Source organism: Pholis gunnellus, assembly GCF_910591455.1.
Source record: "Pholis gunnellus genome assembly, chromosome: 19".
Lineage (NCBI taxonomy): Eukaryota > Metazoa > Chordata > Actinopteri > Perciformes > Pholidae > Pholis > Pholis gunnellus.
This window is the reverse complement of record NC_136546.1, coordinates 21540760-21603259: the sequence shown is the minus strand read 5'-3', so window position 1 is coordinate 21603259 and position 62500 is coordinate 21540760. Positions and strand designations below refer to the sequence as shown.

Here is a 62500-nt window from a genome sequence, read left to right as displayed (position 1 = left end):
TGGGAGAACATTCTTGCGCTCCATTAAAAATGAAAGTCGAAACAGACTGCAGGTCCAGGCACCTGATGAAGCCAAAGCAAGAATGGTCCCCTTCATCACCATGTTGTCTCCGGCGGCCCTGAAAATAAATACGAGTATAAAAAAACAATTTCAGAAACTGCAGAACATGATGAAACCCCTGACAAATTTTAAGATTATATCTGCCTTCAAGAGGAATACCAACCTCAATGATGTATTGGTTCATGCCTCATTGATGAACAAACGGCCCCAAAAGAATACTTACTTCCGGGTCGCCAAATTCATCCAAAATCCAAATACAGGCTCAAGGGCACCCATCCTCCAAACCTTCCACATCAACTCCTCCAACCTGGTGTATGTCATAGAATGTCTAGCCTGCGATAAAATGTATGTGGGTCAAACAAAAAACACAATACAACAACGACTCAAACAACACATTTATTTAATAGACCGCCAGACAAAAAACACACAACTGTACATACACTTCAGGGAACATGGGAAGGAGAATCTGAGAATCTCGGGGCTGCAGTCCGCAGTGGGCTGGTCAGTAGCCCAGAGACTCCGTGTAGAGAGCCACTGGATCCAGGAACTTAAAACAAAATGGCCCAGTGGCCTCAATGAATTGGAGTGAGGGGATTTCTAGAAGGAGAAAAAGAAGAGAAACAAATAGTGATCTGTGTGCCCGTGCTCTCCACTCACCCCTCTGGTGAGTGGAAGTTTTTGATTTTCCCGCTCCCTAACCCTAACCCTAACCCCTAACCCTTGTAGTCACAGATGAAACACATACCATGACTTTCTTTTTTTTCTTGGTTGGGTGGCAGCAGGAGAGGCCCGTGGAAGCTCCCAGTCATCAGCCTCATCATCTTCCTCATAGACACTGAGAAAAAGAATAAACAAGATTATAATTAGTTTATGCAACTTCCAATAAAAATAATTGTTTCAGCTAGACTGGTAGAAGACAAGTAATAACTACTCAAATGTGGTCAAATAAACAAAACATCCTAAACTCATACATACAATGGATAACTAGCATGTGGAAGAAGTATGTCTCTCCACCAAAAGCGACTATGTAGCAAACAACATACACCAGAATAGCATAACGATATATAACACATGTGAAACATGAAATAAATATAGAAATCTTACTTGTCTATGACCGGATCAATCCCACGCGCAAAACAAATCCTCCTGTCTGTGGCATAATCCTGGTCACTGTCGGAGGAATCTTCAAACACCTTTTGCAGTGCTTCTTTGATGGAATACTTTGATTTCCTTGTATTTTTAGCCATTGCAAATTTTAAAAATGAAGTATCTACGGTCGAAGACGTGGTCTCTGTGAGTAGCAGACTTGTTGTGCGTAAATGCGCATGGATGAGTATTCAGGTAGCTCCGTTACGCGAGACTGTATACGCCCCCAGGAAAGCTCGATTTGCATATGCAATACATCGTTAGAAAGCTTGAAGTCTCCTCTAGACGAAGGGCTTGACATGCCTAAACGTATCGCTAGAAGTTACTAATGTAATGCACACAAACAAAAACAGAGCAAATCCACGTTTTCAGGGCAGGTAAAGATAGCTCGGTCTCCTGGCTTCAAAACATTACTGTCAGTGAACAAACAATGCTGAGCCAGATGCTAACATAGTGCACTGTTGAAAACAGGCGTCATTATGATCGCCAAAGTCATTTTTAGACACAGACACACCATAATGAAGCATCAGAAAAGAGCTGCACATGAAAAGTGAAAAATATGACCGCGTTAGTTGACGGCTTATGAAAGAATAAGATAAGGTTTATACTATAAGTACCTACCTTTTCTGCAGCCCTTAGTTCCATGATAACAGCCGCTAGAACATACACTCGTAAATTTGGGTCTGTACTGTATCTTTCGCCGTCCAAATGCTGCAAGACCCGACTTGCAGCGGTCATGGCAACTTTGGACAGTGTGTGTTTGGAATGCATTTGTGAAAAATCCATGAGAAATAAAAGAAAATCGATGTTTTCTTTACAAAGATGAGGGTTTTGTGAACGCAGTGATACCAAAAACGTCCATGTTTTTTAACGGATTTTGCATGAGCAAGCCGTAAGAACGGAAGGGGAGGGGATTGCGGACGCCGACGTCCTCGCGGAGTTGAAATTGATATACATAACTTGAAAGTCTACCAGAAGTTGATCAAACTCCAAATGACCGAGTCATTATGACTGTAGTTCACTTACGAGTTCATGTTAGTGTATCAAAACTTTCTATACCATTTAAGTTGGGTTAGCTTACTTCTTTTATTAAGATGAGCTGGTAGGTTTTACAGTATGTGTGTAACATTCGTTTCAGCATTTACCAGTAACATATACAATGATATGTACACATATTAACAAAGCTCACATTTATTTGTGTTATTTTTCCATTTAAATTATTCAAATAGACCTAGTAGTTAGCGAGATAAGCCCCTTTGCGTAAGGGTAGGACATTTTCGAGCACAGGGCTAAAAATAGGCCTAGGGTTCAAGAGGTTTTAAATCACAAAAAGTCTGCTTCTCCTACTTGAATAATAGGAATGGCATTTAAAATACCTGTACATACATTCTTACCCACCAAAGATTTGTGTTAAAAGGGGACAAAGTTGAACTCAGAGAAAAAGTAAAAATTTTATTAGTGGAAGACTTCAATGAAAAATGTTTTTACACAGAAATGAAAATATAAAACACAGCATTATAGAACAAATATGTTTTAATTTGTATTATTATGGCTGCAGTCATGAGTGTGTGTGTGTCTATTTTACACGCAAACAGCTACATTCAAACACAAGTCAAATATACATGCGATGACATTGTTAGTTTGCCAGAAATGTGATGACATCATTGAAGAGTTGGATGAGGTCATCCTCAACAGGGCCCCTCCATGACGATCAAAATGTCAGCATTTCTCTCCCTGTAATGAAAAATCCAATCATCAACAATAAGAACAGTGAAGTACACGATGTCTCTAAAGCCCAGAACTAAACTGTGTTTCTACTTCTGTACCGATGTTAAAGCATCTAACACTGTCGGCTTCAGTTTTTACAAACTAAAGTCTCTTTACACTTCAATTTACACTAGACTTCACTTTACACTAGACTACACTTTACACTTCACACTAGACTACACTTTACACTTCACTTTACACTAGACTACACTTTACACTTCACACTAGACTACACTTTACTTTACACTTCACACTAGACTACACTTTACACTTCACACTAGACTACACTTTACACTTCACACTAGACTACACTTTACTTTACACTTCACACTAGACTACACTTTACACTAGACTACACTTTACACTTCACACTAGACTACACTTTACTTTACACTTCACACTAGACTACACTTTACACTTTACACTAGACTACACTTTACACTTCACACTAGACTACACTTTACTTTACACTTCACACTAGACTACACTTTACTTTACACTAGACTACACTTTACACTTCACACTAGACTACACTTTACACTTCACTTTACACTAGACTACACTTTACACTTCACACTAGACTACACTTTACACTAGACTACACTTTACACTAGACTACACTTTACACTAGACTACACTTTACTTTACACTAGACTACACTTTACACTAGACTACACTTTACACTTCACACTAGACTACACGTTACACTTCACTTTACACTAGACTACACTTTACACTTCACACTAGACTACACTTTACACTAGACTACACTTTACACTTCACTTTACACTAGACTACACTTTACACTAGACTACACTTTACACTAGACTACACTTTACACTAGACTACACTTTACACTTCACACTAGACTACACTTTACACGTTACTTTACACTTCACACTAGACTACACTTTACACTTCACACTAGACTACACTTTACACTTCACACTAGACTACACTTTACTTTACACTTCACACTAGACTACACTTCACACTAGACTACACTTCACACTAGACTACACTTTACACTAGACTACACTTTACACTTCACACTAGACTACACTTTACACTAGACTACACTTTACACTAGACTAGACTACACTTTACACTTCACTTTACACTAGACTACACTTTACACTAGACTACACTTTACACTTTACTTTACACTTCACACTAGACTACACTTTACACTAGACTACACTTTACACTTCACTTTACACTAGACTACACTTTACACTAGACTAGACTACACTTTACACTTCACTTTACACTAGACTAGACTACACTTTACTTTACACTTCATACTAGACTACACTTTACACTAGACTACACTTTACTTTACACTTCACACTCGACTACACTTTACACTTCATGTCCACATTCACACGTTCATTCATAAACTCTCACACAACAGTCCACCCTTTGGGAGGAGCAGAGGATCGAACTGTGGCTCTTATAGTTAGTGGACAACCCGCTCTACCTCCTGAGCCACAGCTGTTTATTAGTTCTGATCTTGTTGTTCACCTCCGATTGGTCAGTGAAGTCATCTGACAGGTGTGACCTGAGCAGCAGCATGTTGAGCTGTCTGTCCCAGCTTGATTGATATTTAAATATACAGAAACTAATCAGTCAAACAAATCAAAAGGTGTCAGAAGATTGGAAAAGAAAGAATGAATGAAAGACTCACAGTCTGTGGACACACAGAGAACATTCATTTGGGTAAGTGAAGCCATCACTACCGCACACCGGAGAGTAGTTCAGAGGACACGCCCGAGTCACGCTCATCCACTCACAGGAAGGCTGCAGACATGATACCAAACACAACATACATGTCCTCATGGGTTAGTGTGGAATCAGCTGCAGGAGCTCTTATGTACATCAAATTCAATATTTACATTCTATTCTATTTACAAACAGACAACTTTGAAATATATATTCATCTGTTCTTTAATGATTCCTGCATGAAACAGTCTGTTGTCTGTTTAACGCCTAAAGAAGCAGCGACTCATCTTAGTTTTATCATCAAACCCTTCAGCTTCTTGAATCGTGAAATAATCATATTGATATTTAATCAACATCTTCATGAAAACTTTATGAACTAGAGACTGAAGAAATAATACAAATGATTGATGTTGGGACACGTGTCACTTCATGATACTGTCAGACACGAGAAATTAACGAGAGATTCTTTGTGTTCCTGTAATTCATCTCAGCTGCTCAACATGTTCAGGTTGGTCATAGTTTGTATATATATATAATAGTTTGTATATATATAATAGTTTGCATATATATATAATAGTTTGCATATATATATAATAGTTTGTATATATATATAATAGTTTGCATATATATATAATAGTTTGTATATATATATAATAGTTTTTAGATGTTTCTCTTTGTTTCTTACCCTCCTGTAGAGCCGGGATTTATCTTCAGCGTCTGAAAAGGAGAACGTATTTCAGGTATATTTTCTCATATTCACAGTTTGAATCGTGATCCTGACTCTGAAACTATAAACTCAGTCTTCAGTAACTACCATTAAAACGAGCTATTTACTCTCTACAAGTTGCACCATTACTAACTGAAGAATGTCTTCGCAGTACTTTAGCGATGAGTAAATGTGTTTCCAGGATTACATCTGTAGCTCTGAACACTGTGACCAGCGACTGAAGTAAACAGGAAGTGACTCGAGCATCAACAGCTGTAGAACAGTTATTTCAGTCTGACTGTTTCGTTTCTATGATGGAGAAATGAATTAATAGGAATCAGACGATGTGATGATGTCAGCGAGCTGATATTATCTGCTCATTTAGTGTCGTGTTATAAACATTATGTTCTATACTTTCAGGTTTGCTGTTAAATATCACTTTAGATCATTAAAAAGCATTTAGCGACAATAACAACTTCTCACTGTGACGAGATGGACGAACAACAGATCCTGTTTTTATAGAGCAGTTTTACTCTCCTTATTGCTCTCTTCTCTGTTCTCTCTTCTCTCTGTTCTCTCTCTTCTCTCCTTATTGCTCTCTTCTCCCTCTTCTCTGTTCTCTCTCTTCTCTCCTTATTGCTCTCTTCTCTGTTCTCTCTGTTCTCTGTTCTCTCTCTTCTCTCCTTATTGCTCTCTTCTCCCTCTTCTCCCTCTCTCCTCTTTGTCCTCCTCCTCTCGATGCTCTCATGTTATTTAACAGCGGATGAGGTGTAATCTTACCTGCACAGAAGAAAGCACAGAGGAGCAGAAGAGTCCTGACAAACATCATGATGAAGACGAGCTTGAATCTGCGTGTTTTCCTGCCGTGTGATTGGCTGCTGATGCTTCTGTGTGCAGCTGCTCTGTGGTTGTGATGTCTCCGTCGGTGCGTTGTTGTCATATAGAGGAGGCTGAACTTGTGTTGTTGTGACGGCTGCTCATGTCTTTTGTTCAGACTTTAATCTGCGGATCAACATTCTGTCTGCTGTGAAATATCGCTGACGGAGCGAAAACCATGAGGAAGAACGACACAAACACACGAGCAGAAAAACAAGAGTCTGCAGAGCAACACATGAACACATGAACACTAAAACCTTCATAAAGATATTAAATCACAATCAAAGGTTCAAACAGCTCTGATGGAAACTGCTGCCTCTGAAGATTAAATTATAATTCAGATTTATAATATTTCATGTGAGTTCTATGATCAGCGTGACTTTGAGTCCTTTACTTCTCGTGTTGTTTAGACTCGATACTTTAAACGCGGTGCTGATCTTGTCCGTCACTTCCAGTTAGTTCCATCACAAAGTTACAACAAACTTTTCCAAATCAGCATCACCGGCGATTACTGCCGTGAATTAAGATGTAAAGGATGAGCTCTGTGTACCAACAACATGAGGCATTTTACACACAAACACAAATCCACGAGTCTACACACCAGAGAGCAGCTCAAGAGCCTGAAGAATGAGAAGCAGAACAGATATTAATAACTTATTACATGACAGCGTTCACACATGAACTAGATATCGATCCTTAATCTGAAGCTTCACATAAACATCAGGTCTTTGTGTCTTTGTGTTGTTTCTGTCGCTCTGGGTGTCTGTGGATCAGTGGAGAGCGGGGCCGTCCTTCAGAGGATCGGCGGTTTGATCCCCGGCTCCGCTAGTTGCATGTCAATGTGATGCAAGACACTCAACCCCAAAACGTCTCCCGTAGCTGAGCCTACGGTGTGATAGAATCTGAATTGTAAGTCGCTTTGGATCAAAGCATCTGCTAAATGACTGCAATGTAAATGATAGCGTGATTTTAAGCAAATATATGCTCCCATGTATTCCCAACGATCTTTAGACTCGTGTTCCCCTTGTGCCCGTGTTGTGACCACCAGGAGGCCACCTAACCCCGAACGTATAACATAATACATTATATATACACAATGAAAGGTTTTACTGTTATAAAGCTAAATTAAATGAGATTATTTTAGTATTAGTTTTTTAATTTCCTTCATGTGACATCACTGATAATCAGTACTGTTGATTGATCTTGAATTATGACGACTGAGTCATTGTTCAGCTGAGTTTTATTAGTTTTCATTAAAAAGGAAACGGAGACAATAATGTTGGTGACCACTGAAACATACAACATTAAAAACAGGAAGTCAGCTTCAAAGTAACCTGAAGATAGAAAACTGAGAACACAAAAGCTTTAAAAGGTCTTTAGGTCGGATAGAAGCCTCCGGCTTCATCTCGTCGTCTCTTTCGACTCTGCTGCTCGAAGAACTGACGGATGTCATCAGGAGTCACAACCTATCAGAGAACAGTCACATGACATCATCAGGAGTCAACCTATCAGAGAACAGTCACATGACATCATGAGGAGTCAACCTATCAGAGAACAGTCACATGACATCATCAGGAGTCAACCTATCAGAGAACAGTCACATGACATCATGAGGAGTCAACCTATCAGAGAACAGTCACATGACATCATGAGGAGTCAACCTATCAGAAAACAGCCACATGACATCATGAGGAGTCACAACCTATCAGAGAACAGTCACATGACATCATGAGGAGTCACAACCTATCAGAGAACAGTCACATGACATCATGAGGAGTCAACCTATCAGAGAACAGTCACATGACATCATGAGGAGTCACAACCTATCAGAGAACAGTCACATGACATCATGAGGAGTCACAACCTATCAGAGAACAGTCACATGACATCATGAGGAGTCAACCTATCAGAGAACAGTCACATGACATCATGAGGAGTCAACCTATCAGAGAACAGTCACATGACATCATGAGGAGTCACAACCTATCAGAGAACAGTCACATGACATCATGAGGAGTCAACCTATCAGAGAACAGTCACATGACATCATGAGGAGTCAACCTATCAGAGAACAGTCACATGACATCATGAGGAGTCACAACCTATCAGAGAACAGTCACATGACATCATGAGGAGTCAACCTATTAGACTTTGGATGTCTGACTAGTTTGCAGGAGATTCCTTCATCTTAAACGTGGTGTCAGATGAAATATAGCGAATGTGACCAATTACCTTTCACGTCTCATCAACGCAAGTTCTTAACCTAAACTTTAGGCTTCTAGAGTCCTAAACTCACCTTTCCTTCTTCTGCGAATCTCTGCAGGAAGTCCTTCAGTTCAGTTTTCATGTCATTGTACCCTGAAAGACATGTCGACAGATAGGACTAGTTTCATGAGTAGTACTGGCAGTTCTTTACGTAGTACTGGTAGTCTTATACGGAGTACGAGTCGTTGTATATGTAGTACGGGCCGTGTACTTTATACCTGGGCCTTCAGTTGCTGTCCTACTACAGCTGAACCACCTCCTAATAACCTCATTATGACGTCACAGCTACGGGTTATTACCTCATATTCACATCACACTGCAACATTTGACAAGTGAGCTAAAATGTTACATGAAGCTCAACACCTACAAACACACGAACTGCAGAGTGCAGATACATGAATACGTGCACAATATAAAGGATGCAGGTCTGCCACTATCGTCATTAATGCATAGAGTCAAAATCAATGTAATTAACACAACGACAAGAGCAAACTCACAAGAACCAGTCACGTTTATTTAAATGACAACAAAGCTGCTGTTCTCTATTTATAGACAAAGTCCATCCTCTCTTTGTTCACAAAGAGCTCAATGACGCGGTTGTACAGTTTATCGGTGCGCTTCAGTTCAAGTAGGAAGTCCTTCTCGATGGCCATGGACGCCAGTGAAGACAGTCGAGCCTCCCCAGTTGTACTTCTGGAATATGTTTCGATGCGTTCGAGGGCTGAACATGTCCGCTCGACAGAGGCAGTCGATATCGGGATCGTCACCGCCAAACATGCCAGCGTGTACAGTTGACGCAAGCTCTCCACCAGATCCTTCTGCTGAAGGAAAGCCAGCAGGTCAGCAGGGCTTTTACCTTCAAAGTCAGCCATGGTGTACATGACAGTCAGCTCTGTTTTAAGCCGTGTCGGGTCATCAAACAGAGATCCGTGACTCTGCGTTAGGCCGGAGAAGACCGAATCCGGGAACTTCTTCCGATATGCCCGAAACTGCTGGGGGTCGAGGAGGGAGAGGAATGTTAACTTCTCGTGGTCTTTGAACCGGTTTCGTACCTGGACAGCAATATTGTCCAAGATGTCTCTGTGGAGTTTCTGGTACCGAAGACGAATGTCTCCCTCCGCTCGGCCTCTTTGTGCACTCGGAGCACATGTTTCACGCACAGTGGACTCAAAGGTGTCAGCAAACCGTCCCTTTTCTCTCTCAACAGTGTCACAGAACTCATCCACTCTTTTCAGACAGAATTGTACGTCCAGTTTGTTGTTCTGTAGGACTCTAAACAGCACATCCGAATCCTCAAAAATCCTGTGGAAAGTAGACAGCAGAAAACAAAACTCAAAGTTCTCCAGATGTGCTTTGTATGCGTCAGCACAGCGCACAGATTCCTCGTCGTACTCGTCATGGTGCTCCAGAATGTGCTCACAGAGCTCCTGCAGGGCGGCTCTCTTTTCAAACACCGTGGTGACCAGTCTGGAGCTATGATGCCAGTGTGTTGGTGCCACACCAGGAAGACGCCGCTGGCAGATGTCCTCGAGCAGCTGTGAGCACTTTGGGGACCTGGAGAAAAACACAGCGAGGCCGTTGAGATGTGAAAAAAATATTTTACATTCTCTCAGCTTTGAGAGCCCTCGAGTCAGCACTGAAGTCAGCCGATGGGCATAGCAGTGTAGAAATAAAGCCAGAGGAGCCTTCTCTTTCACTTTAGCCTGCACTCCATTCAGTCCAGATGTGTTGACCGCTGCTCCATCAAAACACTGAGCCACGACTTTGTCCAGACAATCGTGGTCCTCCAGGAATCGGATGAGAAGAGCAGCAATGTCATCGGCTCTCTTGTTGCCGGCAACGTCGTCAAATCGGACGAACCTTTCCTTGACGCCGGTATCGGTCACATAACGGACCACCAGTGCCATCTGCGCTGCATTACTCACATCAGTGGTTTCATCCACCATAACAGCGACAAAGGGCGCTTGATTTATCTCCCGTCTGATCTCGTCTCCCATCACTTCAGCGATCGCACTGATCAGGTCGTCCTGTATTGTGCCTGATGTCCCGGTAAACACTTGGTTGGTGCAAAGGTGGTAGTGCAAGTCTGTGTCGTGCTCGGCCACAAAGGAAAGTAGCTCCACATAGTTGCCCTTATTTGTGGACTCCTTATGTTCGTCGTGTCCTCTGAATGAGAGCTCCTGTTTACCCAAAAAGATGACACAGTCTATCAGTCTCTTCAGTATTTCCCTATTCTTCTTAACTTTTTCATTGTGGAGCTCCGTTTCCCTGCGAACTTGTTCGTCAAGTTGGAGATCCACTCGGGTCTCCCCAAAAGTTTTCAAGAGCACCGTAGCTTGTAAGTGTCCTGCTGTGCTTTGGTGTCTTGTTGCTGCCTTGCTCAGGCAACTCAGATTTGCAAATCCAGTGGAGCTCCAAACACCAAGACGCTCAGTTGCAAATAAAAGGCATTCCCAGCAATACAATTTACAACTGCTCCACGACCCCGTGAGCCAGGAATACCGGTCGTAGTTGCTGGACTTAAAGTGTCGCACAAACCCTTTTCCTTGCTGGGTCAGAGCTAGCTGTGGGGTCGGCCGACCCTTTGATACGATGGCCAGCTTTTCTTCAAACGTCCTCCTCCAGAAAGGTGTTGCCAGTAAATCCGCCACAAAATCAGTTTCTCCTCCTCCTTCTGCCATTGAGTGGTAAAAACAAAACAAAGCTCGGTCAAAAAAAGAATCGACACAAACTAAAACGCTAAGAATGTGGTTTAATGTGTAGTACTGGTAGTTTTGTGTACCGTGGATGATCTCCAGCTGCTGAACGTGGTTCAGGTTGTCCAGCGCTGACATCAGAGTGTCGTGACCTTGCTGTCTCTGTACGTTGTATAGTACTGGTAGTTGTACTGGTAGTTCTATGTGTAGTACTGGTACTACCATTGAGTGGTAAAAAACAAACAAAGCTAGGTCAAAATCTAAATCTACACAAGCCAAAACGCAACAAATGTAATGTCACGTAAAAACTTCTTTAACTCTTACTACTACAAAGTTCTGCTAGCTCGTTCCACAACAGTCACGCTACACCGACCAATCACGGCTCACGTTAATGATGACGTACGGCCGGGCCAGCTAGAAGAATACATCAAAGAATACGCCCAAACTAAACATCTGATTGGTTGAAGACAATCAACAATATCGTCCCCATTTACTTAAACTGCAAATTAATTCACTTGTAATTCTGAAGGCCTCCGGGCAGATTTCTACCTAGAGACAACAGAGAGCTACAATCTGATTGGATGAAGGCTCGACTTCAAACAAGCTCAAGCAGAGCAACTGAGGAAGACAGCAGCTGTGCAATGAGAACATAAGCTGATGGAACAAATATAATAAAATAATATGCATGTAGCGGATTTATGAAAAACTATAACATTATAAAATAGCTCTAACTTTGTGATTCTGTCTAGGCCGGCAGAGAAGGCCCACCACTGGAAGTACTGGCAGTTGTTTATGTAGTACTGCTAGTTGTGTGCGTAGTACTGGTAGTTTAGTGTATAGTACTGGTAGTTTAGCGTATAGTACTGGTAGTTGTGTGCGTAGTACTGGTAGTTTAGTGTGTAGTACTGGTAGTTTAGCGTATATTACTGGTAGTTTAGCGCATAGTACTGGTAGTTTAGCGCATAGTACTGGTAGTTTAGCGCATAGTACTGGTAGTTTAGCGCATAGTACTGGTAGTTTAGCGCATATTACTGGTAGTTTAGCGCATAGTACTGGTAGTTTAGCGCATAGTACTGGTAGTTTAGCGCATAGTACTGGTAGTTTAGCGCATAGCACTGGTAGTTTAGCGTATATTACTGGTAGTTTAGCGCATAGTACTGGTAGTTTAGCGCATAGTACTGGTAGTTTAGCGCATAGTACTGGTAGTTTAGCGTATAGTACTGGTAGTTTAGCGCATAGTACTGGTAGTTTAGCGCATAGTACTGGTAGTTTAGCGCATAGTACTGGTAGTTTAGCGCATAGTACTGGCAGTTTAGCGCATAGTACTGGCAGTTTAGCGCATAGTACTGGTAGTTTAGCGTATAGTACTGGCAGTTTAGTGCAGTGATTTTCAACCGCTGTGCCGTGGGGAAAATGTCCAATTTCACTTAATGAGTAAAACAAAAATATTATTTAGTTGCTGCAAACACTTCACCATCGTTGAGCGTCTGAGCTGCAGCGTAGTGTCTGCTCAGTAATAATACTCCTCCATGCCAGTAGGGGGCAGTAGGGAGCGCAGTAATGACTTTGTTAATTTAAAACAGTAGAATTAAATGACGCGGAGAGGTTGTGATGACGAGACGAACAGTGATGGAGAAAGATTTGAAAAGGAAAAACAGACTCTGAACAACAGAACCCAGAAGAGAAGCCTCGTGAGGATCAACACATTGAGTTCTGGTCGTTATGTTGTCAGCATGTATCCGGCCCTCGGTACAACGGCCCAACAGAACATCATGTTCATCAGAACTGAACACCACAGAGCTCTGGGACCACACGTGGTGATGTGAGCTGCTTTATGTGCAACATAACGAAGCGTCTCACTGCTGAACCTCCAGCTTCAGGGACGTGACGTCACAGACATGTGACGCAGTGAAAGTCTCCTCCGCTGTGTTCACACTGCACATGTTGCTGAGAAACGCCGCACTCGGCTCAGAGTTCACTCGGCGATTTGACGACTTTGCAGCTCAGAAATGTTGCACTTTGTCCAACATCTCCCTCTCTTTTCATTTATTAGATGGTAATTTATTTGTCCCTCAGCTAGTCTCAATGTTTAGTTCAGTGCCTCTCTGGGATGGAGTTTGACACCGTGGCATAGATGCTGTATTATGATAAAATGTGTCATTTTGTAACGTTTTTGGTTGTTGGTGTGCCGCGGCTCAGAAAAGGTTGAACAACACTGGTTTAGTGTTTGGTACCGGTGGCGGCCGTGGCTAGAGAGGGGCTAGAGCGGGGCTAGAGAGGGGCTAGAGCGGGGCTAGAACGGGTCTAGAGAGGGGCTAGAGCGGGGCTAGAGCGGGGCTAGAGAGGGGCTAGAGAGGGGCTAGAGAGGGGCTAGAGCGGGGCTAGAGAGGGGCTAGAGCGGGTCTAGAGAGGGGCTAGAGCGGGGCTAGAGAGGGGCTAGAGAGGGGCTAGAACGGGTCTAGAGAGGGGCTAGAGCGGGGCTAGAGCGGGGCTAGAGAGGGGCTAGAGAGGGGCTAGAGAGGTTCTAGAGCGGGGCTAGAGAGGGACTAGAGAGGGGCTAGAGAGGGGCTAGAGAGGGGCTAGAACGGGGCTAGAACGGGTCTAGAGAGGGGCTAGAGAGGGGCTAGAGAGGGGCTAGAGAGGTTCTAGAGCGGGGCTAGAGAGGGGCTAGAGAGGTTCTAGAGAGGGGCTAGAACGGGTCTAGAGAGGGGCTAGAGAGGTTCTAGAGCGGGGCTAGAGAGGGACTAGAGAGGTTCTAGAGAGGGGCTAGAAAGGGGCTAGAGAGGGGCTAGAACGGGGCTAGAGAGGGGCTAGAACGGGGCTAGAGAGGGGCTAGAGAGGTTCTAGAGCGGGGCTAGAGAGGGACTAGAGAGGTTCTAGAGAGGTGCTAGAGAGGGACTAGAGAGGTTCTAGAGAGGTTCTAGAGAGGGGCTAGAGAGGTTCTAGAGAGGGGCTAGAGAGGGGCTACAGCGGGGCGACAGGCAACCGCGAGGTCGGTGGTTCGAACCTCGGCTGCTATGAGTCCTGTGCTGAAATGTCCCTGAGCAACACGCTGAACCCCGAACCGCTCCTCAGCAGCCCACTGCTCCAACATGCTGGACGGGTCAATGCAGAGGTCAATGCAGAGGTCAATGCAGAGGTCAATGCAGAGGTCACATTTCATTTATAATGACGACTCAAATGAAGTTTAAGTTTATGGTAGTTTTATACATACTACTGGTAGTCTTGTGTGTAGTACTGTCAGTTTAATGTGTAGTACTAGTAGTTTTGTGTATAGTACTAGTAGTTTTGTGTATCGCACTGCTAGTTATATACGTAGTACTGGCAGTTTAATGTATAGTACTAGTAGTTTAATGTATAGTACTGGCAGTTTTGTGTATAGTACTAGTAGTTTTGTGTGTAGTACTAGTAGTTTTGTGTATAGTATTGGTAGTTTAATGTGTAGTACTGGTAGTTTTGTGTGTAGTACTAGTAGTTTTGTGTATAGTACTAGTAGTTTAATGTGTAGTACTAGTAGTTTAATGTGTAGTACTAGTAGTTTAATGTATCGTACTGGTAGTTTAATGTATAGTACTGGTAGTTTAATGTATAGTACTGGTAGTTTAATGTATAGTACTGGTAGTTTAATGTATAGTACTGGTAGTTTAATGTATAGTACTGGTAGTTTAATGTATAGTACTGGTAGTTTAATGTATAGTACTAGTAGTTTAATGTATAGTACTAGTAGTTTTGTGTGTAGTACTAGTAGTTTTGTGTGTAGTACTAGTAGTTTAATGTGTAGTACTAGTAGTTTAATGTGTAGTACTAGTAGTTTAATGTGTAGTACTGGTAGTTTAATGTATCGTACTGGTAGTTTAATGTATCGTACTGGTAGTTTAATGTATAGTACTGGTAGTTTAATGTATAGTACTGGTAGTTTAATGTATAGTACTAGTAGTTTTGTGTGTAGTACTAGTAGTTTTGTGTGTAGTACTAGTAGTTGAACGTATAGTACTGGTAGTTTAATGTATAGTACTGGTAGTTTAATGTATAGTACTGGTAGTTTAATGTATAGTACTGGTAGTTTAATGTATAGTACTAGTAGTTTAATGTATCGTACTAGTAGTTTAATGTGTATAGTACTGGTAGTTTAATGTATAGTACTAGTAGTTTTGTGTATTGTACTAGTAGTTTAATGTATAGTACTAGTAGTTTAATGTGTAGTACTAGTAGTTTTGTGTACCGTGGATGATCTCCAGCTGCTGAACGTGGTTCAGGTTGTCCAGCGCTGACATCAGAGGGTCGTGACCTTGCTGTCTCGGGTCGTGACCTTGCTGTCTCTGCTCGTTGGTCTTTCCTTTGTTCTCGTAGGCGAGGACGGTGTCCGACTCGTCCAACAGGAAGGACAGACCGGCTTCAGACAGACACTCCTGAGGACACAAAGACTCAGACGGGTCAAATGACATTACAGTGACATCATCAGTACGTGAGCCAATAGAAACCCAGACAGTCTCACCTTGCAGGTGGTACAGGAGCAGAGTTTGGAACGCCAGCCTGACGGCCAGAACACGGCTCCTGATTGGACTCTTTTCTGACCAATCGTCTGCAGCTCCATCAGTCTGCAGCTCGGCTCCGCCTCCTCGCGGCTTCGCTTACAGCTGGGCTCGATGACCTCATCGCCCTGATAGATTGTTATTCATCGATCACATTGATCAATCTGGTGCACTTTGAGAGCAAAGACTAGAGGCTGGTCTACGTCTACTGAAGCACCGTTCTAAGTTGAACCCTCTCACCTTCTCCTCTTTGATAGGAAGGTTTGTGTTCGACTCGTCTGCATCTCTTTCCTCCTTCACCTGAACTGCTGCACCTGGAGCTGAACGTCACACAGGAAGAACATTTATTACAGTATCATGTATCATCTCTTTCATGTTGTAATATAGTTTGGATCAGTACTTTCCCTACTTCTCTGCACAACACGTTGGTCCTCAGAAACCTTTTGTTAGGATCAGACTCATCTTCTGCTCCTCTAGTTCACATTCTGACTATTTATCACATCAATATTTCTCAAACTTGTGTTTTCATTTAGAAGATATTTTCAGGTGAAGTACGACTACAAACTAAATTCACAGGTTCACTCAGACTCAACTCCTCAATCTTCACATCTTCATCCTCTTCATCACTGACCAGCAGAGCTCAACGTTCAGTAAGATTTAGGGACCAAATGATGGATGACTGTTCCCACCGAACTAAGAAATGTCTCTAAAGAATCCTAAAAGAACATCTAATGGCTGTTTTGTAACAGTTTCTTTTATAGTGTTCATGTCTTTCTTGTTTTAGCGGTTAGATTATATTTATAGTTGTTTCTCTTGTAACTTGTAGCATCACTGCTTCTGAGTTACTGCAGGTTTATAAACCAACATCCTGAACAAACACAGGACCACACACACACTCCACACAATTACATTATTGTTTTCTTTCTTTCTGTCGTTTGTTTTGTTGTAATGTCTTATTCATATTTCATGTTTGTAATATTTTATAGGTGAAGCCAGCCGGCTTCCTGCACTGATTCATTTATCTCTGTTATCTTTCTTTATTTTATTTGAATTGTGCAAAAATAAATAAAAGAAAAGAAAAAACAACATGAACAGAACAGACTGTTTACCCGACAGCTGAGCTGCAGCAGCGTAGGTCCAGAGGAAGGAGTTTCTGTTCATGCAGAGCTCACAGATCATCTCCTGCAGCTCCACACAGTCTGGAACCACACGGCCCAGGTGCTGCACACACACACACACACACACACAGGAGACTTAGACTAGTGAGGAACACCTACACACACACACACACACACACACACACACACACACACACACACACACACACACACACACACACACACACACACACACACACACACACACACACACACACACACACACACACACACACACACACACACACACACACACACACACACACAGGAGACTTAGACTAGTGAGGAACACCTACACACACACACACACACCTACACACACACACACACACACACGAGACTTAGACTAGTGAGACACACACACACACACACGAGACTTAGACTAGTGAGGAACACACACACACACACACACACACACGAGACTTAGACTAGTGAGGAACACACACACACACTACTCACCCGGCCATGAAGCCAGTCCTCACACACCACACACACACACACACAGGAGACTTAGACTAGTGAGGAACACACACACACACACACAGGAGACTTAGACTAGTGAGGAACACACACACACACACACACACACACACACACACACACACACTAGTGAGGAACACACACACACACACACAACTCACCCGGCCATGAAGCCAGTCCTCACACACCACACACACACACACACACACACACACAGGAGACTTAGACTAGTGAGGAACACACACACACACACACACAGGAGACTTAGACTAGTGAGGAACACCCACCCACACACCCACACACACACACACACACACACACACACACACACACACACACACACACACACACACACACACACACACACACACACTACTCACCCGGCCATGAAGCCAGTCCTCACACACCACACACTGAATCATCTCGTCCTCCACCTGCACACAGCAGCAGCCGATCACAGAGTGAACACAGGAAACAGAGACAGCTGGTGTTGAAGTAAAGACTTCCACTAACACTATGTTGTGTTGAATGGAAAGAACATCATGTAATTGAACCTTCGAAGCGTTATCGGATCAGATTATCAAACTATGACATGAAGCGTGATTTCAAAACAGCCGGAGTAACGATGGAGTCGACTCTTCTGTTTGTATAAATACACAGAAATAAACACCGTCTCACTCATGAAGACATATAGATGTGTCATCATTCATGTGGTAGATTGTACTGATGTCATCAGGTCTCACCTGGTCCTCTGGGTCTGGGTACGGCCGGCTGCAGGTACAATAAACTCCAAAGAAGTTGTGACTGTATTTGTTCAGAAGGTTGAGCTCCTCCTTCTCCTGAAAGTCACAAACAAACAGCGTGATCATCATCTGTCCAGGAACTACAGGTTCAAAATAGACTTGTTTTATTAATGACTGTCCCGACCAAATAACCCAGCAACATATAAAATAAAGGTTAAATAAAGGTTAAATAAAGGTTAAATAAAGGTTAAATAAAGGTGTAAGCAACCATCGGACGAGGATTCAGGGATTTACTGCTCTGGATGGGAACCGACAACCGGTTCCTGAGAATCTCACGTCACGTGACTAAGGATGAACTTTACCACCTCCATCAATTATCTGTTCATCTGTTAGTTAATGAAATAGACGCATCACATATCTCATATTGGTCAATGACTGACAGTCATCCTATCCACTGACAGTAGTTAAAAACACAATGCATGTTTACCCAAACCTTTGGTATCAGTCTACACACCAGAGTTTCTGTCTTCATGGGGACCAGTTTACACAGATTACATCATCACAACCATGAAATAACTCGTAAATAAAGCTGAACTCACAGGCTGGAGTTTACACTGCAACTCTGTGAACTTCCTGTTTCCACAGTCACAGCGGAAGTTCCTACAGAAAACACAACCTTAGTTTACAGAAAGCAGAGGTACAGTTTGTTTGTTTGTTTACAGAAAGCTGAGGAGTTTGTTTGTTTACCTCTTGGTGTAGAGTTCAAAGAGGTCGTGACCTTCGTGACATTTGTATGAGCAGGCCAGACAGACTCCTGCTGCTTCTCCTCCCTTTGGTCTGCAGCTGTTACAGGCATACAGAGCCTGACGCTTCACATAGCCCTGAAACACATAAACACACACATATAAACAAACACACATAGAGGAGGAGGAGCAGGAGCAGGAGGAGGAGGAGGAGGGGATGAAAGAGAGGATGGAGGAGAGGACGGAGGAGAGGATGGAGGAGAGGACGGCGGAGAGGATGAAAGAGAGGATGAAAGAGAGGATGGAGGAGAGGATGGAGGAGAGGACGGAGGAGAGGATGAAAGAGAGGATGAAAGAGAGGATGGAGGAGAGGATGGAGGAGAGGACGGAGGAGAGGATGGAGGAGAGGACGGCGGAGAGGATGAAAGAGAGGATGAAAGAGAGGATGGAGGAGAGGACGGAGGAGAGGACGGAGGAGAGGACGGAGGAGAGGACGGCGGAGAGGATGAAAGAGAGGATGAAAGAGAGGATGGAGGAGAGGATGGAGGAGAGGACGGAGGAGAGGATGGAGGAGAGGACGGAGGAGAGGACTTAATATCGTCTCTTCCTCCTCAGCTCGTAGAGGAACCTCTGGTCTCTCCTCCGGTAGCATCACGGTGGTGTTGCAGAATGCTAACAGCTGATCCCTGTAAACAATGGGGCCATGGCTATGTGCTGGATACGGTGCACCAAACAGTACAGAGACCGGAGTTTAAAAAGTAATTTAAATAATACTATAAAAACTAAGTATGTTACAGAAACTGGAGGAACGAGCTCAATGGTGAGAAAGCTGCTGTACAAAGCCGCCATTTTGACACGATACAGATTAATAACATATAATATATATATATAAAGGGTCAGTGAACTCCCACATTAAACGCGTATTGTTCCTCTTACCAATGCTAGTTATTAATCTGTATCGTGTCATATTGGCGGCTTTGTACAGCAGCTTTCTCACCATTGAGCTCGTTCCTCCAGTTTCTGTAATTCAATTCAAAAAGTGAAACTCATATTCTATAGATTCATTACACACAGAGTGACATATTTGATGATCATGACTTACAGCTAATGAAAACCCAAAATTCAGTATCTCAGAAAATTAGAATATAAGACCAAATAAAAAATAATGTTTAATACAGAAATGTTGGCCTCCTGTCCTCCATGTACAGTACACAGTACACAGTATGCAGGGGTCAGGGGTCAGGGGTCAGGCTCAATTAAAAGATTCACAAATACATTCCAATGCACACACAAATAAATTACAATTTATATAAATGTAAAAAACAAAATCACAAATATAATTCTGTATTTGTGTGTATTTTTCTATATTTCTTTGTGGATCGTACTGCATCATTTGTAAATCGCTCCACATTAGTTTGTGGGTTTTTAGAATCCTCTGAGGTCGCTGGATTCGCAAATGCGTTTTTTTTCACCACGGACCATCTGTAGCCAATCACATGTCAGCCTCATTTTCAACCAATCACATGAGCGCAGCTCCCCCCTCAGCGTTGTTGAATCAGGAGATAAATCCTGAAGCCGTCTGTTCACTCAGAGCTCTACGACCCCTCATATGAGTAGAGACCAGACTGTGTGTGTGTGTGTGTAAACCATATGGTGCAAACGATGAATAGACGCTTCCGTATTTACGTCGAGATGACGTTATGTTGAGTGTTGATGGAGCTGCTACAATGTTAGCATAGCCTAGCACCGATCGATCCGAGCTCCATTGAGAAAACAAGTACAAATCGGCATCATTACGTAGTTATTTCGGAGTCCCTTTTTGTCGGTTTATTGCCGTTAAATCACAGCCAAGTCAGTTTATGTTGTGTTCATACAGCTGTAGTAAACAGACGTGTGGCTCTAGACACAGTGAGCTCGATGAAATCCACGGAGCTCCTCTGGACTATGTTCTGAACCAGACATGACGGCGTTTAGCTCCCCGTGATATCTGGGACTTCCACGACACGTACTGAGCACAAATACAGGTGATTTTTACACGGTTGATGGCGGACAGTTGAACGGCTTTCAGGGCGATAAGCCACGCCCCCTCTCCGGCGCGATTCACCGATTCGCGCAAATGAACACAAATAGTCCCCGGCGAGACCGGCAGCGCCAATTACACGGGTGTGAACGCAGCATTATACGCTGGCAGCGTCGTGGGGAGGGGAGGGGGGAGCTGCGCTCATGTGATTGGTTGAAAATGAGGCTGACATCTGATTGGCTACAGATAGGTCCATGGTGAAAAAAAAACATTTGCGAATCCAGCCAGTCAGGGGATTTGTGAATCGTTCTGTGTGCATTTGCAATTATTGAGACTGATCTGACCCCAAATCACTCTGCTGCTTCTGTCAGCATCTGCCCCAGGTGTGTGTCTGTGTGACTCTACCAGAGGGGGCGTGTCTACAGCACCTGTCTGTGTGACTCTACCAGAGGGGGCGTGTCTACAGCACCTGTCTGTGTGACTCTACCAGAGGGGGCGTGTCTACAGCACCTGTCTGTGTGACTCTACCAGAGGGGGCGTGTCTACAGCACCTGTCTGTGTGACTCTACTAGAGGGGGCGTGTCTACAGCACCTGTCTGTGTGAATCTACCAGAGGGGGCGTGTCTACAGCACCTGTCTGTGTGACTCTACCAGAGGGGGCGTGTCTACAGCACCTGTCTGTGTGACTCTACCAGAGGGGGCGTGTCTACAGCACCTGTCTGTGTGACTCTACCAGAGGGGGCGTGTCTACAGCACCTGTCTGTGTGACTCTACCAGAGGGGGCGTGTCTACAGCACCTGTCTGTGTGACTCTACTAGAGGGGGCGTGTCTACAGCACCTGTCTGTGTGAATCTACCAGAGGGGGCGTGTCTACAGCACCTGTCTGTGTGACTCTACCAGAGGGGGCGTGTCTACAGCACCTGTCTGTGTGACTCTACCAGAGGGGGCGTGTCTACAGCACCTGTCTGTGTGACTCTACCAGAGGGGGCGTGTCTACAGCACCTGTCTGTGTGAATCTACCAGAGGGGGCGTGTCTACAGCACCTGTCTGTGTGACTCTACCAGAGGGGGCGTGTCTACAGCACCTGTCTGTGTGACTCTACCAGAGGGGGCGTGTCTACAGCACCTGTCTGTGTGACTCTACCAGAGGGGGCGTGTCTACAGCACCTGTCTGTGTGACTCTACTAGAGGGGGCGTGTCTACAGCACAGGACTATGAATCTCCACCGTGATGAAGTGAGCGGTTTCAGTCTTTTCCTCTTCGTAGAGGAACGATCTTCACACTGAAGTGGTGTTTGAGGGGATTTCATAGCGTGGCTCGAGCATTTTAACCAGATTTTGAAATCCTTTGTTTTCCACACCGGAGTGTCCCCGTCACTGACAGACCGGATGGGGTCTCTTCATATGTGTGGACATGTCCGATGTTTTGCCGTTATCGTACGTCTTTCTCTTTAAACAACACCTACAGACAGGATGGTTTAGTCCTCCCTCATCACGTCAGAAGTTACAGGGACGACAAAATGCTCCCAAAGTTAAATGATGCGAGGAGCTTCTCACGTTCCTGCTTTATCTCTGCTCACTGACGCTCTGCGTTGATATTCAGGGACTTGCTACTTGAAGAGGAACAGCAGCAGTAAAACTTTATTACACACTATGATGATTACACTGTAAAAAAATTAAAACTCAATTGATCCGCGGTTCTTCACAAGTGATCCGATCACTCCGTTCCACCACCACACACACACACACACACACACACACACACACACACACACACACACACACACACACACACACACACACACACACACACACACACACACACACACACACACACACACACACACACACCTGAGGGTATGAGCAGTGATCAGAATCACTTCCTGCCAACACTGCTGAAGCTTCTTCCTCCAACTCTTCATCTTCCTTCAGAACATCAACCAGAGACACCGTCTGCTCCTCAGACATCCTGTCTGTTACCATGGAAACAAACAACAACAGATGTTACTATGGAGACTAACAACAACAACCAGCTGCTGTCGCATGTTTAAATCTGACTTGTGTTAAAGAAAACAACATCATCAAGAGAACGTGTAACACACACACACACACACACACACACACACACACACACACACACACACACACACACACACACACACAATTTAGCTTTTATCCAAAGCGACTGACGATCAGTGTGTTCAAGAGAACTACTCGTCACCAGAATCTCCTTTTTAAACAAGCATCTAAGAGCATAAACCATTACATTACACTAATAATCTGTGCAATATATACTCTGTATATATAATATTCTTTACTTTTTGAGTTTATTGTTTTACTTAGTTTAATATTTATATTACTGCTGCTCGTTTGTTACTGTGATCCTGTAAATGTCTCCACTGCGGGACTAATAAAGGACTCTCTTATCTTATCTCATTACAGTCATTTAACAGACGCTTTTATCTTCTATCACATTCTACACCGTGGGCTCAGCTACAGGAGCAATATTGGGGTTCAGTGTCTTGCTCAAGGACACATCGACATGTGACTAGCGGAGCCGGGGATTGAACCGCAGGGCCGGCCCTGCTCTCCCTGTAGCCAGAGGAAAAAGTACAGAAACAAACTAATATGAATACAATAAGTGCTAAGCGGAAGACACACACACACACACACACACACACACACACACATACACACACATACACAGCTGCAGGTCGTGTCCTCGTTTCTGATGCTTTAGATTTCATCTAATAAACACTATCAAATACATACAGCGGTAGTTATTGTAGACACAACGATGGATACCATGAGATAATGAAAACATAATATATTACATGTATATATATATATATTATTATAACACACTAAGTGTTGTTGTTTGTGGTGAAACAGAGACGTTCAGGTCCAAACAAACTCGTTAAACAGCTTCATCAATCAGTCCGTTAGCACTTAGCTTCAGTTAGCTTCAGTAAACATGTGAAGTGGTGCTAACAGTGTTAGCTGCGTGAATACAACACAAACTTACCAAGTAAAACTGTTAGATGACTGTAAACCAATAACCTGATCGATAATTAACTACCAATAATCAGCCCGTCGTGTCTTTGTTATAAACCGTTAGCTGCTGCTGCTGCTAGCTGCTGCTAGCTAGTCATAACAACTTCCGCTTCCGGGGTCAGAGGTGACCATGTTTATAAAGGAAATCACTACAAAATCAATAATCAATAAAAAAAACAATAAAATAACAGAGTTATAGTGGGATGAAAAAAAACGTTAAAAATAAACTTTAGTGACGTGACAGTGAAACATAAACGTTAGTGACGTCATAGCGTGCTGTGGTCACGTGACACACATTTATCGCTCCTCGCTGCTCTAATTATCCCTGTTTTATGTCCAAAGACTATGTTTATAAAACTAAAACCATTCTTATGAAACATTATTGAGCCTCTTCTACTTCCACCACTACATAAAATAAAGACTTCCGGTTTACGTAAGAAACAACGTGATGACGACAGAGGAGAGCCGTAGTAAAGATGGCGGCCGTGAGTGTTGTCGCAGAGTTGAGACTCAGAGACGGACAGAGAGAGAAAATCAGCGTTAAAGTGGAAAATAATCTTTGTTCTCTGATCAGCGGACTTCATGAGCTGAACGCAAACGTGTCACAGCTCCTTAGCAAGCTGGTTGAGCGGGAAAAAACCGGAGCATGCGCAGAAGGTGAGCTATGTGCTGCTAACTGCTAACAGCAGTCAGGTAAACACAGTGGTACACGTCAGAGGTAAACAAAGCGTTACACGTCAGAGGTAAACAGACGGACTGTTACTTGTCAGTTATTTGAGACCACACTAGTTTGTTCTCATTCACCTGTGTTTTACTTGCTGTAGGTGAGGAAGACGATGAGGACAGTGATGAAGGAGACAACGAGCCTCAAAGCTCTTACCTACAGCCTCCAGCTAAAAGATCCAAAACCTGAAACACCCGAGGACAAAACCTGTGAAACACATAAGGACACTTCAGCAGTCATCAGAGGACACCTGAAACACCAGAAGACACTTTGCAACACCTGAAGATGGGGTTTCATGTTTAGACACATTTGGGAGGTCAATATTTATAATAAATGTTTCATTTCGTTTAGCCTCTTCATTCATTCTGCCAAACTGTCTTAACATGTTTTTCAGTGTCCAACTTCGGTTACCTGACATTTTGATGACTAAATGACTAACTCATACTATATATAACATTATAATTAACACATATCATGACAATCATACATTAGTCATTTAGCAGACGCTTTTATCCAAAGCGACTTACGATAAGTGTATTCAACATAGTATTCAAGAGAACTACTAGTCACCAGAAGTCAAAAGTGCATCTCCTTTTTTAAACAAGCATCTAAGAGCATAAACCAGAGCAAACTACCTATCTGTCTTGATTATTGCACTGTGTCCATTGTTTGTTATGCACCATTCACCAAGTCAAATTCCTAGTATGCGTAACGCAGTGATTTTCAACCAGTGTGCCGTGGAAAAATGTCCAATTTCAATTAATCGGTCCAAAAGAATATTATTTAGTAGTTGCTGCGCATTATTTGGGGAAAAAATATGTATGGAAGTCAACGGAGACCAAAGCTTTTCTTTGAATTGTGCCATAAATTACACAAATGATGTTGGTCAATCTAGAAGATCAGTTTGTTGGAGAAACTTTTAGTTTTGTGTGAAAGCGCTCGGTGAACTTCATCTCTTAAAGTTGTGATGAAGCGTCTCTTGATAAACTGACCTGTCTTTCTCCAGCGTCCTTCTCTCCTTCTGCCTCCCTCCTTGTCCACTTGGTGCAGCAGTTGCTGGAGACAGGAAGTGATTCAGACAGCATGAAGCTGCTAACCTGCTGTTCTGTCTCTTATCACTCATTAAAAATCTTTAGAAAAACTTCACATTGTTGTTTTGTTTTCCATTTTATTGATGTTGTAATAAAGTTAACATGGTTACCAGCATGTGTCATGTGACTCATCTTATTAAATACAACAAAGTGCTGTGATTGGCCAGCAGCTGTCAGGTCTCAATGTTAAACTAACTACACGTAGACACACACACACACACACACGCACACAAAACATCCTCCAGCCAATCACAGCACAGGATTCTCTAACAGGAGAATGATTGACAGCTGCAGACTGATCTCAACAGTCGACGCTCAGGGCAGTAGTGTTGGTTCTGAAAGACAAATTCAGCTCCTGACTGACAGAGTGGAGGGTTCAAAGGCACACAGGAAGTGACATCACAAACCCCACAAACAGTTAAGTCTGTTGTCTGAGCAGCGAGCCTCTCTGATTGGCCGTCCTCTACGTGTCGATGAGAGGCGGGCCTCTCTGATTGGCCGGTTTGCGGGTGGCTTGGCGGCTGCAGAGCAGGGCGAGGCAGACAGGAAGGACGCAATAACCGACCGCTCGAGGGTCGGCTCTCGTGCAGGAGAACAGGAAGAGGAAGAGCTGCAGGTACGGCAGCAGGAAAACCGACACCCATATCCAGACAGGAAGTGGTGGCAGGTGAGCACCAACACGCTGAGACCAGCTGATGGCGAGGGGTGGAGCTGACGGGCCAGCCCCACCTCTCTGCACAAGCTCCAAACTGAAGCTGTGAACCTCAAAGACGTAGTACACCACCATGACGCTCAGCAGCAAGTACAGAGCCACGCCCACCCAACCCATCCGCTGACGGAAGTTCATCATCCTCCATTCTGTGAGAAACAATCAATATGTTCAACACGTCATCAATACTGCAAGTAATTCATTTCAATAATCAATAAGTCATCCTATCCACATACTGAAAAAAGAATCAATGTGTGAGCAATACATCATCCACACCGAAAGGAATGTCAATCAGTATTCATTATGATCAACAAGCAATAATCCACCTCAGAGTGAGGAACAGCCAATACATAATCAATATATCGTGTCAAGTAGCTACATCTGACCTGTAGGTTCACTCTGTGCCTCCATTCAGTTCATTACTGTTTCAACTGTTATGTAGTTTTATATCCGATTGAGTTAGTTTATGGTTATAGACCCTCTGTGCCACACGGCATTCGTTTAACAGTTAATGAGCGGTCTGTAAGCAGTCTGCTAGCAGCCCGTTAGCCAGTTAGCAGCCCGTTAGCCTGTTAGCAGTCTGTTAGCCTATTACGGTTATTATTTTATAGGTTATTACCTCATTACCCACTAATGCGCGTGTATTTATCAGCTCTTACCTTCCTTCGCGCTGATTCTTTCAAACTAAAATGTTGCTGTATGGTCGTCAGAGCACAGTCGATCTCTGGAGGTCCCGGATGTCTACTCTTTTCCTGTTGTGTCACCTGACATCCATGAATGACGTCATTCTCCAGCATCAGTGTTTGTCCCTTTAAAGGGCCAGTGTGTAGGTTTTAGTGGTACCCTCACAGAACTACGGTCGGGTAGAGATAGTTATCTTTAGGAGCGACTCTTATCAATACTAATAATCTAATATGTTTATAGAGCAGCAACCGTTATATTTAAACCAGCAAAGTCACTTCATAAAGTCATTATTATCTCTCTGGAAACGAATGGAAAATATGAATAAAATAAATCAATTTATAAAGAATAAAATGTCATGTCCTCTGTCCTATAGCCTCCTGTCCTTCTGTCCTCTGTCCTCCTGTCCTCTAGCCTCCTAACCTCTATCCTCCTGTACTCTAGCCTCCTGTCCTCTGTCCTCTAGCCTCCTGTCCTCTGTCCTCTAGCCTCCTATCCTCTATCCTCCTGTACTCTAGCCTCCTGTCCTCTGTCCTCTAGCCAATTGTCCTCTGTCCTCTAGCCTCCTGTCCTCTATTCTCCTGTCCTCTGTCCTCTAGCCTCCTGTCCTCTGTCCTCTAGCCTCCTGTCCTCTGTCCTCTAGCCTCCTGTCCTCTAGCAAATTTTCCCCTGTCCTCTGTCCTCTATCCTCCCCTCTAGCCTCCTGTCCTCTGGCCTCCTGTACTCTGTCTTCTTGTTATCATTATTATTATCATTTAATAATATAAAAAAGTTAATTTCTACTATGTTTTCTCTAGAGTCAGTGTATGGCTCCGCCCACTCTGTCTGTCCACCAAATCACATCAGAGAAGAAAGAAAAAAGTCTCAGTCTATAAATAGAATCAAATCTGCTGCAGAAACACAAACGAACGGCAGTCAAGTCCGGACACTTTGTTTGTTTTTGTGTTTTATTGTTTGCATTTGCTTTTGTGGTTTCTCTGGTGGTCTCTGTGGTTCTGGACCCGCTGGTCCTGGTCCTGGTGTTGCTGTGGATTGTGGTCTTGGGACTCAGTGAGGACATGGAGCGTCGTCAAAGTCTGGAGGATCAGCTCAGGTGTCCCGTCTGTCTTGACGTCTTCACCGAACCACTGATGTTACAGTGTGGACACTCCTACTGCAGGTATGTACGATATGGGACACACCTGTCCTTACCTCACCTGTTCGGTATCCTCACCTGTCCTGTCCTCACCTCACCTGTCCAGATGTTGTGTGCGCTCCATGACAATGGACCTGCTTGGTCAGCTGCAGTGTCCTGTGTGTCGCTGTGTGGTCGATGGAGACAGTCCTCCTCCCAACGTCACCTTGGCTCGAATCATAGAGGCTCTGCAGGTAAAGACACCTGTCATCAGTTTACCTGTGAAACCTGAACGTTTTGAAAAGGTTAACAAGATCTTGAACAAGTGAAACATGTGATTCAGTAATTTAATATTTTCAGCTCTATAGTGCCGCACATTTTGTTTATCCTGACAGGAAGTGAGTGTTTCAGGAGCTCAGCTGGAGTCGTGTCCTCAGCACCACAACCCGCTGAGCCTTTACTGTGAGGACGAGCAGACGGTGATCTGTGGCCTCTGTGGAAGCATCGGGGCTCACCGGGGACACAAAATCACACCTGTGAGCTCCGTCTACAGCCGCATGAAGGTACAAAGATAAGGTCAAAGTCACAGCTGTTAGCACTAGGTCACACCTGTTAGCACACAGTCACACCTGTTAGCATAAAGTCACACCTGTTAGCACTAAGTCACACCTGTTAGCACACAGTCACACCTGTTAGCATAAAGTCACACCTGTTAGCATAAAGTCACACCTGTTAGCATAAAGTCACACCTGTTAGCACACAGTCACACCTGTTAGCATAAAGTCACACCTGTTAGCACTAAGTCACACCTGTTAGCACTAAGTCACACCTGTTAGCACACAGTCACACCTGTTAGCATAAAGTCACACCTGTTAGCATAAAGTCACACCTGTTAGCATAAAGTCACACCTGTTAGCATAAAGTCACACTTGTTAGCACTAAGTCATACCTGTTAGCATAAAATCACACCTGTTAGCACTAAGTCACACCTGTTAGCATAAAGTCACACCTGTTAGCACTACGTCACACCTGTTAGCATAAAGTCACACCTGTTAGCACTACGTCACACCTGTTAGCATAAAGTCACACCCGTTAGCACTAAGTCACACCTGTTAGCATAAAGTCACACCCGTTAGCACTAAGTCACACCTGTTAGCATAAAGGTATATAAACCTGTAAAGAAACATCAAATATCTGGGTTCTATACATTTATAAAGATGATTTGTACGTAAACGTTGTTGATGTTTTTATAATGGTATTCTGTTCATTTAGATACAAACATAATAATCATTTTTCACAAATTGAATTGCGTAAATGTTTGATCTCATTGGCTGACAGATAGAAACAGTTTGGTGTTGTTGACTCAGTGCAGATAAGCAGCCATTAGTTCACATATCATCAAACAGTGAGATTAAATTAGTTTAATGTTCAACACAAACCAAATATCCCCTTTGTGTTTCCAGTTCAACAACAATAAGGTCACAATGTTCATGAACATTGTGCTGTAGCTGGTGTGACCTTCACAGCTCCTGGTACTCTGGTATCTAGTGTTTACTTGTGTTTGGCTTTGATTGGTCACCATTTTGAGGCGTACCTGTAAACTGTGAGCTGAATGACAGCTGAGAAGGCAGCTGTTTGTTCAGACATCGGTTTAGTGTGAAGCAGCCAGTTGACAGTCAGCCCCTGCCAGTCTGAGGACCCGGTTCTCTTCTGAAAAAGCTGTGGTCCTGTTCTCTGGGTAGGACTGAAAGAATGAGATGGAGGTGGTTTCTCTGCAGGGTGACTGGGCTCAATCTTAGAGACTTGGAGAGAAGCTCAGAGGAGAACCACAAGAGGTGGTTCAACATCTGATCAGGAGTATTCAGGATCCTCCTACACGGCGGGCTCATCCAGTAGGAGACCCCGGGGTTCACCAGGACTATGTTGGAGGATTTATACATCTCACCTGGCCTGGGAACACCTGCAGGATGTTACTGCAGCATCTGAACCTGTTGAAGCATAATGATCCTTCTTCAATACTAATGGAAGTATTTTACATGTCTGTCTGTCTCTCAGGAGGACATTTCCTGTCTGATAACAGAGTTCCAGCATCAGAAACGTAAAATGGAGGATCAGATCTGCAAAATGGCGTACAACAAATCCAGGATCACTGTGAGTCTACATTTATACTCATAACGTGTTTCACCTACAAACACAGTTTGATCCTCTGTCAAGCTAAGAGCCTGAAGACCCTCATTGACCTCAGTGACAGACGTTCGCCCCCCCCCCCCCCCCCCCCCCCACCACACACACCAACATTAGCACTCACAAAAACACTCACAGAGCAAGGCTTGAATTTCTGTTTTCTGATATACTCTTGATTTGACCCTTTTCTTTATAATGTCATTGTCGTGCTTTGGCATTATTGTGCTGCATTGTACGTTCACACCGATCAGGCTGAATCTAATGGGATCTTACCTGCTGCTCTCTGTCCAATCAGAACGAGTCTGACGTGCTGAAATGGGTGGTGAGGAAGGAGTTTGGTGAACTGCGGCGCTGCCTGGAGGTGGAGGAGGCTGGATTCATGCAGCAGGTGGAGACCTCAACTGCCGTCCTCATCTCGTTGCTCCAGAACCAGACGGACCAGTTAAACCTGAACCTGAACCGGCTGCAGGAGGCCCAGAACACCCTGCAGGACCTTAGCAATGAGGACCACCTGGGCTTCATCATGGTACTGACGGTCTGTTACGGTCTAGGATCCGGTCCAGTATGTAGTGAGGCTAGCACATGAGGACAAAGTGTGTCTGCTTTGAGACCGTTGGGACAGTATTGATTACAGCTCCTACCTTGTTACAACTAAACAAAAAGCAGACAGAGATGTATCTAATCTAAGGCCCACTGTGAAGTCACTCACTGAATGTTTACTCTAGTGGTAGTCTTTTCATTTCTCAGTATTTTATGCAAAAATAACAATGATACAAAAGTTTTTTTTTTTTCAAAGAAATCTGTGAACAAGTGACATTTTAAATACAAAGTGTTCAATTTTAGACTGAAGTCTTTTCAATTTGAATGAACTTTTTGGTCTGAACCCTACATTTAACATATTGACCTTCACGTGTGGGTTGGGCTCTAAAGACAACTGTATCTGTTCAGGAATCACATTATTCTCTTCACTGTTTTACTGGAAGGTACTTTGGTGTTGACACAAAAGCGTCCCAACCGACCTCGCTGTCCCCTACTGTCTAATTATTCCAGACAAAATGAATGACAAGATGTTTGAATCCTATCAATATCATTGAAGATGTTTGGCAGGAACATTGAAATGTGAGGTTTAAACTGGTTCTAAGAAATATAAACTGATCAATTATGTCTTTCTGATCAACAGTCCTGAGAGATTATTGATCAGATCTGAAATAAGATCTTTCTGTTTCTTTTTACAGAAGTACGGATCGATTGCTCCAAGGTAACGAAACAAACAAAAACACGTGTCATCAATTTAGTGGTTTAGTGATAAAACATTCAACGATTAAACTCTTCTCTTCTCCTCTTTCTCAGGTTCAGAGAGATTCAGGAGCTCCAGCAGAAGGAGAAGATCTTCAGCTCTCTGAACTTTAAAACTGGTTTCAACCACAACGACATTAAACTCACTGTGTGGAAGAGACTGCAGAGAAAGGTCCTGCCAGGTACACCTGTACCTGTATGTCTGTCTGTCTGACATTGTTCAGTGGCTCAGAAGCAAAGAAGAAGTCTGACTTTCCTATATAAAATTCAAAAGATCTTCCTCAACACTGGTCCCACAGAGCATATGAGTCAAATTAGCCTTGAAGCCCAGCGCTCTTCCAGAGGTCTTGGTCTGTCTGTCTTACTTCTTCTACCTCTTCTTCTTCCTCCAGCACCACATCTGATGAGGCTGGATCCTCAGACTGCTCACCCGATGTTGGAGCTCCATCATGGGGACACGGCGGTGAGCTGTGGGGCTCTGCTGCGGAGGCTTCCTGATAATCCAGAGAGGTTCAGTTACAGTTACTGTGTCCTGGCCAACCGAGGCTTCTCCTCTGGGAAACACTACTGGGAGGTAAACAGTGCTGCAGGGTCATATGATTCATGAATACAGCTGTTTGTAAAGTGTTCTGCTTCTTGTCACGTCCAGGTGGAGGTTGCTAACAAACCTAAATGGCGTCTCGGTTTGATCAAAGGAACGACCAATCGTAAAGCCAAGCTGGGGAAGAATCCAGAGAGTGGAGTGTGGTTGATTGGACTGAAGGACGGAGTTTATGAAGCCTTCTCTTCTCCCAGGGTGGTGCTGCCGGTTCTGTCTCCCCCCCACCGGGTGGGACTCTTCCTGGACTATGAGGGCAGAGGTCTGACCTTCTATAACAGCGACAGTCCTGACGAGCTCGGCTTCATCTATAGCTTCAGGCTGGGGGAAGTCCAGGGAAAGGTCTGCCCTCTGCTGGATGTCTGCTGGCATGACCGCGGACACAACAAGGAACACCTGGTCCTCCTCCAGCCTGACAGGGAGAACCTCCTCCTCCAGCCTCACAGGGAGAACCTCCTCCCCTAGCCTCACAAGAAGAACCTCCTCCCCTAGCCTCACAAGGAGAACCTCCTCCCCTAGCCTCACAAGAAGAACCTCATCCCCTAGCCTCACAAGAACCTCCTCCCCTAGCCTCACAAGGAGAACCTCCTCCTCCAGCCTCACAAGGAGAACCTCCTCCCCTAGCCTCACAAGGAGAACCTCCTCCCCTAGCCTCACAAGAACCTCCTCCCCTAGCCTCACAAGGAGAACCTCCTGCCCTAGCCTCACAAGAAGAACCTCCTCCTCCAGCCTCACAAGGAGAACCTCCTCCCCCAGCCTCACAAGGAGCACCTCCTCCTCCAGCCTCACAAGAAGAACCTCCTCCCCTAGCCTCACAAGAACCTCCTCCTCCAGCCTCACAAGGAGCACCTCCTCCTCCAGCCTGACAAGGAGCACCTCCTCCTCCAGCCTGACAGGGAGAACCTCCTCCTCCAGCCTCACAAGAAGAACCTCCTCCCCTAGCCTCACAAGAACCTCCTCCCCTAGCCTCACAAGGAGAACCTCCTGCCCTAGCCTCACAAGAAGAACCTCCTCCTCCAGCCTCACAAGGAGAACCTCCTCCCCCAGCCTCACAAGGAGCACCTCCTCCTCCAGCCTCACAAGAAGAACCTCCTCCCCTAGCCTCACAAGAACCTCCTCCTCCAGCCTCACAAGAAGAACCTCCTCCCCTAGCCTCACAAGGAGAACCTCCTCCCCTAGCCTCACAAGGAGAACCTCCTCCTCCAGCCTGATAGGGAGAACCTCCTCCTCCAGCCTCAGCCTCTTGAAATACACATTTACAAAAATAAAACAAATAAAACAAACTGATCCAAAGAGTTTTCAGATCAGTGGAAGCATAAAACACATTTATTAAACTGGTATTTTAATAACTGAAAATAATAAAATATATTTGCATCATACAGACTAGTTTATACTTGTGCCTCATGATATGTTTCAGTTTGAATGTGTTACATGTATGAAGTCATTATTCCCTCATTGTTAATAATAGATTAAGAACGCTGCAGCGTTGCTCTGGTCTTTCTCCGGCGTACGTGGAGTGATCTCTGCCAGTGGCTGCCGGGTATATTTTGGTCTTCTTTGGTTTCGCTGACAACACCCCACACTTCATCACACACGCATCCACGTTCACATTACTGGTGTTACAGACTGACACACTTCACCACTTCACAAAGGTAATTACTTCTTTATTTAGTTAAAATAAATACGTGCCTTTACCACCATCCCTTGTGTCTCATCCGTATTGGTCATGGCCTTGGAGCCGGGTTATGACAAATTGGGGGCTCGTCCGTCTTTTTTCCCGTTTTATGCTGAGACTTCCAGGGAAGATTTGTGAACGTGTAGTTTTGTGCTTTCTGGCAATTGGTCCTGAGTCGTGTGGTTTTGAATTTGTTTGTTCACAGCGTTTGGGTCAACTAAACGGTAAAAACGGTCTGAAGATTGGGTTTCATCGTAACCTACGTTTGTGGGGTCAGATTGAGATTTGGTGCGCGTTTAGCTCCATTCCTCTTCACCATCTACACCTCGGACTTTAAACACGACTCTGCCAACTGCAAAAGTTCTCTGACGACTCTGCAATCATCGGCCTCATTTCTGCCGGTGATGACGGGAATACAGAGAACTGAACCAGGACTTCATAGGATGGTGCCAGCAGAACCGCCTCCAGATCAACTCTGGTAAAACCAAGGAGCTGGTGGTGGACTTCACTCTCCTCCGGTACCAGTGAACATCCAGGGAAAGGACATTGAGATCTTATAAGTACCTGTGTGTTCACTTGAACAATAAACTGGACTGATCACACACACACACACACACTCACTCTATAAAGAGGATCAGAGCAGACTGCTGAGGAGACTGAGGTCTTTTGGAGTGCAGGGAGCTCTCCTGAGGACCTTCTTTCATTCTGTGGTGGCATCAGCCATCTTCTATGCAGTGGTCTGCTGGGGCGGCAGCATCTCGACAGCTGACAGGAACAGACTCAAAGTTATTAAGAAGGCAGCAGTTTGCTGGGGCGTCCACTGGATACGGTGGAGGTGGTGGGGGACAGGAGGATGATGGTTAAACTATCATCCCTGATGAACAACACATCCCATCCCATGCAGGACGCCCTGCAGCTCCTTCAGCCACCGGCTGATTCACCCCCGGTGTGTGAAGGAGAGGAACCGCAGGTCCTTCCTTCACACACTGTATATACATGTACATATAGATACATATGTATATGTATGTATATGTACATGTGGTGTGTGAAGGAGAGGAACCGCAGGTCCTTCCTGATGCTGTCAGGCTGCACAACCAGCTGTGCTCCCAGTACACACACAACACTAACACAAAACATTGGTGCAATAATTACACTGTGCAATACAAATACTCGTACTACTTGCATTTTTAGTTATAGTGGATTTTTGTACTTTTTTACTGGTTGATATTCTTTACTGTTTATTACTTATTTATATTACTTGCTGCTTTTGTTTCTTTTTTACCACATATCTTGTTGCACTTCGCTGCTGTGATCCTGTAAATTTCCCCACTGTGGGACTAATAAGATTATGATTATATTTTATCTTATTAAGATGAGAACCAAGATGCTGCAGGAACATCAGCTTCAACCAGCTCATCCAGGAGAAATCTACAAACCCTTGGAACATGTTGTTAAAGTCCTGGATTTACTCACAAAAAACAAAGCAGACTATAAATAAATACTAGCAACAGCCCCCTTTCAGTGTAAACACATCAAGTTTCCTTTCAGTCCTCCACAGGTCCTTGCTGGTGCTGCAGGAAGCGGATCAGACCACCAGGCAGCGGCAACTTCTTCAAACGCCGCCGACCAACCAGCTGCAGAACCTGAAGCCTACAAAGCTGCAGCAGTGGGCGAGGAGGAGCTGAAAAACACAATAAAAACCTGTGACATCACTGGAAAACCACAACAAAACTAACATCACTGGAAAACAAAATACAAAACTGAGAAACTGGTAACATAACTAGAAACTGTGAGACAAACTATTGGGGGACCATCTAATAGGTTTTCAGTTGTTTATCAGTTATTGACTCACCTGCTTTGTCCTTGATGGAGCTCCAGCCGGAGTAACTGTCCAGGTGTTCCATTATTCTGGAGCAGAGAGTCACATGACCAACGTAGTCCAACAGGACGTCAATGATAGGCCCCGCCCACCGACAGATACTCGGGGCCGAAATCATCTCACAGAACTGTCAATCAACCAAAGAACTGTCAATCAATCAAATAACTATCAGTCAATCAAAGAAATGTCTTTTGAAGAAGAATTGTCTTCTTTTCACATTGAAACTTTTTGAATCGCTGTAGTAAATAAAGTTGCGTTTAACTTAAACAGTTTAAACTTAGTTGACTTTACCTCCATTGTGTAGTTCTATATTTAAACGTTTTAAACAGATCCGGGTCACCTGAACGCCGCCGCTGTGCTGGGGGACTCTGTCCGTTCCGGGGAGGCCGTCTGATCGCGTGGTTTTGATCGATGGATGCGGTCGGTTACCATAGATACAGTTGAAGCAGGACAGGGCGTGGCCTCCGTGGTCCAGCAGGTACTTGAACATAGGCAGGTACTTCATGGTGAACATGTAGACGGCGGGGAAAGTGGTTTGGTGCGTGGGGATGGAAGTGTTGATGTCGGCTCCGTGCTCCACCAGCATGGCGACGGTCTGGATGCAGCCCAGTCTCGCCGCCACCAACAGCGGCCTGAACACGTCGAGGTTCGGGTCGGCGCCGGCCTCCAGCAGCATGCGCACCGCGTCGACGTTGTTGTTGATGACGCAGAAGTAGAGCGCCGTGCTGCGGCGGTCCTGGTAAAGCCTCGATCGTTCTACAGACAGCTGAGCGTTGACGTCGAAGCCCGCCTTGATCAGAACCTCCAGGACGTCGTCACGGTCACGCTCAGCGGCCAGGTGGAGTGGGCTGATCCCAGTCCGCCGGACTCTGGTCTTACTGGTGGCCGAGATCAACATGGAGACGATGCTGGAAACAGGAGACATTCCAGGAAATAGATGAGACCGACCCTGAGAATTCTCATGCTCATTATTATGGTTCTTCTCTCAACATATTATGACATCTTTGTTTGATTCTTCGTGGACGTATTCCCGCTCGGTCAGGAGGCCTTTGGGGACATTTTACGCTGTTTTATTTCCATTTTGGGAGATTTATCCTGCTGCTTCTCAGGGCAGACGCCCTTCAATTACAAATCTCCCTGTTGAGTCAAGACATCATCACACCGACCTGTTCGTAATAAACAATTCTCTGTTTTTACTTCACGTGTCTCTCCTGATTGATTGGGTTACACATCGCTGCCTGCTGGCTGAATGATGGTTTAAGGGTTCGAGTTCTATTGAAAGGTTTGACGATCCTAGTTCCATTTGAACTTCATGAACTAATATCATTTAAGCCTGAATATGATTTTGGGATGTACGGATTCATGTTGCAAATCATTTTGTTATACATTGATTAAACAAACAAAAATAGAATTTTAGAAAATAGAATTTTCCAATTTTCTGTTTTTCAACTGATATTTTAGAGAAGTTAAGTGTTACACTGATCATCATAACATGACACCCAGCTGTGTATATATATATATACATATATACATATATATGTACATACATATATATAACTAAAGGTTCAATATAGAGCTGTTGATTCAGCCTCTTCACTCTCTGGCTGTCTGGGGAACTTGATTTCCTCCAAACCTACCAACTCTCTTAATGGGTTCTGTTGTTCATAAAATATGGCAGACAACAGTCAGAGCGCCTACGTGTCACTTCCTCTCTGAGCGGCCACATGGAGCGGGAATAACCCGCTCTTTCCAGGTATGTTGGCATTCGCGTTCTGAGAGAGGAGGAGCTCCACAATTTCTTCATGTCCATTTTTAGCAGCTTCATAGAGAGCGGTTGCTCCATCAGCAGCCTGACTATTAAGGTCTGCACCTGTAGGGAGACAGGGAAGGGGTCAGGGGTCAGGGGTCAGAGGTCAGAGGTCAGAGGTCAGTATCAAAGTGGAAGTCATGTCATGGGAAGCAAATCTTCCAACATTATAATATATTATTTAATTCTGTCCTGGCAGAGAGATCTCTCCCCTGTTGTTCCCTTTCAATGAGTTTGTTTTTGAGGTTGTTCCTGTTGTTGTTGTTTGCTGAACAGATTGTAAAGTCCTCTGAGGCAAATCCATGATTTGTGATATCGGGCTATACAGATAAAATTGAATTGAATTGAATTGACTTCATGAAGGACACTAGTGTGTGTCAACGTACTGTTTCCATCACAGGAACAGGAATCTTCTGAGGAACTCAGGAACTATACCGTGTTTCAACCAGTGGACCCAGGCACTAAATGTAGTTCCTGCTTTCCAATGTTCAGGGCATCAGTGATCTCTCTGCTGCTGCAGCAGTGATGAGCACTGCTCTGCCAGGTCGAGTTGAACTAAACTGAAATTTAACTAAACTGAACTTTGCCTCAAAATACTGTAAACTTTACAAACCATGTCCACAGGATGCGTTCACTAGAGGAGGAAGTATCTCATCAGAAGGTATCAGGTTAGCATGCTGGTTAGACCTGCTCTATGATTGTTCTCTTTCTTCTACACACTACTACGGTTACAGTAGAACAATAAGATAAACGTCGTACCATGTTTGAGGAGGAGGCGCAGGGCGGCGAGCTGCCCGCTCTGAGCTGCAGTGAACAGCGGTGAGATGCCGTACATGTTGGGGAGGTTGTGTTTCGCTCCAGCCTTCAGCAGCATCTCACAGATCTCCACGTTGTTTCGACATGCGGCTTCGTGCAGAGCGGTGCAACCCCAAATACAGTGAGTGTTCACCGCTACGCCGTGGTTCAACAACGCCGCCACCATCGCAGGGATGTTCCTCTCACAGGCTGCAGAGAAAGAAAACAAGAGTTTACTGAAGGAAAACATCCTCATTACTTTCTCCAGCTTCTGTCCACACCAGCTGAGTCCAGATGACAACTTATAACACATTAAATATGTTTCTTCTTAACTCCTTCAGAGTTATTACCAAGAACGCGGAGACCAAGCTCTCTGATTAGCTCAAACACAGTGAAGCTCAACAGAGAGCCGCTGCTCACAGTTCAGTTCAGCACTATTAAATATATATGAAATAAAGAGTCCCAAATTAAAATAATGTTGTATCCTACAAATAGTAGAGAACTGATTTATTGTTTTAAAGATAACACAGCTCCTCAGTCAGTGATGACTTCACTTCCTGTAAGGTTCACCTCTGTAAAGAGGAGTCTCTTTGTCATAGTTTGGGATGTTGGCATCTACTCCATTTTCCAGCAGCACCTGAACACATCGCAGCTGGTCTTTGCTGACAGCAACCAGCAGCGCCGATTCACCGCGCTCCGTTCTCTTGTTTATCAACCCCGGCTGAGCTGGGCACAAAAACACAGAAAGTACTTCTTTGGATTTTGTTGTGATGTGTCGGTTCCTATGTGTGTGTGTGTGTGTACAGATCTACCTGACAGCAGTACTTGCAGACAGGTGTCCTGACCGAACCACGCCGCCTGGTGGATCGCCAGCCATCCCGGTTTATTCGGCAGCATCAGGTTTGTTCCCGGAAGCAACGCTTTCACTCTGCTCGCATCACCGACACGGATCGCTTTGAACAGAGGCTCCTCCTCCCTGCAGGGAAAATACCCATGAGCCACCGCTCCACCTCACCTCTCCACCTCACCTCTCCACCTCACCTGTCTCACCTCACCTCTCCACCTCACCTGTCTCACCTCACCTCTCCACCTCACCTGTCTCACCTCACCTCTCCACCTCACCTCTCCCACCTCACCTGTCTCACCTCACCTCTCCACCTCACCTGTCTCACCTCACCTCTCCATCCTCACCTCTCCACCTCACCTCTCCACCTCACCTGTCTCACCTCACCTCTCCACCTCACCTCTCCATCCTCACCTCTCCACCTCACCTCTCCACCTCACCTCTCCATCCTTACCTGTCTCACCTCACCTCTCCACCTCACCTCTCCACCTCACCTCTCCACCTCACCTGTCTCACCTCACCTCTCCACCTCACCTCTCCCACCTCACCTGTCTCACCTCACCTCTCCACCTCACCTGTCTCACCTCACCTCTCCATCCTCACCTCTCCACCTCACCTCTCCACCTCACCTGTCTCACCTCACCTCTCCACCTCACCTCTCCATCCTCACCTCTCCACCTCACCTCTCCACCTCACCTCTCCATCCTTACCTGTCTCACCTCACCTCTCCACCTCACCTGTCTCACCTCACCTCTCCACCTCACCTGTCTCACCTCACCTCTCCACCTCACCTGTCTCACCTCACCTCTCCACCTCACCTCTCCATCCTCACCTCTCCACCTCACCTCTCCATCCTTACCTGTCTCACCTCACCTCTCCACCTCACCTGTCTCACCTCACCTCTCCACCTCACCTGTCTCACCTCACCTCTCCACCTCACCTCTCCATCCTCACCTCTCCACCTCACCTCTCCACCTCACCTCTCCCACCTCACCTGTCTCACCTCACCTCTCCACCTCACCTGTCTCACCTCACCTCTCCATCCTCACCTCTCCACCTCAGCTCTCCACCTCACCTCTCCACCTCACCTCTCCACCTCACCTGTCTCACCTCACCTCTCCACCTCACCTCTCCACCTCACCTCTCCACCTCACCTCTCCATCCTCACCTCTCCACCTCACCTCTCCACCTCACCTCTCCATCCTTACCTGTCTCACCTCACCTCTCCACCTCACCTGTCTCACCTCACCTCTCCACCTCACCTGTCTCACCTCACCTCTCCACCTCACCTCTCCATCCTCACCTCTCCACCTCACCTCTCCATCCTTACCTGTCTCACCTCACCTCTCCACCTCATCTGTCTCACCTCACCTCTCCACCTCACCTGTCTCACCTCACCTCTCCACCTCACCTCTCCACCTCATCTGTCTCACCTCACCTCTCCACCTCACCTCTCCATCCTCACCTCTCCACCTCACCTCTCCACCTCACCTCTCCACCTCACCTGTCTCACCTCACCTGTCTCACCTCACCTCTCCACCTCACCTCTCCCACCTCACCTGTCTCACCTCACCTCTCCACCTCACCTCTCCCACCTCACCTGTCTCACCTCACCTCTCCACCTCACCTGTCTCACCTCACCTCTCCATCCTTACCTGTCTCATCTCACCTCTCCACCTCACCTCTCCACCTCACCTGTCTCACCTCACCTGTCTCACCTCACCTCTCCACCTCACCTCTCCACCTCACCTCTCCACCTCACCTCTCCATCCTCACCTCTCCACCTCACCTCTCCACCTCACCTCTCCATCCTTACCTGTCTCACCTCACCTCTCCACCTCACCTGTCTCACCTCACCTCTCCACCTCACCTGTCTCACCTCACCTCTCCACCTCACCTGTCTCACCTCACCTCTCCACCTCACCTGTCTCACCTCACCTGTCTCATCTCACCTCTCCACCTCACCTCTCCACCTCACCTCTCCACCTCACCTCTCCACCTCACCTGTCTCACCTCACCTGTCTCACCTCACCTCTCCACCTCACCTCTCCACCTCACCTCTCCACCTCACCTCTCCATCCTTACCTGTCTCACCTCACCTCTCCACCTCACCTGTCTCACCTCACCTCTCCACCTCACCTGTCTCACCTCACCTCTCCACCTCACCTCTCCATCCTCACCTCTCCACCTCACCTCTCCATCCTTACCTGTCTCACCTCACCTCTCCACCTCACCTCTCCATCCTCACCTCTCCACCTCACCTCTCCATCCTTACCTGTCTCACCTCACCTCTCCATCCTCACGTCTCCACCTCACCTCTCCACCTCACCTCTCCACCTCACCTCTCCACCTCACCTGTCTCACCTCACCTGTTTCACCTCACCTCTCCACCTCACCTGTCTCACCTCACCTCTCCATCCTCACCTCTCCACCTCACCTCTCCATCCTTACCTGTCTCACCTCACCTCTCCACCTCACCTGTCTCACCTCACCTGTCTCACCTCACCTCTCCACCTCACCTGTCTCACCTCACCTCTCCATCCTCACCTCTCCACCTCACCTCTCCACCTTACCTGTCTCACCTCACCTGTCTCACCTCACCTGTCTCACCTCACCTCTCCATCCTTACCTGTCTCACCTCACCTCTCCACCTTACCTGTCTCACCTCACCTCTCCACCTTACCTGTCTCACCTCACCTGTCTCACCTCACCTGTCTCACCTCACCTCTCCTGATTCTCAAACACCCAAAATATGAACCAACAACTCTTCACATCACAACTTCATCCATTTGTTAATATTTGTTGTTATCTGCTCCGTTCACTGATATGTTCTAACCCTTCTACCCTCCCTCCACCTTTTACTCACCTCCTTCAGCTCTCTTTCAGGGTGAAATACCTACGTTTACCTAACGGATGTTAACAACGTAAACCTAACCATGTAGTTTAGTTAAACCTAAGTGACGCTAACTTGGCCTGACTGAGCGTCCGTATGAGACGAGTTGAGAAATGAAACGGGGTGATTTAGCGTCTACATTCAGCTCCTGCCTTTCTAGATCGCATTTGCCAACTTTTCCAGTCTGTGTTCTTGCCTGACCCTCATCTGGATGAGCTTGACTGTCTTTGTGGTTTGGAGCCTCACCTGATTCGGACCTCAGTATACATGGACTTGCTCTTACTTTGTCTTTGTCTCTTTTGGATTTGAGGTGTTACACTAGTTCTGAGGTAAGAAGAATAACCTGACCATGAAAATAAAACACTGCCTATTATTTCTATAACTGCACAAATCCTCATGGATTAATAACACAAATAAATGATGATGGTTTCACAGCAGAGATGCAACAGGTGATACAGTTCCTCATCCAGAGATGTTCATGAACAGAACTTGACTCACTCTTCAGGTTCTTGAGCGATGAGAACCAGAGTGTCGTCAGCTCTGCGATACTCCACCATGCGCTTCCCAGAACCCGTCATGAAGTGACTGACCGTCCCATCAAACGTCTTCCTGTCAGGATCACAAAGACAACAGCCAATCAGATAGGGCTGCACAATTAATCCAATTTTAATTTAAAATGTTACAGCTGCTAGCTAGTACCATAACAGTCTGTTAACAGCAGGGAGAGGCTCCGTCACTGCTGCACATTCAAGAACAGAAAAGGGAGATGGAGGATGAAGAAAGAGAGGAGCTGAGTCTGCTGATTGGAAGTTTTTTGGTTTTTAAATATCCAACTTAGCCATTGTTTTTGCCAGTGGTTCTAAAACTAGCAACATCAGTCACCTCAGCACAAAACATGTGAAGATGGAGAGAGCGATTTCAGTCGTTAGATTGAAGGGCATCAGTAGTGCCAGTGAAACATCCATCCACTGTCTTCCACTTTGGTTCGGACGTATTCCAAATGTCTCTCTCGCCAACAACGCTTTCGAGCTCTTCCTGGGGAAACCCAAGGCGTTGCATTTCATGACCATTTCATGATACTGGGCTAGAATAGAACCACTGGGACGTCTGGGTTTGCAAAACTGGATCCATGCAGAACTCTTATCAACCAGACAGAAGGATAAAAAGATACATCTGATGTGAAAAAGAATCGAATAAATCACCAGCAATTGCTAAAAGAAACTAAACCTCTTCAATCTAACCACTGAGTAGAATCAGAATCACAACCATTCATTGCCAAGGTATGTTGCACATACAAGGAATTTGACATGACGGGTGGTGCATAACATTAAACAATCAACAACAATCAACACAGTGGTTGGTGGAGCCATTGGGGGAGGGGTCAGGACCGTCCCATTGTCTTTCAAAATGACAGTAGAACTCGTTCAGCTCAGGTATATGTGGTTCATGGAGTGGGGGGGTTTAGGCTTGTAGTTGGTGTCTGAGGCCTCTCCAGACAGAAGCAGAGTCACTGCTGAGAGCTGGTGTTTCTCAGAGGATGGTCGTTTAGCGTCTCTCACCGCCTCACTGAACCTGTACTTGACTCTTTGTAGAAGTCCTTGTCCCCACTCCTAAAGGCCTGATCCTCGTGCAGCCTTATCTGTCTGAGTTCTGCTGTGAACCAGGGTTTGTTGTTGTTGTAACTCACCCTGGTGCATGATGGGACACAGCTGTCCTCACAGAAGCTGACGTATGAAGTTACAGCCTCTGTGTGCTCATCCAGACTGTTGGTAAACAACCTGCAAACATCCCAGTCTGTACAGTCCAAGCACGCCCCAAGATCCTCCAGAGCCTCACTGGTCCACTGCTTGAATTTTGTAACGGTAATTTTTTACGTAGCATATATTTCTACTCAGTATATTGTATTCATGCATAAGTAATTTTGCCCTGAACTTTTTTGAACTTCACCGTGTCTCTGTTGTGCAGAAGAAGAATTCTCCCTCTCTGTTCACAAAGATAACTAACTATGTTGTATGAGAATGTTCCACCGCCGAGGCCTTTGGGCCGCTAGTTTTTGTTGCTGGTCGTTTGTTTTTTATTGTTGTTCCGATCAGTCGGAGACCAAAATGTCTAACATCGGCCATCGGCCCCCATCTTTGGTCATTCTGTATAAAGAAAGCTTGTTCACTTTTTTCTTGGTTCTTCCTCACTGAGACTGAACGCATTCTGTTGTGATGATTGAACCTTCTCTGTGCAGAGAATAAATACTTACCCTCGGCCTATTTTTAGCCCTGTGCTCGATAATGTCCTACCTTTACTCAAAAGGGCTTATCTCGCTAACTACAAGGTCTATTTGAATCATTTAAATGGCAAAATAACACAAATAAATGTGAGCTTTGTTAATATGTGTACATATCATTGTAGATGTTACTGGTAAATGCTGGATGAATGTTAAACAGCTCAAATTGAACATTTTCAGGTTCGTTTTTTTTTTGTGCCTAAAAAGCACTTTTATTGATTTTAAATGATGCACAGGCCTAAACTCTCCCAAATCATATCTCAACATGTCAGCAGTCCTTTTAAAAAAAAAATTGTCTTTGATAAAGTGAAGTATGCCTGAGAAATCAAGGTCAGCTGAGGTCAGCCAACGTCAATTCTGATTTTGGAAGCAGCCGATATAGCTGTTTTATTGTACTTTTAAATACTATAACTTTATATTTCACTTCTTTTATCACTAATAGTGTTCAATCTATCTAATACAGAAGTTTGGCATCATTTTGAGAGCCTGGGCTATATGAAAACTTGTAAAATATGGCTCATTTTCATCAGAATTTCAGTTTTACGTGATGTATTTGAACCTAACACAGCCTGTGATTGGCCGATTTGCGCAATTCCCACAGATTTGAACCCGGAAGAGTGTGGGCGGTGCAGTCATTCGTTCTTTGAGGTGTTTACAGAATTTTAAGCCAATAAAATAATCGAAAACTGTGAGGAGAGTGTCTGCTGTGCCTCCTGTACGTTGCCCTGCGGCGGCATGTGAACACCGACCAGAATGAATGAAGCGAACTCACGGGGGAGTAGAAGGGTTCACAGTTTATAATGAAAGATTCCAGATCAGGAGAACAGTGCTGTAGAACCACTGTCACATTGCACCAGCCACTGTTGGAGTAGAAACTGATTCCTCCACCCTTCGATTTGTCCGGTATCGATCCACAGAGCCGGGTCTCAGTAAAACACAGAACGGAGGATGAAGAAAGGTCTCTGTCTCTCCCCACCAGTAGCTGAAGTTCATCCAGTGTGTTGCACAGTGAGCGGACGTTGGAGAGAAAGATGCCCGGCAGCGCCGTACGAGAACCACGTTTGCGAAGACGCACGAGCGCGCCGGCCCGTTTCCCTCTCCTACGGCGCTTCACTGCATGAGCTAAGGTGAGCCACCTTTGACGGGAATGTCCAGTAATGAAAAGAAAAGTTGGAAGTAAGTCCGCTGGAGTTGTTCCCCTGATGTTTATGAGCTGCTCTCTGGTGAAAGAGCTCCGAGTATCACAGCACAAAACAGTATTTACAACAAAAACAACACAATGCGCACCAACACACCGAGGCAGCCGTCCGTGGCGCCATCTTGGTGCCCAAATGCAGGAGGCCTCAAGAAAAAGGGCCGAACGCAATATTTCCAACAGTATTCTCCCTGCCATGTAACAATGAGGGGACATCTACGAAACAGAATAATTTCATTCTTATGGTAAAAAAGATTTCAACTGTAATTAAGCATTTGGTTTCTGAATTAAAATGGTAAATGGTTATTATTGAAGGAAAGAAGAAAAAGAACATCATTATGACGGGTAAATATAACATTTTACAGTAGTGTACATGTCTTCTGTGTTTGAACCTTTTCAAACACACACTTAATCTGCCTTAATGATAGTGCTGTGCAATGAGGACCAACATGAAGCCCTTCTCCACTCTTATCGTTCTCACAATATGGAGAATAATAAAAACTGTGTGAGATTACATACGGATCAGGAAGCTGTTCCCTCGGAGGATTTGGAGAACTGTAGTGTGCAGAGCTCTGGGCTGGAGTCAGATGCTTTGATTGATTAGTGGCTCTGGCTGCAGTGTTCAGGCTGCTGCTGTCAGGTGGTGGAGGAGGTGTGCTGGCAGTAGCAGAGGTGATGGCATTGGCGGCGTCGCAGGGTGCGTCAGTCAAACTGCGCTCGATGGCGAGCTGCAGCAACTCGTCATCATTCAGGTTACTGTAGAGAGAATAATCCTCGAATGCTTCAGAGCGAGAGATGCTGGCTGCTGCCATGATGGTGCTGTAGGGTCAGAGATAAACATCAGACAACAGACAGCAGCACTGACTTCAAGTCTGTTCAGATAAACATCAGACAACAGACAGCAGCACTGACTTCATACAAGTCTGTTCAGACAAACAGACAACAGACAGCAGCACTGACAGTAAAACTTCATACAATCAGCACTTAAAAGCAGTAAATCACGAATGTTACTGACAAAGAAAAGTACTCACATATTTGTAAACGTGCTTTTTTACATTGATCCAGTTATTCCTCTGATTTAAGACGCGTCCATGTGTTCTTTGAGTTCGTCCTGCTTCTGTAATGGAGACGGCACATTTCACTGTGGGGGGTTCTTCATGTTTATTTTGAGGACCTGAAGTCTGAGCTTGTTGATCAGCTGACCTCTTATGTTACACTCTGAACCTGCAACAGCATCAACTCAACAGAATAAACCTGTTTAATGTGAAATATTGACCGTTTAATAAACTGGATCAATACCAGATGTGTCCAGGATTAATCATAGATCAGAATCAAATGAATCCATTTATTAATTATCTTTCCCGGGATGATCTCTACTCTGTCCAGAGATCATCTGAGATCTTTCAAAAATGAATCTGCAATCTGACGATCCCTGATCTTTACAGTATTAGTCTCATATCTATCCTGGTGGAGGTTTGTTCCAGGTTAATCCCCGATCTTTACTGTATTTCATCTGTCTATGTATCTGTGGATATATTTTCTCTCTTTTCTTCTATATCTTTTTTTTAAAAGCCTCCTGTAGACAGGTGTTGTACATTAGCGTTTCGCTACAAACCCTAAACACAGAGCATCTGGTCCTTGTAAAACAAACATGATCTCAGATCTATCCTGCTTTAGGTTTCTTCCAGGTTAATTCCTGATCTTTACAGAATTAATCACACATTTTGTCTAGAGTTAAAAAGGAACTTTGCGATGTTAAATCCCTGGTCTATCTCCAATTACTCCAAGTGTTGTGTTTATTTATCTACTTCTGTGTAGCATCTGTTAGCTTGTCTCTGTAGCATCTGTTAGCTTGTCTCTGTAGCATCTGTTAGCTTGTCTCTGTAGCATCTGTTAGCTTGTCTCTGTAGCATCTGTTAGCTTGTCTCTGTAGCATCTGTTAGCTTGTCTTTAGTTTCTCCACGCGCTGCATCAACGTAGTCTGAAGACTTCCTCCACCGCTGCCAGTGAGCAACGCACTTTCAAAATAATTTAAAGTAAGATGCGTTAACGATAATTGTCGGCGTTAATTAAGTTATTGAAAGAAATATCAGATCATGAAAAGACAAATCTAATAATTGAAGAAAGTTGTTTGTGGTCCTTTTGTTGTTCAGACTACAATGAACATCTATTTAAACCAGAAAACACATCAAATATAAACTAGAGTTTAATCTGTCGGCACAGAGTTCCACGTGTTGGTCCGCTTTAGGCTCCATCCCTTCGTCTGTTCTTCAGCCTGTGACACACTAAACAAACTGGTTATGTTAAGAATTAGACTGAGTGATCCCTCTGTCTGCTAACATGGTAGTAAATTACAGTAATAAGTTACAAGCTTCAGCTTTTCCTCAACATACTGACTATGTGCCTTAGAGACAACTGGTCATCAATTAAAAACCCAGAGTAGTTCAAAGTAGATTCAAAGTTAATTTGTTGACCTTTTCTAACCTAACAAAGCTGTTCTTACTGTTCTTGAAAAGCTGACTAGTTTGGATTTTAGTGCAGCGAATGCGAAGCCCAGAATCACATGTCTGACTAAGTCTGTCTGGAAAGACTAGTCGGAGCTTCAGTTCAACTAGTGCTGACAAAGACCAAACCAGTGGAGACAATCGAGGATATGGAATAAACGCTCAATCAAAAGGACTCAATCTTTGCGCTGTAACAAGTCGGGTTACGTACGTCAGCGTGTCTCCATCGTTTGATGTTCTACTGAACATCATCTGAAGATGATCCAAAGGAAGTGAACACATTGTAGATTATGAGACATGTTTAATTGATTTTATTCTACACCTCCAGTTACATAACACATCTGCCCTGACATACATGAAGATAAATATTTAAACATGAAAACATGACATTGACTTCAAAAGAACAGCTGCTGGGAAACGTTTTATAATCCGGTCAATGATAAATAATAAAACCCGAAGGACCAGTTCATGAGAAGTGACCGCCGCTACAGGAAGCCTTCAAAAACAAAACCAGTGAAAGTTATTCAAGTTTAGAAGAGATTTTATATTTGCTTACATCGCTCCAACTCTAACTGTTGTCTTGCCTGAACAAAGGCTAGTTCAGCCTCCCGAAGATGTGCATCTTGTCTTAACTTTTGGTTTTTGTTGCTCAAATGTCAAACCAACTCCAAGTCCAGTCAAAACAGCGGCCATCTTGGAAACTTTGACTGACTCACCGGGGGACGCTACCTCTGAACATGTAGCAACTTCTACAGGTGCCTTTGCAATCCCCACTGTGAGCCCTTAATGTGTCCAACAATTCCTCTTTACTTCATTTCAAGAGCTGATCTTTTGTGTAAGAATTTAGCAATTCATCATTTGGAGACTGAACAAAGTCTTCAATGAAGCCATTTCATCAGTTCACCTGCAACCTTTGAGGCACTTTTCCAACAAACTACAACGAATAAAGTTTTCCACCACAAACCTAAAGGATGACTGGCTGCTCTAAGTAAGGAACCCATCTCCTCTGACTAACTGACTAACCAGGTCTAGACTTCATGCAGGATAAATTAAGCACAAAACCCAGTAACCCGGTTAACCTTCAGCAAGCTGAAAATCACCTCGACATGTCATGGAAGTGCCCCCGAGCCACTGCTCTGACCACGTACTGCACCAAAACAACAACAACAACAACAACAACAACAAGGGTAAATGAGAGACAACGCATCGCTTATGCCCATCAGGAAAAGGGTTCCAAATGACTCACAAGCCTGTACTACTGACAGCAGGTCACAAAACACAATTTAACCAAAACATCTGTGTGGAAAAACTCCCTTTAACAAAGTTACATTTAACTATTTCTCAGTACTAACCTTTCCAAATCCCAGACAAGCCCCCGTTGGGAACAAAAAGGGAGCCACACAGATATCTAACCCAAAGCAGTTTAATTAAGCTCCACAACTTCAGCATAGTTGAAACAAGGATGAGGCTGGTGCAGCAGGCCCTGCTGTGCTTTAGGCCTTCTCCAAGCTCCAATCAGATGGGCTGCTATGAGCAGGTGAACGTCACAGCTCCTCCCACCAGGAAACATCCCAGAGCAGGAACACAGTCAGTGGGAGGGTCCTCACAATATTTAACAGGTGACTGGTTTCAGGTGTAATGACCGAAGCTAAGCTAACAGGCTAAGAAACTTGCTAACTGGAGAACTTTATTTTTCCCTCTATATACCTTTTTATTAAAGTGTTAGCGATTAGCTCATCAGCTACAGCTTCTTATATTTACACGTCACTTTGTGTCGCAGCCACCTCATAACAGTGGACGTCAGGTGAGTGAGCAGTGATGTCATAGTGCAGGAAACGGATGAGTCTCATAGGAAGTGGCAGAGTGCAGATCAGTTTGAGTCTGTGGACTCCGACCAGACGTCTGATCTCCAACCTGCAGAGCTGCATCAGAGGGTGAGGAGGACCTGAAGAGAAGACACAGACAGACCTGTTAGACAGACCTGGACCCGTTAGAAAGACCCGTTAGACCCGTTAGACAGACCCGTTAGACCTGTTAGACAGACCTGTTAGACAGACCCGTTAGACAGACCTGGACCTGTTAGACAGACCCGTTAGACCTGTTAGACAGACCTGGACCCGTTAGAAAGACCCGTTAGACCCGTTAGACAGACCCGTTAGACCTGTTAGACAGACCTGTTAGACAGACCCGTTAGACAGACCTGTTAGACAGACCTGTTAGACAGACCTGGACCTGTTAGACAGACCTGTTAGACAGACCCGTTAGACCTGTTAGAGAGACCTGTTAGACAGACCCGTTAGACCCGTTAGACAGACCTGTTAGACAGACCTGTTAGACAGACCTGGACCTGTTAGACAGACCCGTTAGACCCGTTAGACAGACCCGTTAGACCCGTTAGACAGACCTGTTAGACAGACCTGTTAGACAGACCTGTTAGACAGACCCGTTAGACCCGTTAGACAGACCCGTTAGACCCGTTAGACAGACCTGTTAGACAGACCTGTTAGACAGACCTGTTAGACAGACCCGTTAGACCCGTTAGACAGACCTGTTAGACAGACCCGTTAGACCCATTAGACAGACCTGGACCTGTTAGAAAGACCTGTTAGACCCGTTAGACAGACCCGTTAGACAGACCTGGACTCTCTTTATGAAGCGTAGGATCAACACTAAAGGTTTGTTTTTATAGATCACAACCTTTGCGTGGGAAGTGGCTTACATGTGCTACACAACGGTTATAAATGATCCCTGTTCTGTGGACTTCCTACTTAAACCCCGCCCCAAACTCAGCCAGCCAATCAGAGTGAGGCACCACTTCGTACAATTTTCTAAAACTCAGGGTCTTTTATAGAAACCTTTCTTAGGAGCACAGAAACATCTTTTAGGAGCTCATCAACTTTTAGGGAACAGAAACCTTTTTAAAAAGAAAGAAACTTTAATCAGAGCACAGAAAACGTTTTAGGAGCTCAAACTGTTATTTAGGGGAACAGAAACCTTTCTGGAAACTAGAACATTTTTCGGAACTCTGGAGTGACCTCAGCCCTGCCCAACCATAGTTACTGTTGCTATGGCCATTTCCTGTCAATTGTCAGTGGTGTTTTGTTTCTTACAGGCTTTCAGTTTGATCGGCGCCCAGTCGCTGCAACTCTCCAGAACCTCCAGCAGCTGAGAGCAGAGACGGACATGACTGACATAGTCCAGGAGCATTGAGATGATCGGACCAGCTGCGAGGCAGAAGGATGAGCTGGAGACGGCCTCACAGAACTGAAACAACAGAGGAGACCCTTTGTCCAACACATTCACATGCTCTGATTTGTGCAATTAGACAGATGTGTATATTTGTGACCTGCATTTCTTCGATGGGATGGCTTGATGGCCTGACGGCCAGGTGACTTTTTTGGCCATACGGACAGTGGAAGCAGGGCCGGGCATCGCAGCCGTTGTCCAGCAGCAGCTTGAGCATCGGCAGAGACTCCATTTTGAGCAGCATGGCCACCGGGAACCTGGACGGCTGGGTGGAGATCTTAGCGTTGACGTTGGCGCCGTACCTCAGCAGCAGTGTTGCCATGTCCATCCGGCCAAGCTGGACGGCAATGAGCAGCGGGTTGAAGACGTCCAGGTTGGGGTCAGCTCCGGCCTCCAGCAGCATCTTGGTGGCCTGCAGGTTCCCGTTGATGACGGAGAAGTAGACCGCCGTAATCCGGCGGTCCTTGTACATCTTGGAGCGTTCGTCCGACAGCTTGGTGTTGACATCGAAGCCGGACTCGATCAGCAGCTCCATGATGTCATCACTGTTGTTCTCTGCAGCAATGTGCAGAGGACTGATGCCGCTGTGCTGGATTCGGACCCTGCTGGTCACCGGGATCAGCATCGACACAATTCTGGAAAAATGAAAAGTACCTGTGAGGGAGATTACCAGCAGAGTCAGACAAGTTGGGCCGATTGTGGGTTGGTCTAGCCCTCTGACACCAGAAAACCAAACACTGTTTTTACTGTAGAGAGATTCAAGTTTGATCTTTAAATATGGTGGAGGAACTTCTCAATCACAGAGTTCCAGTTGATTTAAACGTATCAAAGAAACACCAAACAGTTAAGGTAAGACAACACAAGATAAAACGGTGACGGACAGGAAGTCTCTCAGACCGTGAATGTTTGTTCTGAACAGCCACATGGAGAGGCAGCAGGCCCGACTTCATGGATTGGTTAGTGTCAGCTTTCAGAAACAGCAGCGCATTCACAGCAGAAACACGGCCGTTCTTACAGGCTTCAAAGAGTGGCGAGGCTCCATCTCCTGCCTGTCCATTTATATCTGCACCTGAGGGACAGAAACACCTTAACATCAGCTCCTGATAGACATAAAGAGAAGTCATGGACTGGTTTAGATCATGGACCTTCCTGAGCCAGGAGGTGGATGAGGTCGGTGTGTCCGTGCTGTGCAGCGATGAAGAACGGTTGGATGCCGTAGATGTTTTTGGTGTGAAGATGGGCTCCGGCCTGCAGTAACATCTTGCAGAGCTTCAGTTCTCCACATCTGCAGGCTTCATGAAGAGCACTTCCTCCCTGAATGCTGCAGCGATTCACCTGAGCTCCAGACCTCAGCAGCAGATCTACAATGTCTTCATTCGATTGCTCACAGGCTGAAAACAACAATAAAAGCGTCACTTTTTTCAGACCAGAAGGTGTTTGTTACATGTTTGTGATCCAGTGCCTCATGATTCTGTCCCTATAAACCATTTCCCTGGTTTCCCTTTTACAACAGTGACATCACAGCATCCCTCAGCAGGCTCTGTGATGTCACTGTGACGTCAGCTCACCTCTGAACAGCGGCGTCTCTCGGTCCTTGTTGGCGATGTTTGGGTCAGCTCCGTTCTTCAGGAGAAAATCGACACAAGAAACGTTTCTTCGGCCAACGGCCAGCAGCAGAGCGGTCTGATTCTTTAAAGTACATCTGTTCACCGAGTCGGGATGAGCTGAGGGCAGACAGGCTGTGTGTGACTTCATGGTTGAGTAGAACTCTTAAATCATTTAATTGAGATAGATAACATGCTTATCAATGAGAAAACACAATAAAAAGGATCAACCACATAAATGTCCATATTTAACCTTTTACATAAACACACATATTAATGCATACATACACCATATATGCACATACACACACACCTACTAAAGTCTTCGATAACTAAAGAAATACAGTGAAAAATGTTTATTTATTATGTGTGAGATTTTTAAAATGTTTCGAGTGTAAGAAGTAAAAACTTCACAACACGAACCAAAGGATCGTCAGAGAGGAGTGAAGATAGATCTGGTGTTGGTATTCATTAGGATTTGTGATAGTCTATTATTATTATTATTATTATTATTATTATTATGATGATGTAATGGAGGGGTCACATGATACAGTTGATATAATCAGCTGTTCACCTCTGCCTGTTGAAAAGCGGGTCAGTGATCAATATTCTGTGACCTTTATAATAACTGGATCTCAATCAATCACTTGAGTCAGACAAAGCAAACTCAAACTGTCAGCGACTCAGTTTGTTTCCTGATGTTCTATTTAGTCAAGAAAGAGAAGGCTTGAGAAGAAGCATCACTGGAAGAGGACGGAACTAATCGATGTATAATGTCGACTATAATAAAGTTTAATCATGGAGATAAATCACAGCGTCAGTCAGGCGACCCTACAGCTGGATGTTAAAGGAATGTCTTGTATTCACTGCTGTTTAGATCTCATCTTTCAAGTTGCTGCTGCTTTGCTGATGTGATGCTTGACGGATGAATTTCATTTTTTTTTAAATACACAAACACTGTATTGAAGAAAATCAAAAGGGAAATTAGAGGAAAATGAGTCAAATAAATGCTGCTGTTGCTAGTTTTTAAATGGAGGAAAAAAGAAACTAAACTCACTGCCTTGGTGAATAAAATGAAAGAGCTCAGACCAAAAAGAAAGGAGAACGCCTCACATGTGCAAACCCATGTTGAGAGTTCAAGTGAACTGTGTGAAAATGGCACCATGTCATGTGACACGATGGACCAAATAAACTAAGTGAACGGTTTCCAGCATTGTGGAAGACAGAGACACATTTCAAAGGGATGTTAAACATGGCTGAATTAATCTGATTAACCTCTAGTACCAATGAATGCAATGTCCATAATCATGACAGAGGATGTCCAAGATGATGGAAAACCAAGCAACAGTGTGTCCAATGTGATGTTGAAGGAATTCAGAAGACGTGTTCTCCTTCCCTGAACTCAAGGAATGGAATGGGTTTATGCATTATAAAAAGCATGCGGTTGAAGAACAAAGCATGAACTAAATAAATTCCTCTCCTTATTAGACAACCAGAAAGCAGCTCCTCACCTCTGATGAGGATTGCGACACATTGCAGCGGTCCGTAAAAAGCAGCTTCATGAAGAGCAATCCAGCCTTCATTATCCGGCGCCATCAGACTGCTGGACTTCTGTCCAACCAAAGCCATCAGACCCTCTGCATCTCCGTTCATAATCAGGGACTGCAGATGACTGAACTGTCTGAAATAAAAACAGAAGGAATAAGCCTTTTTGAAGAACAGAAAAAAAATTGAAACTGTAACTAATTAACATCTAAACATCCAACTTTTGTTGAAGGACTCAGGTCAGTAAGTAATGATTGGGTAACCAACAGATGCTAAATCCTTAATCTACCAGACTGAAGAGTGTGGAGGACCACACGTGGCAGTTAGGAGCAGATGAAACATCTCACTCTGTTGGGAGTCAATACATAAGTCCAACTGGTTGGTCATCATAAATGAAGCAGAGAGAACCTCTGAGGACAATGAAACAAAGATATGAAGGAAGGTATGACTCCACCTAATGTACCAACAGAACCTACCCACTTACTCCAGGTCCATCAATCTGTCTGAGTGGGCTCATCGTCCACCCAGAGAGGGCAACAACAAGCTCATCGTCCACCCAGTTGTTGACTGTTTGCAGAGGTTGTCTATTTACAGAAGTTTTGACCTCGTATCTGGTCTGTTTGGTCTCAACTGACTCACCTCTTCGGGGCTTCATAGAAGAACTGGCCTGTTGGGGGCCTTGCACAGGGAGGGACATCGGGGGGGTCTGGAGGTTGAGGTTGGGATGGAGGGACATTGTTCAGGTGTCTGGGGGGTTCAGGAAGTCTCCGTCTGGGGTTTGATCCACTGAGCACAACTGGGGCTGAGGTTGATGTTGTGCTCTGATCACAAAGGCTTCTCTCCACAGCGATTTGTAGCAGCTCCTCATCAGTCAGCTCACTGTAAACACTGTAGTCGTCCAGGTTCATGTTGGATCTATCACTCAGAAAAAGAAAACCGTTATGAAAACCTTCAGACTGAAGTCTCCTTGATATCTAGCAGCAGTGTTCCCCATTAAATCCACAGCTACTGCGATAAATCAGTGCTCTGCATGGAAACAGCAGCCGGTTATTTGAAGCTCAACCTGCTGCCAAATGTGAGATCAGTGAATGAAGTTATGGAGGTCAGTGGTGTTTCTTTCTCTGTCCTCCAGCCAAAGTTCAGACTCACTGAGAGCCGACTATCCGCCTTCAGACAAGATATAGAAACTACAACACACTTCGAATGTGTTGTCAACAAACACATCTATGATCATATTCTCTACTTTATACTATAAATACAATTCTCTTTGACCTGTGACTTAATCAGCTCCTTCACCATAAATTCACCTCCACAACAATAAATAAGATATTATAATAAATACATCAAATAATGACTTCATAATAAAAAACAAACAAACATTGGAATACATAACTCAACAAAGACACAATGATAATACAATATTACATCAGTAATAAGTAACAATACAACATTGCAGAAGTAAACAACATACAAAAGATTGACAGTGTGCAGAGTTCATGTTTAAAGCTTTCAGTAGACACATATGTGAGTAAGCAGCTTTATTTATGAGAAGCAGGACAACAAACAGGTGATGAAACACAAACTGTCTTACTGTGAAACGCTCCAGTCCTCCTCTCTGTTCTCTTCTGCAGCAGCAGGTCTGTGTTGGTCTTTAAGGGTCTGCTGGTTTCATGTCTTCACATGCTTCCTGCAGAAAGCTGCCAAAACGTTGACACCGATGCTCTGCTGGCCGAAGGTCAAAGACAGTCAAGTGTGTCTAGGACCTGATGAAGTTATTCTTACATAGAACTGTTGGTCAGCTGACCGGAATCTAAATGTTTACGGAATTACCTCTATAATAACAACAACAACAACAACAACAACAATCTAAATCTATTAATTCTAAAATTAGAATTCACCTCCAAACATTAAAGTCCAAAATATGAATGGAAAAAGATGAATAGACACATCTGATTATATGATTTGTTGATCGATGGATAATGAATCAGCTAATATTTTGTTAATCCTTTTTAAGCCATTCCTCAAAAATGATTTTTAAAAAAGACAATTATTCTCTGAAATGTGAAGATCTCCAGATCCTGAAAAAAAAGTTCATAAAACCAAACAAATAGTTCATTCCTTCAGAGGGTTGAGAGAGAAACTGGTCGTATACAGGTAGAGGACAGAGCCAAACACAGAGAGACAGGCGCAGAAGGATTTATGAAGGAGATCCAAAACTTGCCGAGCAAGAAAGTCCAAAAACGTGTAAAAAACAAAACAAGGAACGAGCAAAACAGGATCAGGATCTCAAAAAAAACAATCACGGGGGAAAACACAGAGGAGAGCTGAGCTGAGCAGGATTAACACAAGTAACATACCATAATAATCACAGCAGAGCAGGAAACACAGCAGACAAACCCACACTGAGACGCACAGGGTTTAAGTACACAGGTGAGCTGCAGGTGAGGAGACACAGGTGGGATCAATCAGGGGCAGACAGTCACACAGGAAGGAAACGATACAAAGGCAGGAAGTGAAGAGAACCCAGGACAAAAAAAATATGAAATGTGGTCTATATGAAGAGTTTATGACGATATGAAATGTGGTCTACATGAAGACTTTATGACGATATGAAATGTGGTCTACATGAAGACTTTATGACATTTGAAATGTGGTCTACATGAAGACTTTATGACATTTGAAATGTGGTCTATATGAAGACTTTATGACATTTGAAATGTGGTCTATATGAAGACTTTATGACGATATGAAATGTGGTCTACATGAAGACTTTATGACGATATGAAATGTGGTCTACATGAAGACTTTATGACGATATGAAATGTGGTCTACATGAAGACTTTATGACATTTGAAATGTGGTCTACATGAAGACTTTATGACATTTGAAATGTGGTCTATATGAAGACTTTATGACGATATGAAATGTGGTCTATATGAAGACTTTATGACGATATGAAATGTGGTCTATATGAAGACTTCATGACGATATGAAATGTGGTCTACATGAAGACTTTATGACATTTGAAATGTGGTCTATATGAAGACTTCATGACGATATGAAATGTGGTCTACATGAAGACTTTATGACGATATGAAATGTGGTCTACATGAAGACTTTATGACATTTGAAATGTGGTCTACATGAAGACTTTATGACATTTGAAATGTGGTCTATATGAAGACTTTATGACATTTGAAATGTGGTCTATATGAAGACTTTATGACGATATGAAATGTGGTCTACATGAAGACTTCATGACGATATGAAATGTGGTCTACATGAAGACTTTATGACGATATGAAATGTGGTCTACATGAAGACTTTATGACATTTGAAATGTGGTCTACATGAAGACTTTATGACATTTGAAATGTGGTCTATATGAAGACTTTATGACGATATGAAATGTGGTCTATATGAAGACTTTATGACGATATGAAATGTGGTCTATATGAAGACTTCATGACGATATGAAATGTGGTCTACATGAAGACTTTATGACATTTGAAATGTGGTCTATATGAAGACTTCATGACGATATGAAATGTGGTCTACATGAAGACTTTATGACGATATGAAATGTGGTCTACATGAAGACTTTATGACATTTGAAATGTGGTCTACATGAAGACTTTATGACATTTGAAATGTGGTCTATATGAAGACTTTATGACGATATGAAATGTGGTCTATATGAAGACTTCATGACGATATGAAATGTGGTCTACATGAAGACTTTATGACGATATGAAATGTGGTCTACATGAAGACTTTATGACATTTGAAATGTGGTCTATATGAAGACTTCATGACGATATCAAATGTGGTCTACATGAAGACTTTATGACGATATGAAATGTGGTCTATATGAAGACTTTATGACTGTATGAAATGTGGTCTACATGAAGACGTTATGACAATATGAAATGTGGTCTACATGAAGACTTTATGACAATATGAAATGTGGTCTACATGAAGACTTTATGACAATATGAAATGTGGTCTACATGAAGACTTTATGACAATATGAAATGTGGTCTACATGAAGACTTTATGACAATATGAAATGTGGTCTATATGAAGACTTTATGACGATATGAAATGTGGTCTACATGAAGACTTTATGACATTTGAAATGTGGTCTATATGAAGACTTTATGACTGTATGAAATGTGGTCTACATGAAGACGTTATGACAATATGAAATGTGGTCTACATGAAGACTTTATGACAATATGAAATGTGGTCTACATGAAGACTTTATGACAATATGAAATGTGGTCTACATGAAGACTTTATGACAATATGAAATGTGGTCTATATGAAGACTTTATGACGATATGAAATGTGGTCTACATGAAGACTTTATGACATTTGAAATGTGGTCTACATGAAGACTTTATGACAATATGAAATGTGGTCTACATGAAGACTTTATGACGATATGAAATGTGGTCTATATGAAGACTTTATGACGATATGAAATGTGGTCTACATGAAGACTTTATGACAATATGAAATGTGGTCTACATGAAGACTTTATGACGATATGAAATGTGGTCTACATGAAGACTTTATGACATTTGAAATGTGGTCTACATGAAGACGTTATGACAATATGACATGTGGTCTACATGAAGACTTTATGACAATATGAAATGTGGTCTACATGAAGATTTTATGACGATATGAAATGTGGTCTACATGAAGATTTTATGACAATATGAAATGTAGTCTACATGAAGACTTTATGACGATATGAAATGTGGTCTACATGAAGACTTTATGACGATATGAAATGTAGTCTACATGAAGACTTTATGACAATATGAAATGTAGTCTACATGAAGACTTTATGACAATATGAAATGTAGTCTATATGAAGACTTTATGACGATATGAAATGTGGTCTATATGAAGACTTTATGACGATATGAAATGTGGTCTATATGAAGACTTTATGACGATATGAAATGTGGTCTATATGAAGACTTCATGACGATATGAAATGTGGTCTACATGAAGACTTTATGATGATATGAAATGTGGTCTATATGAAGACTTTATGACGATATGAAATGTGGTCTACATGAAGACTTTATGACGATATGAAATGTGGTCTATATGAAGACTTTATGACGATATGAAATGTGGTCTATATGAAGACTTTATGACGATATGAAATGTGGTCTATATGAAGACTTTATGACGATATGAAATGTGGTCTATATGAAGACTTTATGACGATATGAAATGTGGTCTATATGAAGACTTTATGACGACATGAAATGTGGTCTATATGAAGACTTTATGACGATATGAAATGTGGTCTACATGAAGACTTTATGACGATATGAAATGTGGTCTACATGAAGACTTTATGACATTTGAAATGTGGTCTACATGAAGACTTTATGACATTTGAAATGTGGTCTATATGAAGACTTTATGACGATATGAAATGTGGTCTATATGAAGACTTCATGACGATATGAAATGTGGTCTACATGAAGACTTTATGACATTTGAAATGTGGTCTATATGAAGACTTTATGACGATATGAAATGTGGTCTACATGAAGACTTTATGACATTTGAAATGTGGTCTATATGAAGACTTCATGACGATATGAAATGTGGTCTACATGAAGACTTTATGACGATATGAAATGTGGTCTACATGAAGACTTTATGACATTTGAAATGTGGTCTATATGAAGACTTTATGACGATATGAAATGTGGTCTACATGAAGACTTTATGACGATATGAAATGTGGTCTATATGAAGACTTTATGACTGTATGAAATGTGGTCTACATGAAGACGTTATGACAATATGAAATGTGGTCTACATGAAGACTTTATGACAATATGAAATGTGGTCTACATGAAGACTTTATGACAATATGAAATGTGGTCTACATGAAGACTTTATGACAATATGAAATGTGGTCTATATGAAGACTTTATGACGATATGAAATGTGGTCTACATGAAGACTTTATGACATTTGAAATGTGGTCTACATGAAGACTTTATGACAATATGAAATGTGGTCTACATGAAGACTTTATGACGATATGAAATGTGGTCTATATGAAGACTTTATGACGATATGAAATGTGGTCTACATGAAGACTTTATGACAATATGAAATGTGGTCTACATGAAGACTTTATGACGATATGAAATGTGGTCTACATGAAGACTTTATGACATTTGAAATGTGGTCTACATGAAGACTTTATGACGATATGAAATGTGGTCTATATGAAGACTTCATGACGATATGAAATGTGGTCTACATGAAGACTTTATGACATTTGAAATGTGGTCTATATGAAGACTTTATGACGATATGAAATGTGGTCTACATGAAGACTTTATGACATTTGAAATGTGGTCTATATGAAGACTTCATGACGATATGAAATGTGGTCTACATGAAGACTTTATGACGATATGAAATGTGGTCTACATGAAGACTTTATGACATTTGAAATGTGGTCTACATGAAGACTTTATGACATTTGAAATGTGGTCTATATGAAGACTTTATGACGATATGAAATGTGGTCTATATGAAGACTTCATGACGATATGAAATGTGGTCTACATGAAGACTTTATGACATTTGAAATGTGGTCTATATGAAGACTTTATGACGATATGAAATGTGGTCCATATGAAGACTTTATGACGATATGAAATGTGGTCTATATGAAGACTTCATGACGATATGAAATGTGGTCTACATGAAGACTTTATGACTATTTGAAATGTGGTCTACATGAAGACTTTATGAGTATTTGAAATGTGGTCTACATGAAGACTTTATGACTATTTGAAATGTGGTCTACATGAAGACTTTATGACTATTTGAAATGTAGTCTACATGAAGACTTTCTGACTATTTGAAATGTGGTCTACATGAAGACTTTATGACTATTTGAAATGTAGTCTACATGAAGACTTTATGACTATTTGAAATGTGGTCTATATGAAGAAGCCTCCAGGTGGTTATGGGAGCAGTTCTACATAAGACATGTTGAAAGAGGATCTAAATGTTTAACCAAAGTCTTCAAACAGAGAAAACTGTGAAATGCTCAGTGGGATACATTATTATTATTATTATTAATACTTCATCATCTGATCAACAGAACAATAAGTGACAGCCAGAAGATAGCGACAGCATACAATAGTATGACTGTGGAATAAAGAGGTAAAATATCATTTAGAACTAATGAAATAAAAACACAGTCCTGAAGTCAAGTTCTTGAACATTTGAATCATGAACTCTCTGATCCTAAAACTGTGAATGAGTTTGGTCTCCTACAACCAGCCGTCACCATGGAAACCGGTTCAGCTGCTGCAGTGCAGGGCGTTATCCCGGGTTAGTCCGGTTCTGGTCCGGGTTCAGCCCGGTTCTGGTGATCCAGACTTTATCCCGTCAGCTTCACAAGTCTCCATTCATATTTCTGACTATTCTACCGATCCCAGATCGAACCGGACCTACAGGAGCTTAGAGACCGTGAAAGAGGTTCTGAAGTCCGGATCGATGAGCTTTACATTGATCCGGTAATGTGTGTAACGTGTGTAACGAGTGTAACGTGTGTAGCGTGTGTAACGGGTAACGTGTAACGGGTGTAACGTCCTCCGTGTTTCTCAGTGATATGAAGGCTGCTGGTTCACTCCGCGTGGGCCGACATGAGTCGGTGATGTTTGTCGGTGATGTTTCAGGGTTTCCGCACTGCGAGCTTTAACCGACACAGACGCGTTAAAGCGCAACAGATGTAGCGCAGTCCGGCGTGACGCTCCTAACGGACAGCACGGAACGTAGAACCGGGTCCGGACTGGAACTGAACGAG

General features: G+C 43.8%; 6 protein-coding genes and 1 long non-coding RNA gene across 10 annotated transcripts; 2 read left to right on the top strand and 5 right to left on the bottom strand.

Moving 5' to 3' along the window:
• Nucleotides 1–2762: 2762 nt before the first annotated feature.
• Nucleotides 2763–6293, bottom strand: LOC306711523 (putative pancreatic secretory proteinase inhibitor). Its single transcript, XM_079180496.1, has 4 exons — nucleotides 6182–6293; nucleotides 5381–5412; nucleotides 4661–4773; nucleotides 2763–2940 (listed from the first exon to the last, which is right to left on the bottom strand). The coding sequence occupies exons 1-4, from the start codon at nucleotides 6228–6230 to the stop codon at nucleotides 2895–2897; spliced, it is 240 nt and encodes a 79-aa protein (XP_079036622.1). The 5' UTR covers nucleotides 6231–6293; the 3' UTR covers nucleotides 2763–2894.
• Nucleotides 6294–7499: 1206 nt separating this feature from the next.
• Nucleotides 7500–24059, bottom strand: ubr7 (ubiquitin protein ligase E3 component n-recognin 7). Of its 3 annotated transcripts, XM_079180040.1 has the most exons (13): nucleotides 23937–24059; nucleotides 22763–22884; nucleotides 18898–19031; nucleotides 18750–18810; nucleotides 18151–18246; nucleotides 17788–17841; nucleotides 16880–16991; nucleotides 16011–16090; nucleotides 15734–15898; nucleotides 15461–15647; nucleotides 11325–11456; nucleotides 8574–8635; nucleotides 7500–7743 (listed from the first exon to the last, which is right to left on the bottom strand). In XM_079180040.1, exons 2-13 carry the CDS (start codon nucleotides 22877–22879, stop codon nucleotides 7654–7656), a joined length of 1290 nt encoding a protein of 429 aa, XP_079036166.1. In that variant the 5' UTR covers nucleotides 22880–22884; nucleotides 23937–24059; the 3' UTR covers nucleotides 7500–7653. The 3 variants fall into 3 exon arrangements, with proteins under 3 accessions (XP_079036166.1, XP_079036167.1, XP_079036165.1); XM_079180041.1 differs by lacking the exon at nucleotides 11325–11456; XM_079180039.1 differs by lacking the exons at nucleotides 7500–7743; nucleotides 8574–8635 and adding an exon at nucleotides 8655–11216.
• A 364-nt stretch (nucleotides 24060–24423) lies between these two features.
• On the top strand, nucleotides 24424–25039 carry LOC306711859. Its single transcript, XR_013767532.1, has 2 exons — nucleotides 24424–24622; nucleotides 24790–25039. It is a non-coding gene; the product is annotated as an uncharacterized lncRNA (long non-coding RNA).
• A 150-nt stretch (nucleotides 25040–25189) lies between these two features.
• On the bottom strand, nucleotides 25190–27259 carry tmem251 (transmembrane protein 251). Its single transcript, XM_079180921.1, has 2 exons — nucleotides 27149–27259; nucleotides 25190–26638 (listed from the first exon to the last, which is right to left on the bottom strand). Exon 2 carries the CDS (start codon nucleotides 26628–26630, stop codon nucleotides 26244–26246), a length of 387 nt encoding a protein of 128 aa, XP_079037047.1. The 5' UTR covers nucleotides 26631–26638; nucleotides 27149–27259; the 3' UTR covers nucleotides 25190–26243.
• A 959-nt stretch (nucleotides 27260–28218) lies between these two features.
• Nucleotides 28219–33087, top strand: LOC306711870 (E3 ubiquitin-protein ligase TRIM50-like). The gene is made up of 9 exons (XM_079180934.1): nucleotides 28219–28329; nucleotides 28412–28538; nucleotides 28680–28847; nucleotides 30340–30435; nucleotides 30764–30994; nucleotides 31704–31726; nucleotides 31819–31946; nucleotides 32157–32338; nucleotides 32414–33087. Exons 1-9 carry the CDS (start codon nucleotides 28229–28231, stop codon nucleotides 32825–32827), a joined length of 1470 nt encoding a protein of 489 aa, XP_079037060.1. The 5' UTR covers nucleotides 28219–28228; the 3' UTR covers nucleotides 32828–33087.
• Nucleotides 33088–35221: 2134 nt separating this feature from the next.
• LOC306711760 (ankyrin repeat and SOCS box protein 2-like) lies at nucleotides 35222–46870 on the bottom strand. The gene is made up of 10 exons (XM_079180790.1): nucleotides 46760–46870; nucleotides 46248–46547; nucleotides 42754–42864; nucleotides 39331–39494; nucleotides 39089–39244; nucleotides 38483–38728; nucleotides 37615–37786; nucleotides 36257–36824; nucleotides 35890–36043; nucleotides 35222–35718 (listed from the first exon to the last, which is right to left on the bottom strand). The coding sequence occupies exons 2-10, from the start codon at nucleotides 46538–46540 to the stop codon at nucleotides 35582–35584; spliced, it is 2001 nt and encodes a 666-aa protein (XP_079036916.1). The 5' UTR covers nucleotides 46541–46547; nucleotides 46760–46870; the 3' UTR covers nucleotides 35222–35581.
• Nucleotides 46871–48528: 1658 nt separating this feature from the next.
• Nucleotides 48529–56284, bottom strand: LOC306711761 (ankyrin repeat and SOCS box protein 2-like). 2 transcript variants are annotated; one of them, XM_079180791.1, is made up of 9 exons: nucleotides 56219–56284; nucleotides 55267–55542; nucleotides 54594–54763; nucleotides 53047–53202; nucleotides 52624–52869; nucleotides 52376–52547; nucleotides 51579–52113; nucleotides 51343–51496; nucleotides 48529–50177 (listed from the first exon to the last, which is right to left on the bottom strand). In XM_079180791.1, exons 2-9 carry the CDS (start codon nucleotides 55533–55535, stop codon nucleotides 49990–49992), a joined length of 1890 nt encoding a protein of 629 aa, XP_079036917.1. In that variant the 5' UTR covers nucleotides 55536–55542; nucleotides 56219–56284; the 3' UTR covers nucleotides 48529–49989. The 2 variants fall into 2 exon arrangements, with proteins under 2 accessions (XP_079036917.1, XP_079036918.1); XM_079180792.1 differs by having other exon boundaries at nucleotides 52376–52541.
• Between the last annotated feature and the right edge of the window lie 6216 nt (nucleotides 56285–62500).

What these genes read in the sequence shown, in the direction of transcription:
- LOC306711760 (XM_079180790.1), bottom strand. Translation starts at nt 46,540, where the DNA reads ATGGCAGCAGCCAGCATCTCTCGCTCTGAAGCATTCGAGGATTATTCT. An exon ending in GCGCCTCCTCCTCAAACATG is followed by an intron (nt 37,787 to 38,482) that starts GTACGACGTTTA and finishes GTCTCCCTACAG; the next exon opens with GTGCAGACCTTAATAGTCAG. An exon ending in CTCCATCAAGGACAAAGCAG is followed by an intron (nt 35,719 to 35,889) that starts GTGAGTCAATAA and finishes TGTGTTTTTCAG; the next exon opens with CTCCTCCTCGCCCACTGCTG.
- LOC306711523 (XM_079180496.1), bottom strand. Translation starts at nt 6,230, where the DNA reads ATGATGTTTGTCAGGACTCTTCTGCTCCTCTGTGCTTTCTTCTGTGCA. An exon ending in CTGTGCTTTCTTCTGTGCAG is followed by an intron (nt 5,413 to 6,181) that starts GTAAGATTACAC and finishes TCTCCTTTTCAG; the next exon opens with ACGCTGAAGATAAATCCCGG. An exon ending in TCTCTGTGTGTCCACAGACT is followed by an intron (nt 2,941 to 4,660) that starts GTGAGTCTTTCA and finishes TTTTCATTACAG; the next exon opens with GGAGAGAAATGCTGACATTT.
- LOC306711870 (XM_079180934.1), top strand. Translation starts at nt 28,229, where the DNA reads ATGGAGCGTCGTCAAAGTCTGGAGGATCAGCTCAGGTGTCCCGTCTGT. An exon ending in GCAGAGAAAGGTCCTGCCAG is followed by an intron (nt 31,947 to 32,156) that starts GTACACCTGTAC and finishes TTCTTCCTCCAG; the next exon opens with CACCACATCTGATGAGGCTG. An exon ending in CTGGGAAACACTACTGGGAG is followed by an intron (nt 32,339 to 32,413) that starts GTAAACAGTGCT and finishes TGTCACGTCCAG; the next exon opens with GTGGAGGTTGCTAACAAACC.
- ubr7 (XM_079180039.1), bottom strand. Translation starts at nt 22,879, where the DNA reads ATGTCTGAGGAGCAGACGGTGTCTCTGGTTGATGTTCTGAAGGAAGAT. An exon ending in TGCAGTGTAAACTCCAGCCT is followed by an intron (nt 18,247 to 18,749) that starts GTGAGTTCAGCT and finishes TGTGACTTTCAG; the next exon opens with GAGAAGGAGGAGCTCAACCT. An exon ending in GCTCCTGTACCACCTGCAAG is followed by an intron (nt 15,648 to 15,733) that starts GTGAGACTGTCT and finishes TTGTGTCCTCAG; the next exon opens with GAGTGTCTGTCTGAAGCCGG.
- tmem251 (XM_079180921.1), bottom strand. Translation starts at nt 26,630, where the DNA reads ATGATGAACTTCCGTCAGCGGATGGGTTGGGTGGGCGTGGCTCTGTAC.
- LOC306711761 (XM_079180791.1), bottom strand. Translation starts at nt 55,535, where the DNA reads ATGAACCTGGACGACTACAGTGTTTACAGTGAGCTGACTGATGAGGAG. An exon ending in AGAGACGCCGCTGTTCAGAG is followed by an intron (nt 52,870 to 53,046) that starts GTGAGCTGACGT and finishes TGTTGTTTTCAG; the next exon opens with CCTGTGAGCAATCGAATGAA. An exon ending in ATCCCATCGAAGAAATGCAG is followed by an intron (nt 51,497 to 51,578) that starts GTCACAAATATA and finishes CTGTTGTTTCAG; the next exon opens with TTCTGTGAGGCCGTCTCCAG.